The following is a 72,089-nucleotide window of genomic DNA, read 5'->3' as shown; positions in this document are numbered from 1 at the left end:
AGTCCAGCAGTGAGTCCGAGGATGAGCAAGCACAGGGAAATGCTGAGGGGTAGACGCTGATCCGGGCATACTCCAGAGAGGCAGGGACACCTGGGAGGCTTTAATCCAATGAACCTTCAGCTAGCCCATCACAGATGGACCTCCAACACATGCCAGGGCTGCAGGCTCCATACTCGATACCTGAGTGCTAAATCTGCCTGGAAATGAACATTACCTAAGGCCCTTGTCAAAAAAGCTCAATGTCAAGCAATTCACTCATAACATTATTGGAAACCATCCACCTGCAGAAGAAAAGAGGCACCTCCAGCCATAGTGACACGTCTGAATTTAATATTGCAACTAAAGAAACTTAATGAAACAAAATGAAAAAGGTGTTAAAAACACCAACTCAGAAAGACCTCATCTCGGGCCAACACAAAAGCACCAGTGATAAACTAGTGGTGTGCCTAAGGTGCCTTATATTTACGTTTTCGGATGCTACATCTTGGTGCTGACCCCTCGCTGGCACTGGCATCTGAGACAGCCTGCTGACTCTGCTGTCCTGTTGGCCTTGATGACCTTGGCGGCCGTCCTCTGGCCCATGGAGCCTGTGCTGGCCCCGCCTGGGAGGGAGCTGCCAGTTCCACAGCTGGCATATCCCCAGTCGTCGCAGCCTCACTGGATGCAACGGTCACTGGCAGAGGGGCGGAGGAGCTGCCGCCCTCATCCGGAGCGCCCTGAGAGGAGCCCGCAGAGACGACAAGCAGCTGCTGCACCAACATGAGGTCGCTTCGGACCTCCCTGCTCACCATGGATGGATGGGCACCGAGCTGGGAAACTCGGTGCCCACACCATCTCCCACACTGGCACTGACCAGCTGAGGTCAATGCCGATGTGAGGGCTTGCTGGTCCGAGCGCATCCCCAGGAAGCCCTGATGGGTCTCCTGGAGGAGCCTCTCCACGCGAGTTGCCACTTTCTTCATGGAGGATGCCTGGCGCTCGGACATGAGGCTCATTGCTTCCGCGATCGTTCGTGTAGACTCCTGCACCACGGAGACCAAGCCAAGCATAGCCTCATGTATCTCCCCCAGATGCTCCTGCACACCCGGCCGCATTTCCTGCACCTGCTGCGTCACGGACGACTCCAGAGGCACATCATTAGGCACCGACTGAGCATGTGCCTGGGCCCCTGCAGTCCTTCAACTGCTGGCGCCATGGGCACTCTCTGTCTCTGCCAGCTCCTCCAGCGACTGTGAAGTGCCCTCACCACTGTGCCCCGGGACACTAGCCGGTGTCCTAATTCCCACCGAGGTGCTAGTATCTGTGCTGGTGCCTGCCTGGCAGAAATGGTGTGATGCTGGTGAGACTTCAGGGCCCTCAGGTGTGAGAGGGGGCCTCTGCTGCTCCTCCTCCCGGCCCTGCTCCACTGATGCTGAAAGGAAGAACAAGGACATTGGATCAATTAACATGGAGACAATGTCAATGTGCATCCCTGTCCCCCAGATCATTATGCGCTCATCCTTCCATAAGCAATGGTCAAGCCATGTTGCAAACTTCAATCACTGAACATTCAGCACTGCCATGGCTGTTGGGAGAACAATGCTGACCTCACTGCTGGGCAAACATACCTGCCCGTGGCACCCCAGCCTCACCGACATCAATGGACCTGGACTCATGGCGCCTCTCCAAATCTAGGGCCTCTTGCTCGAAACAGCTGAGACACGCTAACTGTGCCAGGCCGCTGCCAGTCCTCACCCGCTCGGCGGCATTATGTGCATTCTTTTCCTGAAAAGGAGAGAAGAGCATTGATTAGTGCAAATTGTACCTGGACTCTCTTCACGGACGGCCTACCCCAACCAGAGTGGGACATTCCAGTGTCTTCTCATCCGCTGCTGCCGAACACTGACACAAAGATGCTAGGCCTGTCCCCCCCACCCCAACTCCTTGGTCAAATGCTGCCTACATCACATTGGGCACCACACAGTCTAACCTTCCATAGCAAGGAGGCGCAAGCATGTGGAGCACAGAGGACAGCAGATCAATCGGTGCCACGCCACCTTGAAGCTCCCCGCCCAGTATGTCATCACCCTGACTTTGACTTGTCCTGGAATTCCAGCACTTGCGCCTAGGTGCAACTCCTCCAGGCTGCCCCAAAACAGTCATGTGAGTCTCAGTGTACTACATGCTGCGGGTGCAGAACCCATCTCTTCACCACCCTCTCAGGGTGACCTCGGCATGGGCAATATCTGCTGGCCCACCCAGCGAAGGACACGTGCTGTCAATAATTCAATGCAGTCACTACACTCAGACTTGGGGGGGGGGAGAGGTGGGGGGGGGGGGGCACCAGTGGGAAAAGCCCACCTGCTGGGTTAAGTGACCAATGCCAACATGGTACTCACTCTTCCCGAGTGCAACAGGTCGTTGAAGCGCTTGCGACGCTGGATCCAGGTGCGCTGCACCACGTCACGGGAGCTCACCACCGCCGCCACCTCCGCCCAGGCACGTTTGGTCATGTGGGGGGGCCTCCTCCTCCCGTCCCTCGGATTGAGGACCTCCTGCCGTGCTGCCACCTCCTCCAGGATGGCAGCAAGGTAATCAGAAAAACGAAGTGCACAGTGCCCCCTTGCCCTACCCTCCTGCCTGGCCTGCTCACCAGCAGTGCTCTGGGGAGCCCTTCCACTGGCCATGACTCGCAGCCTTGGAAAGGCTGCAGCAGTTTTTAAAACAGGCCGGCGGGTCGCCATTGGACCTGGTGGTCATTGCAGTCCCGCCGCTGCCCGCCCACTCCCGCTGTCCTCAGGAGCTGCCATTCACGCTGGGCGGGCCTTAATTGACCTGGCCATCGGGTCCACGTCCACCCGTGCCCACTCCCGCTCCACCCCAACCCCCGCCAGCCAGAAAATTCTGCCCCATGTCACACTCATCTCACTGTCCTGAGCATTTTCAGTGCTCCCTGCTGGGGTTCTCTTTCAGTTGTCCATCTGAGCTGACCTGCATCTCCACCCACCCACTGACCACCCTCCCATGCAGCACCTGGTCTCGTCCTCCATGACTCTTGTTTCACTTTCGATTTAGCCAGCATGATGGTGATACAGTCTTTCTTTCACTCCCTCATCCTTTCCCCTCCTTCAGCCACCTATTCCCTTTCCCCCATTACTGTTGACCTCCCTGGCATCACCTTCCACCTCCCCGGTGTAACCTACCAGACACAACCCTTTTCTTTAGGGGATTTCCAGGTGAATGTGCATGTTTCCTTCCTTCCCGAAAATCCCAACCCCATCCACATTAACTTCCTGACCTCCTCCTTCCCACCCCCAGGGTCTCCAATTGCTGCCTTCTCATCATTACCCCCTCCTCCCCTGTAGTCCCCCCCTCCCAACATCCCTCCCTGGAACCTTCATTCCCCCTCCCAACCTCATCCCCAAAACCTTAGTTTCCCCTCCCAACTTCACACACCCCCCGACAGCTTCATGTCCCCCCTCATAACCTCACCCTCCTGACAGCCTTGCTCCCCCCTCTGAAACTCACACTCCCCTGCCCCGACACCTCTTCCTCTCCCACCCTCGGGTACATCTTCCTCTCCTAAACACAGCTGGACCTTCCCCTCCACCCCCTTGACCATCATCCATTGTGAGCAGACCCTCATTGGTGACTTTCTACCTTCCATGAGCTGCTTTGCAGCAGAGCCATGTCCATGAGAATCCACCCAGCATTTCATGGAGGTCCCTTCAGGGTCCCATTGCTGTCGGGCTCCAGTACCTTCTGCTCCTTCGATGTCCGTGATGTGAGCAAGGCCCTGGCAGTAAGTTCTGACCTCTGCATGTCACACTTGTCAAGACGTGTTCTGCTCCGACGTATTTTCCCGCTGACATGGGCGGACAATCCAGCGGGGTAGGGGGATGATTCTGGTGGCTAGCCTTATAATGATATGCGGATATATTACAGTGAGGTTCCTGATGTCTGCTGGTGGGAAACGCGGCCCGGCATCGACCGGCCAAGCGGACGATCACAAACTGGTTTCACCATGTCGTGAAACCAATTTTTGGCCTTCTCGCCATATTGTCCGCTCACACCACCAAACACGCCCGGCGTCAACGGGCACCCGAAATTCCGCCCAGAATCTTGCTATTATATAGTGCTTTTATGTTTTAGTAAAACATCCCAAGATGCTTCACATCATTGTTATCAAACAAAATTTGATAGCAATCCACATATTAGGCCAGGTGATGAGACGCTTGGTCAAAGAGATGGGTTGTCTTAGTGAGGTGGAGTGTTTTGGAGAGGGAATTCAGATTAGAGCCTAGATAACTAATGGCACATTCGCCAATGGTGGGGCAAAGGAAGCAAAAAGCCAGAATTGGAGGAATGAAGAGTTCTTGGGAAACAATGGGTAGAAATTTCCATTTGACATCCGGGGTGGGGGGGTGGGTGGGGGGGGGGGGGGCGGGGGGTACGGGACCCACATGCCAATGTGTAAAATGACGCACGGTGACGTTGGGCGAGCGTCCTGATGTCACCGCGCGTCATCGCAATATTTCAGTGGGCGGGCACGTGACGATCTCCGTTGCGCGCCCGCCATTAATTAACGGGCCACTTAAGGCCCTTGAGGCTCCAATTGATGGGGGTTTTGTGGTGCCCGTGCAACGGGCAGGTGGGCAGCAGGAATTTGTGTGAACATCATTCACCAGCGGGAGAAGAAGGTTCAGTGGGGTCGCGATTCTACAGATTTAAAAGTTATTGTACAAAAGTTACTGAAACTTGCCTGTGTGAGCTGGAAAACTTCAAAACGCATACCAACTGCTTGGACTGGACTCTTAACCTTCAGGTCAGCACTTTGCAGTGAGGATTTGTTTTGGGGCCTGTAGGTTTCAGGAAGCCTCCCTTAGCCTGGGAATGGGAGCTGAACTCTCCACTGGAGGCACCTCCTCTGAGGAGGAAGGGAGGGCTAGAAGGGGCAGGTAGCCAGGAGTGCACATTCAGCCTCCAGGGGAGCCACCTTTGGGAGGACAGGAGCAGTCACAAGGGGCGCAGGGCCAAGAGGTAGTCCAAGGCGTAAGGGGTTGCAGAAGACAACATTATCCTGCTGCCAGAGTATACAGGCGGCGAAGCAGTTACCTCAATATGACTGAGGTGCAATACCGAAGGAAGCTCCGTCTCTCAAGGGAGACAGTTAACACTATCTGTCAGATCATTGGGCCTGAGATCTCCGCTAAATGTGTAGGTGGACACCCCATGCCAGTGGCTCTGAAGGCCACAGCTGCCCTCAACTTCTATGCCGCTGGCTCCTTCCAGGGCTCAGTGGGTGATATTTGTGGTGTCTCCCAATCAGCTGTCCACACTTGTGTCAAGCAGGTAACAGATGCTCTGTTCAGGGTCCATTGACCTTCATCCACTTCTGTTGGGACCAGGCAAGTCAGGCACAGTGAGCCAGAGGCTTCGCGGCCATTGCTGGCTTCCTCTGCGTCCAGGGTGCTATAGACTGTACACATGTGGCCATCAAGGTGCCAGCAGGTGAGCCCGGTGCCTTCGTCAACAGGAAGGGCTTCCACTCCATGAACGTGCAGATAGTGTGTGATCACAGGATGCTGATTCTACAAGTCTGTGCTAGGTAACCAGGCAGCTCCCACAACGCCTACATCCTCAGACACTCCCAGGTGCCGGGGATTTTCAGTGCTCCAATCCGGCTTGATGGATGGCTGCTGAGCGACAAGGGCTATCCCCTCAGAAGGTGGCTCATGACGTCTCTCCACCATCCAAGAACAGAAGCTGAGGAGCGGTACAATAGGAGCCACACCTCCACAAGGGCTGGGATAGACAGAACCATCGGTCTTCTCAAGATGCGCTTCTGATGTCTGGACCGCTCAAGGGGTGCACTCCAGTACCCCCCAGACCATGTGTTGCTGATAGTGGTTGCATGCTGTGCTCTCCACAGTCTTGCGCTGGAAAGGGGGGGCGCTGTGGATGATGAAGACATAGACGCAGAGGCTGCGGCTGCACACGATGAGTCCAACAGTGAGTCCGAGGATCAGCAAGCACAGGGAAATGCTGAGGGGGTAGACGCTGTCCCGGGCATACTCCAGGGAGGCAAGGACACCCAGGACACTCTAATCCAAGGAACCTTCAGCTAGCCCACCACTTATAGACCTCCAACACAAGCCTGGGCTGCAGCCTCCATACTGGAGACATTAGTGCCAAATCTGTCGCGATAGGAGCATTGACGATGGGCTCAGACAATTAATGTCAATGACACACAAATCACTCATAACATCTCAGGAATCCATCCACCTGCCCAAGAAAAGAGGCACCTCCAGCCATGTTAGACAATCTTAATTTAATGCTTTCAAAAAAGTCTCTTAACATAACACAAATGAAATGGTGTCGCACTGCAAACACAATCAGGGAGGGCCAACAAAAAAAACCACCAGTGATGAATCCGGGGTGAGCCTAAGGTGCCTTAATTTAACGTTTGCGGGTGTTACGTCTTTGTGGTGCCCCCTCGCCGGCACTGGCATCTGAGACAGCCTGCTTACTCTGCTGTCCTGTTCACCTCGATGACCTTGGCGGGAGTCCTCTGGCCCGTGGAGCCTGTGCTGGTCCCGCCTGGGATGGAGCAGCCAGCTCCACAGCTGGCATCTTCCCAGTCATCACAGCCTCATTGGGTACCGTGGTCACTGGCAGTGGGGCAGAGGAATTGCCACCCTCATCCAGAGCGCCCTAAAAGATGCCCGCAGAGATGACAGGCAGCTGCTCCGCCGACAAGAGGTCCGTTCAGCCCTTCCTGCTCACCGTAGATGGATGGGCACCAAGTTGGGAGACCTGGTGCCCAAACCACCACCCATACGGGCACTGACCACATGAGGTCAATGACCCTGTGAGGGATTGCAGGTCCAAGCGTAACCTCAGGAACCTCTGATCCTGTCCCTGGAGCTGCCTCTCCATGAGAGCCGCCAATCTCTCCATGGAGGAAGCTTGGCGCTCAGCCATGATGCTCAATGCATTGGCTATGGTCCGCATAGACTCCTCCACCATTGATACCAAGCCAAGCACAGCCTCATGTATCTCCACCAGATGGTCCCGCACACTCGGCCGCATCTCATGAGTTGGCTGCATTACTGACGACTCCAGAGGCACATCATCAGCCACGGACTGAGCATGTGCCTGGACCCCTGCAGTCCTCTGACTGCTGGTGCCATGGGCACTCTCTATCTCCGCCAGCTCCTCCAGTGAATGTGAAGTGCAGTCACCGCTGTGCTCTGGTATACTAACCGAACATCTGATGCCCACTAGGGTGCCAGTATCTGCGCTGGTGCCTGCCTGGCAGAGATGGTGTGATGCTGGTGATGTTGGAACTTCATGCCCCTCAGGTGTCAGAGGGGGCCCCTGTTGCCCTGGGTCCCGGCCGTGTGTTGATGATGCTGAAAGGAAGAGTAAGGAAATTCCATCAGTTAGCGTGCGGAAAATGTCAATGTACATGCCTGTCCCCCAGATCATCATGTGCTCATCATTCCACACGCAATGGGCAAGCCATGTTGGTAACGTCACTCACTCAACAAGCAGCACTGCCATGGCTGTTGGGAGACTACTGGTGATGTGAGTGCTGGCCACACATATCTGCCCGTGGAACCCCAGCCTCTCTGGCTCCAGTGGACCTGGGCGCGTGGCACCTCTCCAGGTTGAGAGCTTCCTGCTCGAATTGGCTAAGCAGCACTACCTGGGCTGGCCCAATGCCAGTCCTCAACCGCTCGGCGGCGGTGTGAAAATTCTTCTCCTGGAAATGAGAAAAGAGCATTGTTAAGTGATACTTGTACCGTGAATCTCCTCGCGGCTGGCCCAGTTGGCCATTGCAGGGACCCAATGCATCCTTACCCCGCTACTGCTGAACACTCACACAAATATGCCAGGTGTGTCCTTCCCCCCCTCCCCCTCACCCACCCCCTTGGCCACATGCTGCCTTCATCACACTTGGTAGCACACAGTTTAACCTGCCCTAGCATGGAGGCACAATGACGTGGAGCGCAGAGGGCAGCAGATCGATTAGTGCCGCACCACCTTGAAGATCCCCTCCCACCATGTCATCACCCTGACTTCCACATGTCCTGGAGTTTGAGCACTGCGCCTGGGTGCAGATCCTCCAGGTTGTCCCCACCTCAGTCCACCACATGCTGCGGGTAGAGAACCCATCTCATCACCACCCTCTCAGGCTGACCAATGCATAGGGAATATCTGCTGGCCTACCCAGCTAAGGACACATGCCATCAATGACTCAGGCCAGTCAGGCGTGGGTGGGGTGCCAAGGGGGGAGAAGTTTACATGCTGGGTGAAGTGAACGATGCTAACATGCTACTCACCCTTCCCATGCCCAGCAGGTCATTGAAGTGCTTGTGGCACTGGGTCCATGTGCGCCACACCACATCGTGGGAGCTCATGACCTCTGCTACCTCCTCCCACACACGTTTTGTCAAGTGGGGTGGCCTCCTCCTCCCGTCCTCGGGGACGAACACCTCCCATCATGCGGCCACCTCCTCGAGGAGGGTAGCAAGGCACACGTCTGAAAACCTGGGCGCACAGTGACCACCCGCCCGACCCCCCTGCATGGCCAGCCTGGATCTGCATTGGCCATGACCTCTGGCCATGTACAGCAGCCTTGGAGCGGCTGCAGCTTGGCCTTTAAACAGGACGCCGGGTCGCCATTGAACATGGCGGCGATTGCCGATCCACCACTGCCCGCTGTCTCCGGGAGCCGCGAAACACGCTGGGTGGGCCTTAATTGGCCCACCCACGTAAAATGGTGGCACGGCCCCGGTTGCCAGCGGCGATCAGGTCCACGCCCGCCCATGCCTGCTCCTGCTCCACCACCCCACCCCCCGCCGCCAGACAGAAAATTCTGCCCAATCTCTTGGGGCAGCGGCACTATCCCAGTTAAAGCAAAAAGGGACTCCTAAAGCATGAAAAGGATTAATTGTACACAGCACCGCTGCGCATCTTAAAGTTTTTAATATACATTTCTACTCACATATAAGCCACCTGAGCAAACAGAAGCTCTCTGGGACTAGATTCTCACTTGCTTCATTTATCATAGTGCACGGTGTGATGTCGGCCCTCTGACTGCTTTCAAATTGTAACACGTTTATTGTTTTCAAAAAAAGTACACTTTTCTTTAAAATAACCATTAGAGATTTTTTTTTTTGAAGCAGTCACTCCCTTCAAGTAATCAACCTTCAAATACAGGCAAGAATTAATACATTTGATGTCTGAAGCCCATGGAGACAAGGGCTTTCTGGAGATATATTACTGTAATAAAATGTAAATAATCACTGGGACAAATTATATGAGAGATTAAAGGAGATGCAAAGAGTGCCATAAAACATGTAGTTTGCTTGGAATTCTATTAAAGTGTCAGGAAAGGTATTATTGCAACTTTAAAATATTTATCATGTTTAAAAGAAAAATCAAAAAAGCTATGTTGAATATTTAAAACTGTTGTGCTTTGGATTTGACTTTATAATGTTTCTTCTTCAAGATAAAGGTACTGCCTTCAGCACTCTAATGCACAGAAAACAAGCATCACCTTGCAGTGCCTTCGATGTGTTACTGTTTGACAGAATTCTTTAATCTGGTTGAGTTATGTTGTAACTCGACACATTGTCCTCTTCACTCAGGCTTCTGCTGCATCCTGATCATTTTCCTTGTATAATTTGTAAAGTATTTGCTGCCTTTTTGAAAAGAAAAAAGAACCTATATGTGTATAGGGCCTTTCATGATCTCTGAAGCACTGTTTTTTGCAAGTGTAGTCACTGTCATAATGTAAGAAGCATATAGAGAGGAAGACATCAGGATTGTGAAATACGCAATTGACAAAATTCAAAGCTTAACCAGGCATTGTGCAATTTGGACCATTTTTTAGGATTGGTTTGTGGGATTATTACATAAGGCTCGAATATTTCCTCCCCACTTCCAAAAAACATTTCCAGCATCCATGGCAAATTGCACAAGCACAGTAAAGTGCTACTTTCTTATCAAACATTGGGCAGGTAAATCCTGTCACCTGATTTTTTTTCCCCTAATGCCAAGCGTACACATCAAAGTAACTGTAGTAAGTTTCTCCTAGATTGGATGAGTTGATCCAAGGCCAGGCAGGAAGGCCACGGAGGATCTGATTAACTAAATGCCATTTTTATTTCAGGCCTCCTCTACCCCACCTCCCCCCAATCTTAGTTCAGGGCTGGAGATCTATTGACTGTATTATGACCATTACTGCTGCTCTGGGCCTTACAAGCCTGAAGGCACTTGGTGACTGATGTAATGAGCCCACCACGGCTTAGAGGCTTCTGACAAAACTAAATTAAACATTTATTAATAGAGGAAAAGATTTTAAGCACATACATAAGTCAACAAAACACTACTATAATAACTCGTAAGTCTCCTAATTAATCTAGCTCCTGGTTACACCTCCATCAAGGCAACAGTAAAACAAAAATAGATTTCAACAGACCCAGACAAAGTGCACAATACCCTAGACAGTGATATTCAAAGTGAATTTTCTTAGCTTCAGTTCCTATAGATAGCAACTTGATGCATTGAGGCTGGAGGTTTTTCACACTTGTGTTAGATCTTAGAATTCCTTCTCCCTTACACATGACCTCATCTCCTTTATACATGTTTCTCCCATTTTATTGTAAATTCCATTGTTCCAATATGTCTTTCCAACATTACTTTTTCCATAATATAAATCTATCATAGTATTCATATTATCAGTAACCTTTGGGAAAAATAAACATACTGTTGGGCTTAGCTTCACATGGCTAGGTGTAACACTCATCATCTCTTTGAAATTCAAACTACTCTGGCTTATCTAAAAATGCAAATGTTCCTCACATTCAGAAACTTCAGCCATGTTTACTTATTTAGCATTTCCAACCTAAATTCTATTTTGATCACTCAAAAACTCCAGACTAGCTAGCTTCAATTCAATTAAATCCTCCGCACAAACATTGCACACAAAGTAATCCAAACCCCACTAATAACCTACCTTTACAACAATTCACAATAATATTATGAAAATGATTACATTTTCATGACATAACGATAGATTATACATAAAAATATGTATGTTGCATTAGAGTCCTATTGATGCAGAAACCAATGGGCAGAATTTTCTGCCTGTCAGACAGGTAGGCCCGACCCAATCTCCAGCAGGCAGGGAGCTGATCCCCGCCGCCATTTTAAGTGGATGGGCCAATTAAGGCCTGCCCAGCATGACATCCGCCGGGAAGTGCTATGCACTCCCTGTGTGGGCGGGGGGGGGGTGGATTCCCCAAATGCGAGAGTGCGCTCTCTTTCACGCATGCGCACATTTCCCTGAGGCTAAGTGCTGCCTCAGGGAGATCGCTGACAGCTGTATAAACTTTAAAAATAAAGAAAGTAATAAAATCCTTAACATGTCCCCCTCATGTGACAATTTCACACGAGATGGGACATGTTAATAAATTTCACTGAAACTTTAATAAACTTTTTTAAACCCTACATGAAACCTCATCCTGCCGGTGGATGAGATTTCATGTTTCTTCAGAAGCCTGCTGGGGCTCCTGGCCTGCCCGCCAGCCTTAAAGCTGGATGGCAGGTCCTTTAATTGTTTTAATTATCCTGTCAATGGCCTCAATTGGCCATTGACAGGTCGGCGGGTGCACAGCTGATCTCGCTGTGCCCCTGCCTTCCTGAAGATTTAAATAGGGCGGGATGACAGCGGGGATTCCCCCTGACATCATCCCGTGTCATTTTGCCATCGGCGAACAGGCCCCGCCTCCTGCTCACCGACGGCAAAATCCAGCCCAATAAGTTTACTTTTCCTTTTTATCATATTTAGCATTAAGTTAATTTGTCTGATACGGCTCTCTGCTTGTACTAATTAAACCATCTGTAACACATAGGCATGTGGAGTATTATTACAATGCTTGAATTTGCAAATGCAATGTGTTATGGTGAAGTTAATTAAACAAGTCACACTGCTGATGTTTGAGGAGGGATAGAAATAGGGAATGGGTGAAAGTCACTGGACTGATACTTCAAGTTTGGAGGGAAGGGGCTGTAAAATTCATTGGCTGGCCTTCCTGATGTCTACCAGCTCACCCCAACCTGTCAGAAATTTTATGGATGCAGGGGAGGGGCAGGCAAGGCCTAGGGTAGGCTGTCCATTCTCACCCCAATTACAGCCCTTAAGTGACCAATTATTCACCACTTAAAGGACACTTCCTGTCCAGCCACAATTTTGAGGCCAATGGGAGGAGGTCAGGAATTGGGGAGAGAGGTGGTGGGGAGTTGGGAGGAGTTGTGAATGCCCAAAAGCCGAGCAGATAATCCTCCTGGGCCCTCAGGTGGTAAAAGGGGGATGCCTCCATCACTGGCTTCCATTCTGGATCAAGGCACTCCCCCTCCACCCCCAATCCCAAGGTTTGCCTCCCCCACTTACCCCAGAGTGCTCCATCCCTCCCTCCTGGCCCCCACATACCTCATTCTGCGCACACCCTCACACCCCCCACCCCCACAAGGAGCGTAAAGTGGCTGCGGGGCAGGGCACCGACAGGGATATGTTCCCCGCTGACTTTATCGATGGTGATGTAGGAAACTATGCCATCCGAAAAACCCTGCCCAAAAGGGCATGTTTGATGTTTTTCTCTTTTCTCAAATAAAGGATTAATTGTTCTTATACTGTTAAAAAAGATGCAGATCTGGGGGTGGGGTGCACATTATTTAACTTCAAAGTTTCAGTATAAACCAAACTCAATATAGTTACTTTCTATGCAAGCAAGTAATCTGGTACTTAGCTGACCTTACTGGTGAGAGCTTCACATATCTGGCTGCCCAATGATCAAAATGGCTAATTGAACATTTCAGAAAGTGGGGCACAGGAGCTTCTTTCGCATCATGACCAATCCATAGGACACAATGGCCTGAAGGTTTCCCGCGTCAGGCGGGCTCAGCGGGAGTAGATGGGGGCAGTCGCGGAGCTGACCACTGCTGCGATTGGCTCCGCACTACCGTTTTTCGCGGGCGGGCCAATTAAGACCTGCCCAGCGTAATACGCGAGCAGTAGCACTATGCTACCTGTGCGAGTGAGGGGATGAGGGAGAGTTGAGTCCAGCGCTCTTTCGCGTATGTGTACAAAAGAGCGCTTCAATCTCCCTGAGGCATGGAGCCGCCTCAGGGAGATTGAAGCACTTCTGAAGAAAATAAATACATGTGATAAAAATGTAATGAAACATGTCCCCTCATGTGACACAGTCACATGAGATGGGACATGTTTTTATTTTTCATAAAAAGATTTTATTCAATTTGTAAAAGCTTGAGGAAACCTCATCCCGCTTGTGGATGAGGTTTCCTAAAAAATGTAAAGGCCACTTGGCCTTTTTGCCTGCCCACCAACTGTAAGGCAGTGAAAAATTCAATTCAATTAATTGAATTAATAGGCCTCTTAATTGTTGGCAGATGCGCTGTCACCTCTCGTATGCGCCCGCCTTCTGAAATACCATGCGAGTGCACGATGACGTCGGGACACGCATTATTTTTCTCCCACTTGGATGGGGTGTGCATCCGCCTGATGAGGGAAAGATTCTGCCCCGGGTAATATGGACAAATTAGCCTAACATCTATTGTCAGGAAATTATTAGAGTTGATAATTTAGGATAGAGTGACTGAACACCTTGAAAACTTTCAGCAGATCGAAGAGAGCTGGCATGGATTTGTTCAGAGCGGGTCAAGCCTGATTGAATTATTTGAAAAGGTGACTGAAGTAGTGGACAGGCGAATACCTATGGATAATTATTTATATGGGCTTCCAGAAGACGTTCAATAAAGTCCCTCATAGGAGACTGTTAGTTAAATTGAAGCCCATGGGATTAAGGGAAACTATTGACCTGACTAGAAGATTGGCTGAGCGGCAGGAGGCAGAGAGTGGGGATAATGAGCAGGTAACCTAATTGGCAGGATGTGTCTAGTGGCATCCCATAGGGAGCTCTGGTGGGGCCCAACTATTCACTGTATTTACGGATGACTTAGATGATGACATAAAGAGACACATATCCTTTCTTCGATTATAAAAAGATATGGCATTGCAAGCAATTTAGATGGAAACAAGAAGAACTTACATTTGTATAGCACATTTAACGTAGTAAAATGTCCCAAAATGCTTAACAAGGGCAATATCAATAAAAAAAACCCTCTTTGACATGTTTTGACACCGAGGCATAGATGGAGAAAACAAGACAGGTGATCAAAAATTTGATCAAAGAGGTATGTTTTCAGAAGCGTCCAGTAGGACAGAGAAGTGGAGAGGTAGAGACATTTAGAGAGCTTAAGGTGAAGGCAGTTGAAAGCACTATCACTGGTGGTGGAGTGATTAAAATCGGGGATGTGCAGGAGGCCAGGATCAGAGGAGTGCAGAGATCACAAAGGCTTGTAGGGCTGGAAGAGGCGACAGAGATAGGAATGGGTGAGACCATGGAAGGATTTGAAAACAAGGACGAGGATTAATTATTTATATGGACAGCAGTCTCACCTCACCTGACTTTCATAGGCCCCTTACCCAATTGTCACTGCTCGGCTCTGGAAACAGCCTTTTTTGGTCTCCCTCGCTAGCTGCCATATTCCCATCGTAGCATGAAAGCCCTTGTCCCATCCTCAGAGGCTTCTCCCTGGGTGGAATTTTACGACAGTGGGATTTTACAGTCCCACCGGGCTCGCCTCATTTTACAACCCCATCGATGCCGCGATGGGGCCGCAAAATTCCGGCCCTTGTTTCTTCACCAGGAGTGGCTTTGTGTTCTGGAACTGCTACGCTGTGACGCTCAGTTACCGGTCTAATTACCTGAGTTTTAGCTAATTCCCAATTCCATAGCAACCTAGATCACGTAAGCACTTCTCAGAAGTCTAATGATCATAAATCCAGGAAAATTAATTGTCGCCCTTTCCCGAATTAACCTAGTTTCACTTTGGATTTAAAGGGAATTTCACAAGAGAAAATACAGGCTTTTCCTCAAAGCACAAGGGTCAACACAGGGGATATGATTTAGCAAAACAATAGCCGACAAGATGTCATGGTGATTTAAAGGCCAAAGTTCCAGGTGGTTGTGAATTTGCGAGTGCCTTGAGGGCATTGAGGGGAAGCTTTTTCTAGGGTTCGACACATAAGGAAGTGGGTTTGGAAGTGAGAAGGGTAACGTGGGTAGATAGTGATTCAAGGAAATGATCAGAGATTATCAGTGATAGTAATAATAGGGATATCAAAACCTCATGCCATGGCAAGATTGAAGGGGTGGCCATATAATAGGGTAGGGGAGTTTATATGGCGGGAAAGGTTTGGGTCGAAAAGAAAGGAAGCAAAATCAAAGGAGAGGGAACAATAAGAGTTGAAATGGAGGCTGAAATACCAAGGATGAAAAGTTGCTCAGTGAGGGAGGAAAGCAGTGAAGATATCTCAGTGAGGAATTTGGAGTGATATTTCAGTCCACAGTCCAGAGAAAGGATTTTAAATGAGAGCTATGAAGTTTGGGACAAGCTGAGATGGGGGTGGTTGGGAGGGGGTGGTGTTGCTAAGGAAGATAAGTTGCAGGGAGAGTTGGGAACAAATCAAGGCACGATGTAGAGATAAAGACTACACCACTGATGTGACGGTTTGAATGTGGTGGAAGGTATACCAGGTAGGGAAGCTTCACTAAGGGGAAAGGTGTAATTGCCTCTCAGCCATGGTCTCTGTTAAGGACATAATGCCAAGGTGATTGTCCACAATACACTCATGGACAGTAAAGGCATGATTTGCAAGTGTTCACATGCTCCGGAGGGAGAGACGCAGGGTGTAATGATAGCAAATCTACTGGCAGTGTCCAGAGGGCCAAAGTGATATTAGCAGGTTAAGCGAATAGGCAAAATTGTAAAGTCAAGTTGAATCATCCACTTTGGACTGAAAAAGGATAGATCAGAGTGTGCCCTAAATAGTGAAAAGCTAGAAACAGTGGAGATCCTAAAAGACTTAGGGATACATGGCCATACATCAGTAAAATGTCATTGGCAGATAGGAAAATTAATTAAAACGGCAAATGGAATGCTGGCTTTTTATCCAGAGGACTAGAATACAAATGGTTAAAAGACATCCTGCAGCTATACAAAGCCTCTGTTAGATCATGCCTGAAGTATTCAGTTCGGGGCACCAGACCTTAGGAAGGATACATTGACCTTGGAGAGAGTCCAGTGTAGATTTAATAGAATGATACCTGGGCTCCATGGGTTAAATTACAAGGAGTGGTTACACAAACCAGGTTTGTATTCCCTGGAATTTAGAAGGTTAAGGGGTGAATTGATTGAAGTAGATATTAAGTGGAACTGATAGGGTAGAAAGAGCAAACTATTTCCGCTGGTTGGGGAGTTGAGGTCAAAGGGACATAATCTAAAAATTAGAGCCAGACATTTCAGGAGTGAAGTGAGGAAACACTTCTAAACACAAAGGGCTGAATTTTGCCGTCAGCGAGTAGGGGGAACCCCCGACATCATCCCGCCACATTTAAATCTTCAGGAAGGCGGGCCCGCAGCAAAATCAGCTGTGCACCTGCCGACCTGTCAATGGCCAATTGAGGCCATTGACAGGATCATTAAAACAATTGAAGGACCTGCCCGTCCAACCTTAAGGCTGGTGGGCAGGCCGGGAGCCCCGGCGGCAAATAGAAAAAACATGAAATCTCATCCACAGGTGGGATGAGGTTTCATGCAGGGATTTAAAAAGTTTATTAAAATTTTACTGTAATTAATGAACATATCCCATCACATGTGACATTGTCACATGAGGGGGACATGTTAAGGATGTCTTTTTTTCTTTTTAAAATATTTTTAAAGCTGTCAGCGATCTCCCTGAGGCAGCACTTAGCCTCAGGGAGATGTGCGCTCTTTCGTGCGCATGCACAAAAGAGCGCACTCTCACTTTTGGGGAATCCCCCCAGCCTGCACAGGAAGCGCATAGCGCTTCCCGGCGGATGTCACGCTGGGCGGGCCTTAATTGGCCCGCCCACGTAAAATGGCGGAGGGGCCCGCTTCCCCGGCGGGGATCAGCTCCCCGCCCGCCGGAGATTAGGTCAGGTCCGCCCGCCCGGCAGGCAGAGAATTCTGCCCAAAGGGTATAAGTTTGGAACCCTCTTCTGTAAATGGCAATTGATGCTGGGTTAATTGTTAATTTTAAATCTGAGATTGGTTAACAGGAATGTATCAAAGATATTAGGGGATATGGGGTGTAGATGGGCATATGGATTTAGGTCACAGATCAGACACAATCTCACTGATTAGTGGAACAGGTTGGAGGGGCAAAATGGCTTATTGCTGTTCCAATGTGCCTACTGCAGATTGTATCTTGTGCTTTGTAGATAGTGGACAGGCTTTGTGGCATCAGGAGGTGACGCAAAATTGCAATTTCCTGTTGTGGTGTTCTCAATCAATCAGTCTAGAGTGAAGGATAAAGTCACTTTTTCTAATGAGCTCTTTTGACCTGAGGCAAATCTAAGAGACATACAGTAGACTATTGGTTTTGGCTGGTTTAATTGTTTTTTTCTCACTCCAGGTGTTACCTGCTGAACCTGCCATTATAGGTTAATGGTCAGCAGTAAATATGCTTATTTTATCAGTTAATATGCAGCTTCCTCTCTTGTCAATATGACAGGGAGAGATTGTTCCAAAGGTTAGAATTGATTGTAAACCTGATCTCAATAACATTTAACAGAAAGGGATGATTTTATTGAGAGATTAGTGGAGTATGTTTTCCTGGGATTTATTCATAGTGTGCATCTATATTCTAAATACTGGGAGCGGAGAATCTCTAGAATGTAAATGTAGCCGAAAGGTTCAGATGATTTAAATGTAAAATATTGGATACATGGGAGAGATTATTAGTTGATGGTTTAATTAAAACCCTCATTTGATGTTGCAAAATATTGTCTAAACCCAAAGATCAAAATATTTCCCATGACATATTTCAGTTATTATTTAATATCATAAACTTTATCAGGGTGTATTGTTCAGTTATGGCTCCATTTCAGGACTGGTAACACCTCTTACTACAGAGCTTGACTGTCAATATGAATTTCGTTGCTGATGCATTTGCAAAGAAACAATTTGGACTATATTTATTCTGAAGCAATAATTTCCAACAGCCTCATATAAAAATAGCATTGTTCTTATACGTTATTCACACAAACAATATGGTACTTTTATATCTCAGTTTATATGTTGTTTTCCCCACACAGAAACAAGCTGTGAGCAGTCTGATGAATAAAATAAGCATAGTGGTTCACGGCAATAAGGGTACATCAAAAATAATTAGTAAGTAATTATTACCATTCCCAATAATTGAAACCCCACTGTACTTACACAGATGTTATCTCCTCAATGAATCCCACCCACCACAACAAATATTTGCACTGGAGAAAATTCTGCTCGTCATATCAAATAAAGTACCTCCCACATTTATTTTACATGAGGGGGAAGGTTTACTGTCTGTGGATTAAGTCACTTGAAGCTCTTTTATACAGGAGCGTAAAACAAATCTCAGATTGCCCAATCTCTCTTCAGGTTTCTAGTTTGCTGGATTTAATTTGTTCTCCAGCTGTTGGTATTTTGCTATGATTTTTTTCTTAAAAATGACCCAAAACACACAGGAAATTAAACTAAAGTTTATTTCCTCCTCAGGATGGGAGCTTCTACCACTACAGTTACCGTTAATAACACCACCACTTGCTGGTGCTACTGTTGCTAACACAATTGCTGCTACTGCTCTCACTAACATTACTACCATTGCTGGTGCTAGTACAGCTAGTACTGACATTAGTACTAAGAATGCTGGTGCTACTTATGTCACTACTACTAATTACTGCTCGTAACATTATTATGGCTCATGCTACTACTACTGCTATTAGTGTTTGTACTATTATTATAGCTATTGCTGCTTTTACTATTAATACTACTATTATATAAAGGAGGAGAGTAACTAAAGTAAACATTGGTTTAGAGGAAGAGGATGAAATTGGCGAATTAATAATTGGAAACATGAAAATGGCAGACGATTTGAACAATGTATCTGTCTTCATTTAGAAGATACTAAGATTATCTCAATAATAGTCCATTAGGGGGCAAAAGGGTGGGCAGAACTTAAAACAATAATTACCACAGGAAAAAGGTACTAGGAAAACTAACAAGAGTAAAGACTGACAAGTCCCTTGGACCTGATGGCCTGCACCCTAGCGATCATAAAATAAATGGATACTAAAATAGTGGATGCATCCTTCTAACCTTCCAAAAGTCCCCAGATTCCGGAAAAGTCTCAGTGGATTGGAAAACAACAAATGTAACGCCACTATACAAGAAAGGAGGGAGACTAAAAGCAGGCAACTATAGGCCAGTTAGCCTAACATCTATCATTGGGAAAATGCTGGAACCCATTATTAAGGAAGTAATAACAGCGCATTTAGAAAATCATAATACAATCAAGCAGAGTCAAAATGGTTTTAGGAAAGGGAAATCACACTTGACAAATTTATTAGAGTTATTTGAGGGTGTAACAGGCAGGGTGAATAAAGGTGAACTAGTAGATTAGTGTCTTTAGATTTCCAAAAGGCATTCAATAAGGTGCCACTTGAAAAGGTATTGGGGCACATGGTATTGGGGTAATATATTAGCATGGATAGAGGATTGGCTAACTAAGAGGAAACAAGGGACAGAATTCTTTCCTCATTGGGTGAGCTCAGCGGACGTGAGTGGGAGCAGTGGGAAGCCAACTGCAAACTGCAATTGGGTTGTGACCGTGATTTCACGCTGAAGAGCCGATTAATGCCTGCCCAGCATGAGATACATGCTGCAGCGCTCAATGCTGCCAGTCGGTTGGGGGGTGGGTGGGATGGGAGGAGGGTGAGCTCAGAAGTTTGTGCATGTGCGTGGGTGTGTGTAGGAAAAGATCCCAGAGGCACAGGCCTGCCTCAGGGAGATGAAGGTTTATGAAATTAAAACAGAAAGATTTTTAAAATGTTAACAACATGGGCCCTCTGTCACATGATCAGGGACATGTTAAAAATTAGTTTCAAATTTTCTTATTTTTTTAATGGCGGATCGAAGCCTCATCCCGGCTCTGGATGAGGTTTCGCAAAATTTCAAAGGCCGCTTGGCCTTTTCGCCTACCATCCAATTGTGAGGTTAGACAGGCAGCAAAAAGTGTAATTCAATTAGATCTTTAATGGTCTTATTAGGCCGGTTATAGGTTGTTGGCGGGCACGCTGCTGACTCCCGCGCTCACCCGCTAACTAAAATATCACACGCACTGTAACTAGTGGAGGGCCACAGGGATCAGTACTGGGGTCTCAACTATTTACAATCGACAGTAATGACTTGGATGAAGGGACCAAATATATTATAGCCATGTTTGCTGATGAGAGACAGATAATTGGGAAAGCAAGCTGTGAGGAGGACACAAAAAGTCTGCAATGGGACATAGATAGATTAAGTGAGTGGGAAAAAATTTGGCAGATGTAGTATAATGTGGGGAAATATGAGGTTTTCCACTTTGGTGGGAACAATAGATAAACACAATGTCATTTAAATGGAGAGAGGCTACAGAATCCTACCATCTCGAGGGTATTGAGTGTCCCCATACATGAAACGCAAAAGGTTAGCATGCAGGTGTTATAATATGGGTTCTTTAGATGTCTCAATGATGAGATCTTGAGACTTGTATATTTAAACATGAACTGTTTATTGTTTATCTTTAACTATTTACAGATCCCAGGTTATTGTCATGCATGGTGCTGTTACCTCCATGCAGGCTGGTTCCAGAGTGATATTTTTAGACCATTCTCTCAGTCTATTGCCATGTGACTCTATGCATCATACCATGAACGGTGCTATTCTTCAGTCCCACATTAACCCTTGCTCTGCCAAGCACCGTTACATTACAATGACATGCAGGCACATCATACAACATCCCTCTCGCTTCTCCAATGAACACTTTCCTTCCTTCCAATGGAGTATTATAATACAATCATTATTTGCTATCCCTTCTCTCCACCTCAAGTCTCTGGCTTTATAAATTCCAAAAGTCTGGAGGCTTGACAGTTCTTCCACATTTTGTCATGTTTGGAGGAATGATAGTAGTACTCTATCGGCGGGATTTTCCATACCTGCCTGCCACTGGGATCTTCCGGTCCCACCACAAGTCAATGGACTTCTGGCTGGGGCGCCGCCTCGCCCACGACAGGGCCAGAAAATCCCAGCCTATGCCTCTGGCACTTGGCTATCTCCATTTGGTTTGCTTTTTGATCTCCTTTGAGTTGTGTTTCTCTTTATTAACACCCTGTCTGCTTTTCTCGGACACTGTAGGCTTGTCTCCTCCCTTCCGATGGGAATGTGCACTCCCTTTGTTCCTAGAGTGAATTTTCTTTTTCTGTGGTGTCTGCCATATTCTTGCTGGATGTACATTCATTTTCACTTGTTTCACAACGTCAGCCAAACACTTATTTGCTGTTTCATTTTCAAAGCCTTTTGCAAACTTATGGGCCGGGGTTTCCCATTTGTCGGCGGGAGTGGGCGGGGGCAGTCGCAGATCATTTGCGATCGGCTCCGCACCGCGATTTCACGCGGGTGGGCCAATTCAGGCCCACCCTGCATGGAAAGCGAGTGGTAGCGCTGAGCGCTGCCTGTGCGGGCGGGGGGAGGAGGGAGAGCCAGGCCTAGCGCACAGTTTGCATATGCGCGCGAAAGAGCATTTTAATCTCCATGAGGCACGGAGCTGCCTCAGGGAGATTGAAGCGCTCTTTGAAAAAAAATTTGAAGAGCAGGAAAATTCAATGAAACATGTCCCCTTGTGTGACTGTGCTGCTTGGCCTTTTCGCCTGCCCGCCAAGGGTAAGGCTGGACGGGCAGTGTAAAATTCAGGTTAATTACTTGGTTAATGGCCTTAATAGGCCTTTTAATTATCGGCGGGTGTGCAGCCGACTCCAGCACATGCCTGCTGAACGAAGCATTGCGCGACTTCGCGATGACATCAGGATGCACGCCCGATGTCATCGTGCGCCATTTTACGTTCCAGCGTGCCGGACATGCGCCTGCACACCAAATGTAAAATTCTGCCAATGAATCTGTTCATTCAGCTCAGCTGTTTCTTCTTCAAGTGCCTTGTTCTTCAGTATCGGATTTATATTTTCCGATCTCATTTCTATCTTTTTTTGCTGTCTGCAGCAGAGCTTGTCTTTGTCCCTGTCCTTCTTTCAGGATTCACAGGTGTGCCTCCGGTGAAATCTTAACCTGCTCGGTTCTGTAATTGTGCAACTCATGGCTTCGTTATCCGCTTGCAGTTTGGAAAGTTCTACGGCTTTTCCTTTCAATGCCGCCTCTTCTTCATTCAACTGCGTCATCAGCTCTTCAGTCTGTTTCTTGTAGCTTTCGGCTTCCTCCTGGAATATTGCATGTTGCTGAGTCTTCTCGGACAACTGGTTCTTCAGTTTGTTTGGAGTGGCATTACATTCATTTTGCTTCTCTTTGTAATTTTCCAAAAGAATAAACTTTGACCTAAGGGATTCTTGTAACACGTGAAGGTCTTTCAACAGGCTTGCCTTTTCTTTGCGAAGCTCGCTCGCTTCATCTTGAGTTTTCCTGTAATTCAGCAGAGTCTCCTCGAACTTCAGCTGCTGTGCTTCCATTCTTAAACATTTCATTGTTTAAGACGGTTTTCATTTTATCATGTTGCTGAATGGTTACGCATTCCTGTTACATTTGATCTTGAAGGACAATCAGCAGTTCTTTCAAGTGCCTATATTTTTGTTGACATTTAGCCAACACCACCTGGGCTTCAGCTTTGTTGCTATTGATAATTCCAATGCAGCTTTTACTGAAATAATATTGAACATTCTTTTTAGCTCCTCATGTTTTTCCATGGCTACATACTGATTCTTCAAAGAGTCTTTCAAGGTGGCAATTTTTTCGTGTTCCTTTTCTGCCTGCTGTTTTGCCTGCCTGTACATCTAGTTGAGTTTTCCTAACTCCTGCTTTGATTTGCCAACCGTAGAATTGAGGATCGTTATGTCCTCCTGGTGCCTTTGTGTTGTCTCTGAAATTTGTTTGTTCAGATCGTGAACAGCTTGGTTCATTGAAAACTTATCATGCATTTTCAGAGGTATAAACTCAGCTTGAATTTTGCACTTCAAATCTTCCAGTTCAGCTCTAATGTGAACATTTTCCTATTGTCCTGTTCAATTTACTTTCTGTATATTTGCTGCTTTTGAGCTACCTCAGATAGCTTTCCTTCATTCATAGCCATCTGCTGACTATCACTGCCATCTGTCTCCCTCGCTCTGGGGTATTTTGCCTCCCTCTCTCCGGGGTCTTTTGTTGCCCTCTCTCTGGGGTCTCTTGTTGCCATTGGTGCTTCATTGGGTATTGCCTTCTTTCTTGGGGTCTCATGCTGTTGCCCTCGGTGCTTTAAATGTTGTTACTGCTTTAAGGGCCGTCAGTGCAGTAACCTGTCTATGTTTCCTCTCAAGTTGTTTCTGCAGCTATCAGTTTCCCTGTTTACGTTTCCGGCTTTTTCCCCAATTTTGGCGGGCTCCCCGACAATTGTGGGCCTTTGTTTTAAACTGTTTTAAACTTTTAAGGTAGGAGCATTTCTTTTCTGGGTGATTCTTTCTTTTTTTAAAACTCCTGAATGGCTTTTTGAATGTCTCGCGCTGTGGGAGTTTTGGCAGGCTCACAGTCCGATCAGGATCTGGTATTTCTTTAATTTAAAGTGACGGCACTTTGTTCTTAAAACCAGCTGATCTTTTTTTTAATCTGCAGATTCTGCTTAAACTTTTGTCTCTGCCAGCTGATTTTTACAGGTTTTTTTTAAAGCTATGTTTTTTTAATTGCAGCTCTCTTTCAGCTGCCCTCTGGATGCTGAGCCCTTGGGACTGCCATCTCTTCTACAATGCAAGTACAGCTACTTTTTTATAGTTTTGCTCACCATCTCGTGAACTGTGTCACTCAGGTTCTTGCAATTTTCTGTAATGGACTTCCACTTACAACTTGCTGGAATCACGTTCCCCGCCCCAATTACATGCCACACAGCAGGAAATTAGACTGGTCTAAATCATAACCAGATATTAGTGGCGTGCAGCTTTCCGCTCTCACTCCACTTGTGATTTCGAGGTGAGTGCAACATTCAAAGCCGACCTGCAACAGCCCTGCTCCAGTTCCTCAGCGATGCCAGTGTTAGCCCACCCTGGTGGGGGTGTATTGTGGGTCTGCTCACCATGGCTGCCTTGGGTGTTGAGCTGGGCTGCTCGCAGTGGCTGCCTTGGGTGTTGAGCTGGGATGCTCGCAGTGGCTGCCATGCTAATCTGACAGGGCAGCATTGTGTGCTGTGAGTCTCAGGCAGGGCTGCACTCTAAAACAGAACCCAGCATGGCGACTGGGGTTGAGGGGGGTGGCGATTGGAGAAGACAGAGACATGAATGTGTAGGGGGCTTGGTAGTGTTGAGGGGGGGGAGATGGGAGAGACATGGGGGGGGGTGGTGAAAGGGTTTGTTAGGGTTAGAAGGGGTATGTTGGGAGACATATGAGGGTTAAAGGGGTGTGGGAGGGTTTGGGGGATGATATCAGACAGAAGGAAGACTCCGGGTAGGGAGGCTGGAGCCTGACATGGAACAGTAGAAGGCAGAGATAGAAGGGGGCAGATAGGATTCGATTTACATGAAGGGGAGGGGATGCTTGCAGACTCTTGTTATGAAAGGTGGGGGCAGGGCTTAGTGTGGCATAAGAGGGAAGGGTTGCACAGAGGCTTATGAGTCAGGTTTGCCAGGGGGGGTGGGGGGAGGTTTGCACAAGAGGGACAGCTTGCACAGAGACTCATAGAGAAGGGTGTTGGAGTGGGGGGAAGGGAAAACAGTCTTGTGGTCTATCATTGAGGAGCTGGGGAGCTGAATGAAAGACAGTCAGAGTCCCTGGACTGAAGTCAAGATGTCAGGGTAAGAGATTAAAGGCAGTCCTGGGGCTCTTTGGATGTCATAGTTGATGTGATACACGTTGGGGTACTCAAAACCTTCCTGGGGGGTGGGGGGTTCCCTCTGTATGTGACTGTGCACACAGCCTTAAGATGGGGAGGGGGAGGGGGAGATCCACGTGGGGCATGGGGACATCAACAATGATTGGGGGAGGGCAGGAATATCCACTACAGTGAAAATGGGATCCAGGGTTATTGGGGGAGGCAGGAAAATCACCGCAGGGAATTCTACCTGCAAATCGTGAGGCTCCAGGAAGACCAGGGGCACCTGAGCTCTGACAGGGGGTGGGTCAAAATCAGTCTCAAAATGGAAATGCAGCACCACCACCTTGAGACCCCAAGGTTATGTGTTAGGAAATAGAGATAGTTTAAGTAAGTTATATTGGTATTTATGGGTGTTAGAAATGAATGTTACCTATAAAGTTTAAGTTTGATTTGTACTTCTGTATCTCTGTGTTAAGAAAAGGTCAAGTTGAGTTTTCGTTTCACTTTAAAAGGTGCCTGCATTTCTAATGAGAGTTTACAACTGTAAGAGAAGTTAAGCAAAAACAAGAGTAGAAAGGCTGGGCTGTTGCCTAGCAACAGGGGTCCAGAGAGGCACACAGATACACACACAAGAAAATAGAAACAGCAGTTTGATTTGGAAGCTATTTGAGTTCAGTTGGGTTTGAAGTCAGCTCCCAGGCATAAGCAGCCTAGAAGTGTTGGATAACCAGTTCCAAGCTAAAGCTGGTTGAAAGTAGCTGCCAGGGAGAGACTGGATCAAAGAGGACAGATAGCAAGTCCCAAGCTAAAGAAGAAAGTCCCCGAATCCAGGAGAGTGGAACAGGAGAAAGTCCCAAGAAAACCTTCTAATCAAAGGAAGGACAGGAACATGGGAAAGGTCCTGTTCTGTGGAAGCGAAAGTAAGGAGCAGAGAGGAAGGCTCCAAGCTTCAAACTTAAAGGAAGCAGATTTAAAGCGAGAGGCAAGAGCGTTCAAAGAGACAACTGAAGGTCTGTAACTTTTGCTATGGGCATGTGAAGCAGTGGTGCACTGTTAATAGCTAAGTCAGTGAGATAGAGAACGCGGAAGGAAGCTTGAATGCATGTGGTGACCCAGGGAAAAGGAACATCAGAAGGAGCATTTGAAACCCTGGAGGTGAACCCTTGCAGAAGGTGACTGAGAGAAAGATTTGATTTAGGGGAAGATTCCAAGGCAAGTCCTTGGAAAGTGGAGATTGGAGATCCTCATGTGAAAGACGAAGTTCAGTGGGACTGGTTGGCTCATGAGGTAACAAGTGCCTAGGAGCAGTTGAGGAGAGATCCAATAGCATCTGTCTGGGGTGGCATCTGTCACTTGGTTTCAGAGCGTGGTGTGTCTGACCACAGGCTGCCAATTGGTTTAAAAGGCCTGTACTTACTGTGAACATTAGTGTATAAGATAGCTTTTGTAACTTGTGTTACCCTTACAAAACTGTATATATCTGTAAAGGTATAGTTGTGGGTGAAGGAGTATTGTAATGTAGTTCATCTTTTCTTGTTTAATAGATGTTTTATGCTCTTGTTAAAAGTTCATAGCTGACTCTGTTCAGTAGCCACTCTCCATGTATCTAAACAAACAAGTAAAAGTTAGGATCTATCAAGCTGGGTTCCACTCTGGGATCAGGCTTGTCTAGGGCTAACCTCAGCTAGAATCATAACATATGACGCAGTCTAAAATCGAAACTGGAAAAGAATCTGCAAGGGTGGGGGCTGAGGCAGTGTGGGAGGAGCACAGGGCTGGATTCAGGAGCCCTAACAGGGGGTACCCTCACACTGCTTAGAGTAACTACATGGAAATGGAGTCTGAGCTGACAGAACTCTGGAAGAGTTTATTGAGAAGGTGCAATTGGAGCCTTTGCCAGTTGAAGTGCTTTAACATGAGACTGCAGGAGTCATTGGGATCACAATCAATTTGAGCAATTTGAGCATTAACAGAGAGGGGAATGTGAGAATGGAAGATGCAGCCAAACATGAAGGGAGCACAGCTGCTGGATATCTGAAAGATGACCAATGAAAGCCTCTAAGGTGCTTTCTGCAATTGGCATGGCTAATGGGCCAAAGGGCATCCAGCCATTCCAAAAGTGCAGGTTAGCCATAATCAGTATACCAGATCAGACATAGTCGGAGTATCTTTGGTAAGGTTGAACATATCCTGAATGTGCTCAAGCTGCTTCAGCCTCTCTGGGATTGCGATGTCAGGTAGCTGGGTGGCATCTTGGTCACCTCGATCTGTCGGCCGGAATGCTGGATCAGGGAAAGGCGAGTAGCGCAGTCGCAGCTGTAGGGCACGACAGTGGCTTTCTGCTCGCGAATGGGGGATCTACTATCGTTGCCCATTACTCTTTAATCTGATGGGTCTATCTGCCCATAGGAAGAAGGAAGATTTAATAATGGAGCTTGTGCTCAATGCTGCCTTCTTGATGGCAGTGATGCAATTGAGGAGGAGGAGAGGGGCCCGGCGCTGCCTAATGCAGCCTCGAAAGGAGGCCCTGCCTGAGGTCCATGGTCCCCAGCAAGAATCAGAGAATGAGGAGGTCAGATCCATACCACGGAGGTGACTCATACAACCAAGGATCTACTGAACAAGGCTTTCCTATCTGGAAATGAGTGAAAGACAATGCTGTGCACGAAATGTGGTGGATAATATCTGCCACATTCTGGGGGAGGATCTTGCGCCTCATGGGCTGGGAGCACATCCCCTGCCAGTGCCCCTGAAGGTTGCTGCCGTGCTCAATTTATTTGCCAGTGGCTCATTTCAGGGGTCCAAAGGGGAACTGATGTGGCATCTCACAGTCCTCAACACAGAAATGTATCAAGAAGGTGATAGATGCCCTCGACAGTAAGGCTCATCATTATGTGAAGTTCACACTCGATGAAGCTAGCCAGGTTGCTAGTTTCTGGGATTTCACTGAAATCTCAGACTTCCCTGGAGTACAGGATGCAATCGATTGCACACAGGTGGCTTTGAGAGCTCCATGGCAGCAGCCCCTAATGTTCATCAACAGGAAAGGGTTCCGCTCCCTGAACGTTCATCAGAATGTGCGATCATCAGAAGCAGGTCATGCATTGTTTGTGCCAGGTACCCTGGGAGTTCCCACGGCTCATACATCCTGAGACACTCCCAGATGCCTCAGATAGTTGAAGGGCTGCAGCACTTACAGGCTGCTTCAGGGCTGGCTGTTTAGGGTAAAGGGGTACCCACTGAAATAATGGCTTATGACGCCTGTGTGTCATCCTCAAAGTGCCTCACAGGCGAGACAGAACACGTCACATAGTTCAACAAGATCCATCATTGAGCAGACTATCAGCATCCTGAAGATGTGCTTCTGATGTTGGAACCACTCAGGTGGGGCTGTGCAGTACTCTCTGCAGATAGTGTCCTGCATCATCGTGATCTGTTGTGCCCTGCACAACCTGCACTTCAAAGGGGGAAATGATTTGCTAGAGGGAGACATGGGGGAGGCTGAGAACTCCTCAGATGATGAGGAATTGGAAGGGGAGGAACGTGAAGAGGGTGATGATGGGGAGCTTCCACGTGTGGATGTGATTGAAGCAGCAAGACGTGGAAAGCATCACAAAGTTCCAGGGGAAGTAGAGTGCAGGCAAGGATATCCAAGAACATTTCTCCTGTCCCTGAGTGGCATGCCAGTGATCCAAAAGGCCTTTACAACCACCAACATCAGAAGCAAGGTCAGCACTGGGCCTTGGACCTCCAACCCCAATGTTTCACCAGGCCCTAATCTTTGGAAAGCTCAGCAGCCAAAACTGTTCGTAGCTGCTCTGGGGGGTGAAAGGCAGCAGCCAGTGCAAAGGTGGATTGATGCAGTCGTGGCCTCCTAAGCGAGACATTTCTTGATGCCACAGGGATGTGCACATGGCTGGAGAGACCATCATGGCTGCAGGTCTTGCGCTTTGGCACAAACAATGGAGACAGATATTTGATGATGAGACAACATGACCGGTAACTCTGTGATGCAATTGAGTACGTATAACTTCATGGTGTCTTTTAATGAATATCACTTCATATGCAATTTGCAGTTGCTTTCGATAAAGAGGTTGACACATCTCCCTGATATTAGACAAGGGGTGAGTAACTAACATGAGTCAGCTAGACATCACATAAACAGGAGGTTCACAAAGGGAGGCGATATGGGAGCTTGGGTCACCCTCTCAATAAGAACGCACATAGATGCACGTGCACACCACATTCAAATGATGAGAGCATTGTCATGAACAGTAAATGTATTTATGAAGGTGCATGATATATACAATGAGTGAACAACCATGACCTAAAAGTAGTATCAAGGTATTTTAATCTTTCTAACCCAACCACTACATCTTGGTTGATCCCCGACATCCGCAGGAGAGTTGGAGGAAGCCTGCTCACTGCCATGCCCTGTTGTCTTTGATGACTTTGGTGGGCATCCTCTGGAGGGCGGAGGCCCGGAGGGCCCCAGCCAGCTTTGGGTCTCCTGCTGTGAGGCAGATGCAACCTCCTCAGCCTGTACTCCTAGAGGTGATGGGGTCACAGGCAGAAGGGATTGGGATCGGCTGGACGCTCCCGGAGTCACCTGGGTGGATGGCCCCAGGGTGCCCAGCTGCTGGTCCTTCTCCCTGTGGGTGCCCGAGGGCCCCTGCTGATTCCTTGAGGAGAAGGGGCACCTGGAGGGAGGTTGAGGTGTCCAGCCCCCGTCTCGCCTAGCCACTGATGGATGTCACCAATGTCTGTAGTGAAGGAGCACAGGTCTGAGTGCAAATACAGCAGAACCTGCTGGACCGACGTCTCCAAGGCGACCTCCACCCTTACCATGGAGGGCTCGAGGTGCTCGCATGTCGGGTTCACAAAAGCAGACAGAACGCGGACGGATTCCTCCATCCTTTGCTCTAGTCTGTTGACTGCCTCTCACAACTCTACCTGATGTTCTGCTGCCTGTCTTTGTATCTCCAGCATGTTTGTGACAGCGACTTCCAGAGGCTCATCATCTGACTCGGACTCAGTGGGTGTTTTCCAGCAGGCCTCTGTGTGCCGGAGACCTGGGCTGTCACTGCTTCTAATTTCTGTGGAGAAGTGTCAGTGAGGGGTTCTCCAGAATGTGACCCCGAGCCTAAACTAGATGTATGACTCACTGAGGTGTGTTTCTGTGCTGGCGGAGGATGCAAGTGAACGCAGTGACGTGTGTTCTTCAATTGAATCCTCGTCATCCTCCTCTGAGGTGGTCTGGGAGCTGGGGCTTATGTTGGCTGTGCTGGTCTGTCTGGGTCTGCTGGTGCTTGTAAGAAAGAGAAGATAGATTTAGTTCATGAACATGCTGAATACAATATTGCATATTACCCACTGTGAAGGTCAGGATGTGATGAACTCATGGAGGACTTGTCCATACTGACTTGCTGGGAGAGGCTGATCTCACCTTCCCCACAGGGGCAATCTCTGTCCTCACCCACCACCTCGAAGGCATCCTCCTCAAACTTGGGGAGATCCTGAACGTCCACCCTCCCTCCTCCGGTCTGGGATCTCTCGATGTGGGTAAGCTTGGCCTGCATGAAGACAAAGGGATGGAGTGTGATGAGAAGGGATGGAGCAGAGGTTGTGAAGCATGCATGTCGTGTGTGTGCTGAGCCCTCCCCAGAAAGGGCTGAGGACGGTGTATGTGCAGCATGATAGATGAGATCCTGGTGAATAGGCTTTCAATGCTGATATCTCCCCCAATGATATTTGTGAGATCCCTGAGCTGAGTGACACTCTGAGTGCATAATGCTGTTACGAGAGTACGCATTTGGAGTGAGCTGAATGATGACTCGTTCTGGTAGTGCCTATGAGATCATTCATCCTCTTCCCGCGCTGGATGGTATTTCTCGGGTGGGTGCCAGCGGAGCTGACCCCCATCGCAACCGCCCCTCAGGCTGGCGAGGTGAGGTTGGTGGTCCTCCTGGCACCTTCTCTCAGGTAGGGGACATCCTGGCGCTAGGCCAGACCATGAAGAAGAGCCTCAAGGGAGTCATTGCTGAACCTTGGCACTGCTTTCTTCATGCTTGGAGCCATATCAGCCTTGGTCGTCCACACTACTGGGCTGCAAAGGGTAATGTGTGTTTATAAAATGGCACCAGCACCTTCGACCCCATTACGTTGGGACGGGGCGGATGAATCATTGGCTGCCCCAAGGTGTGATTCAAAGAGCTACTCGCTGATGCATAATTAATAAGCTTCCAAGCGTAAGATCAGACGCGATTTCCTGACCTGCCCATCAGTGGGAAACTCGCCGCTAATCCTGCCCACCACCGCACTTAGTGTCTGGAGCGGAAAATTCCGCCCATAAGATTCTGAGGTTTAATAGGGTAAATGCTGAGACGATGTTTCCCATCATGGAGGAATTTACAGCTAGGCCAAGATCAGTCATGATCTTATTAAATGGCGGAGCAGGTTCAAGGAGCCATAAGGCCTACTTTTGCTTCTATTGCTTATGTTCTGCCTTGGTACTACTACCATTATTACTAATACCATTAATACTGCAAGCATTGTTACTCCTATTGTCGATGTCATTAATATTTCTGCTATTGCTACTAACTACTATGGCCGCTGCTAATAACATTACTACTGTCAGTGCTACTATTGCTGTGATAAAGTTGTGTTGAAGGATCTTAAGAGGGCAGACTGTTTAACGTCTCTTCTGAAAAACGATTCCTCCAGCAGTGCAGCATTCTCTCAGCGATTGCACTGGCAATGTCAGCCTAAACGCTGTGCTCAAGTCCTCAGAACAGATCTGTACCATGACATTCCGATGCTGAAGGAGAGCACTACCAGTGAGCCGCAGTTGACATCAGCCAGTGCTACAACAGCAGCAATTTAGATTTCCATAACATTCACTGAGTATAGTCAGATCGAAGGTAAGTTAAATTCTGGACTGTTGAAGTTACAAATCTTCCTTCTTAATGTAGCTTAAGTGAAATAGTCTTTAGTAGTCACTTTGACTGGAAGGTTAGTTGAGGTAAGTAAGAACAATGAGGGTGACTGATCTCCATGGGCAGAATTTTGCCCTCATTGGTCGGGAAGCCGGCCGTTGCCCGTGTTCGGGGCTGGACCGCGTTTCACACTGGTGGGCCAATTAAGGCCTGCCCAGCCTGAAACTCGTGCTGCAGCACTCAGCGCTACTTGTGTGGGGAGGGGGGAAAGGAGGGCCAGCGCGAACTTCAGGAAACAGGAAAAGCTCCCTGAGGCACAGAGCTGCCTCAGGGAGATGAAGATATATTAAAAAATAAAGAATTTTAAGGTGTTAAGAGACATGTCTCCTCATGTGACTCTGTCACATGAGCAGGGACATGTTAGAAATTAGTATGAATTTTTTTTTTAATGACAGATCGAAATCTCATCTCGCCTGTGGATGAGGATTCACAAAAGATATAAAGGCCGCTTGGCCTTTCTGCCTGCCTGCAGAAAGCAAAAATCCGTGAGGTTGGACAGGCGGCAAAAAATTTAATTCAATTATATTGTTAATGGCCCTAATAGGCCTTTTAATTGTCGGTGGGTGCGCTGCTGACTCCTGCATGCGCCCGCCAACCAAAATATCGCGTGAGTGCACAATGACGTAGGGACGCTTGCCTGGCGTCATTGCGCATCATTTTATGCTCGTTTGGGTTGGGCACATGCCTGCCCGACAAGCTAAAAATTCTGGCCCAAGAGTTCCACAGGTCACCCTGCGTGTAAGGTGAGCTGGTGTTTGCACTGTTCATCACAGTTTGCAAGATCACTATGATTACAAGATGCCTTGAGGTTTGGCATTTGATAAAGTGCCACATTCTAGACTAGCCAGCAAAGCTGAAGCCCAAAGAATAAAAGAGACAGTGACAGCACAGGGTGCAAAGTTGGCTGAGTGACAGGAAACAGCGATAATAGTTGTCTATTGAATTGGAGGAGTTATATAGTGGGCTTCCACAGGAATCAGTACTAGGACCACTGCTTTTTTAGATATATATTACTGACATGGATCTGGGAGTACAGGGCACAATTTCAAAATTTGCAGATGACACAAAATTTGGAAGTATTGTGAATGGCGTTGAGAATAGTGACAGACTTCAAGAGGATATAGACAGGCTGGGCAGACATGTGGCAGATGAAATTTAATGCAGAGAAGTGTGAAGTGTGATAGGAAAAATGAGGAAAGGCAATATAAAATAAAGGGCAGATTTCTAAAGGAACAGGAACAGAGTGACCTGAGGATACATGTGCATTAATTATTGCAGGTTGAGAAAGTGGTTAAAAAGCTATTTAGAATTCGAGGGTTTAAGAGTATGAAGAGCAGAAAAGCAAGGAAGTTATGCTGAACCTTTATAAAACTCTGGTTCAGCCTCAACTGAAGTATACTATCCAATTCTGGGCACCACACCTTAGGAAGGATGCAAAGACTTTACAGATGCTGCAGAAAAGTATAGTATTAGGCTGTTCAGGGCTGTAATGGTTAATGTGCGACTGGGGAAACAGAACTGCCCACATTATAATGTAGACAGTCACTTGGGAGTAGTAGAGTGTAGTGGTGACTTTGGTAGAAGCCGGCATGAAGATAGCACCTAGCCAGGATTGTATCCTGTATATGTGTTTTCTGTTAATAATAAACTGTTATTGTTCAATCACCCAAGCCTCCAGACCTCTTCATGAGACAACATACAACCTTACAATATGGCGGCAGCAGGTGAAGGATCCAAAAATCCCTAAGAATGAAGAAGTAAAGAAACTGCAGTCTGATATGAGAGAAGTGCGTCTAACTTGAAGACCTCAAATGCACAGCTGGAGATTGCCTAAGAAGTTCCATTACAGGCTTGGAGGCTGAAAGGCAGAAGAAAGATCCACTAGCATAAAAGGACTCCACCAGAGCACATGGAGGTCTGTTGCAAGACCCGATCGAAGCAGAGTCAAAGAACCTAGCCAGATTGCAAAAGGGTGAGCAAACTCAAAAAAAAGGCTGAAATAAGCTTTTAAATTAGGCACGGTAATCAGGCAGCACTGGCAGACTGATTGTACTAACAAGCACAGCTTGAAGAATGCTGCAGCCTGGACCCAGAGTTGGTGCCATAGCACATGGTGACCGCGCGTGAATGAAAAAAAACATTTAAAGAGAAGTCAGAGCAGAAAATCGACTTCAGTTCGATTCTCTAAGCACGGGAAAGCAACTAGCTGGCCAAAACAATTCTTTCAAAAGATTTTCTACAGAATTGCTGAAGGTTAAAATGGCTCTGCAACCAGGACGGGAGCCCACCAAATCCCAACAAGTGCGGGAGAAAAGAAAAACAGAAAATTTTAAGGCTATACTCCCCTATGCTGAAAACAGCCGTGGATGGTGAATCAACACTGCCAGGCCAATCAAGGCAGATGGAAGGGCCAAACTAGGCCCAAAATTGGGTATTTTGGAGAAGAATATTTTTGAGATATATGATAGCATCAGGCTTGAACAAGAAAACAGAGGCTGAACAAATGAACACACTATTATATTCAGTAGGTCCAATAGCTGACAACATAATTTCCAGACAAGGAATAAATGAATCTTCTGATAACTTTGAAGAGGTCATGAAATCCTTTGACACCTACTTTAACCTAAGAAGCAATAAAATCTTGGAGCGAGTAAACTTTAAAGAGAGAGTCCAAAATCCTGGGGAACCCATCGACTCTTTTATAAATGAGTTGCACAGATTGGCTGAAGGCTGTGACTATGGTGACCTTAAGTCAGAGCTCATAAGAGGCCGAATAGTAGTGGGATTGGCCGATGATACTCTTTCAGATGTACTCCGCTCTAAAGAAGTTCGGACTTTGGAAAAAGCCATCCAAATGGTCAAACAATTGGAAGTCCATCAGCAAAACCAATCCATTTTACATGGCGATGTTAAAGTGTGGTACAGAGCAACCCCAACAGTCCAGCTCATAAAGCAACAAAAGGTCAAGGAGAGTCCAGCACAAGCAAAACACAAGATGGTGGCAGACCCTGTCAGTGCTGCGGCACCAAAAGACCTCACAGGCGTGTGTAGTGTCCAGCAATCACTGTGCCGTGCTTTCACTGTAACTACCTGGGACACTTTGGAAAGATATGTAAGTCCAAAACCCGAGATGGGTGAAGGGTTTCAAACACATCCGTGAGATAGATGAGCCACACCAAGAGGAAGTCCAACAATGCTTCTTTTGAGAAATTAAGGATCCCAGATTCGCATTTTGGAATGCTGACATATCTGTAAATGGTCAGCTCACGAATTTCAAGTTCGGCACAGGAGCCAGTGTGATAGTCCTACGGGATCAGGAACTATGGCTAATAGACCTCTGGCTACAGATGATAGACACACCACTGTATGGCCCAGGAGGAATTCAACTTCCGGTCATAGGCATGATTCAGAAGCCGGTCTGGTATGGCAACAAGTAAATAATCAAAATTCTGTATGTCATCTGCAATCAACCCTTTTCTCTCCTGTGCAGAGATGCATGTGTTGCCCTCAACTGCCTCAAAATGGCAGAAACTGCCAAAATGACCACAGTAGTCAACTACACTGAATTGGAGACTGCTGAGAGGTCCACCAGTGCTGATGATCTCGACTGTTCGGAATTGTCCTCACTCTTTGCAGAGACGGTTATTCCAGCTCCTTTGCAGACAGCAGAAAATACTCTTCTTCAGTCAGGCCAGCCAAACCTCCAGCTGAGATGAGCACCAACACACTCAAAACAGAAGATACTGAGGAGAATGGGCAGCGGCAGAAGGTTGAGCCTGAACTTCAGAGTCAAACAGCTGCTGTCGCAGATTCAGAAAAAACTACAACACCGAAGCTGGAGCTTCAAGCTCACACACACAACATGAAGTCGATACTGGAACAGGAGAGAAGTGACCACTGACTCACCAAGATAAAACTCAGGGAGGCACAAGTGCACATGCAGAAACAGAGCATTGCATTTGAAACCAAACCGAGCAGGTTGAGCTCGAGGATGAGGAACATACAAACATAAGGGAGGTACACCTTCAACTTCCAGGAAGAACATGGCAGACCCCAACAAAAAAGAAAACATGAATCCGCTCTTTGAATGAACGGAGAGAACATTCCCTCCGGAAGGAGAGGGATAAGCTCATGGTATCCGCCCAAGGAAGACAGATTGTTGAAAAAGAAAAATGCAACACTAAGGAGCACAAGGAGTGAACCGGATGTTGACATCTGAGTATTTGAAACCAAGCACTACAACTTCAACTCCAGACCAACAAAGACAGCCCAAAGCAGTTGAGACTATCATTCTTCCAAACTTGAAAAGAACGGAATCTGGAAGAGCCATAAAGCCTCCAGATCACCTGAATCTGTAAAGTCAATGACTTGGGGGAGAAGGGGTAGCATGTAAATGTTATTGTGAATACATTTGGGTAAAGACTTGGGGGGAGGTGTAGTATTAGGGTGTTCGGGACAGTAAGGGTTAATGTAGGAGTTTGGAAACAATACTGCCCACATTATGATGTAAAGGGTCACATAGCAGTAGTAGAGCGTAGCAGTGATTTTGGAAGAAGCCGGCATGGAGATAGCACCTAGTCAGGACTGTATCATATACATATGTATATAGTTTTCTGTTATGAATAAACAATTATTGTTCAACCATCCAAGCCTCCAGACCTCGTCATGAGGCAACATGCAACCTTACAACAAAAAGATTTACGGGGATCATTCTAGGTATGAGGGATTTCAGTTATATGGAAGATTGGAGGAGCTGGAGTTCTCTTTTGTAAAGAGAAGGTTGAGAGGATAATTGATAGAAGTGTTCAAAATCATGAGGGGTCTAGACAGAGTAGATAGCAAGAAACTGGTCACATTGGTGAGAGAGTCGAGAACCAGAGGACACCTATAAAAGGTGAATGACAAAGGAACCAATGGTGACATGAGGAAAAACTTTTTTTATGCAGAGTAGTAGGAATATGGAATGCACTGCCTGGGAGTGTGGTGGAGACAAATTCAATCATAGCTTTCAAAAGGAAATTGGATAAGCACCTGAAGAGAAAAATTTTACAGATCTCCAGGAAGGGGGTGGGGAAGTGTCACTAATGGAGTTGCCCCTGGGGAAACCTGGCACAAGCATGATGGGCTGAATGTCCTCCTTTTGCGTTGTAACCATTCCATGTTTTGTGTGCAGATATCACACTGACTTAAAGCTAAGTTGAGGTAAGGAGAAAGGAAAGGAAGAGCTTGTTCAACATAAATTTGTAAGATTAATACTGTAAAGGTGAATTAAAGTATATAAAAATCAGTCTAAATATAAATTGAGTCGGATTTGCTCAGTCCGTTCTACTCACTCACGTGTGGTAATTTTCAGTTTACATAATCTGTGGATCCGATTTTGACTTTGTGCGATAATGTAAAACGATTGACAGCGAATGGACAGCCTGCTTTACAATTCTCCCGATTGAAGTCAATGTAAATAAAAACCGAGAGGGATGTAAAAATGGGCTGTCAATTCACTATCACCAATCAAAATGACCCCCACAGTGTGTGGAAGATAAACTAGGATTTACACCATCTGTAGAAATCACTGAGTGAAAAGAGACTTAAGGTAAATGAGGAAAGTGAGAGGAGCTCATCGCAATAATATGATCACATTCCCCTTTCATATAAGGTGAGCTGAGGTTCACATAACTTTCAGGCTGAGTGCAAGATAAAGCTTGGTAAATGAAGAGTGAACAATGCTAATTTATTGCAGCCACCAAGTGTAAGGTTAAGTTGATGTTGTCATAGCCTACCAATCATTTTGAATGGATGAACTGAGATAAATGTGAATACCAAGAGCTTACGTGATTTAAATAGTTAATGAAAGTCACCCCAAGTGCAAAGTGAGTTCAAGGTTTCAAAGTTTGGAGAAGCAGATTCACCCTGACTAAAAGGGGTGTGAAAAGGGAGAGACCAAGTTTGTATGATTTGTAGAGACCGCCCAAAGTTATCTGAAAATGCTTACAATTTAGAAATTGCATTATGTTTACATCGAGTTGAGGGATGCATGGATTTAGAGATCATAATTGTGTAGCATCTACAGCACAGGAAAAGGCCATTCAGCCCGACAGGTCTATATCATTGTTAATGCTCCAGATCAGCTTTTCCCCACTACATTTCATTTCATTGTATCAGCATATCCTTCTGTTCCTTTCTCCTTATGCACCAACCTAGCTTCCCCTTAAATATATCTATGTTATTCGTCTCAATTACTCCTAGTGGTAGAGTTTTCCATATTCTAACCACTCTCTGCGTAAATAAGTTTCTCCTGAATCCCTATAGGGTATATTAATAACTATTTCCTATTTTCCATTTAAGTGAAAACAACTTTTCTACATCTTGAGTCGCTGCAGTCCATGTGGTGTAGGTACACCGACGATGCTGTTAGGGAGGCAGTTCCAGAATTTTGGCCCATTGTCACTGAAGGAACAGTAATATAGTTGCAAGTCAGGATGGTGTGTGACTTGGAGGGGACCTCACAGGTGGTGTTGTTCGTATGCATCTGCTGCACTTGCGTTTCTAGGTAATAGGGGTTGCAGGTTTAGAAGGTGCTGTCGAAGGAGGCCTGATGAGTTGCTGCAGTGTATCTTGTAGATGGGACACACTGCTGCCACTGCGTATTAGTGCAGGAGGGAGTGAATGTTTAAGGCGGTGGATGGGGTGCCAATCAAGTGGCTGTTTTGTCCTGGAAGTTGTTGAGCTTCATGTGTGTTGTATGAGTTGCGCTCAACCAGGCAAGTGGATAGTATTCCATCACACTCCTGGCTTGTGTCTTGTAGATGGTGGGGAGTAAGGAAGTGAGTTACTCATTGTGGAATTCCCAGTCTCTGACCGGCTCTTGTAGCCACAGTATTTATATGGCTAGTCCAATTCAGCTTCTGGTCAATGGTAACATCCAGGATGTTGATAGTGGGGGATTCAGCGATGGTAATGCCATGGACTACATGGTGGCAGCCTTTGTATCGGCTGGGCAGCAGACCAATGGGATGCAAATGAAGCCCAGGCCTGGACCTCACATTAATGATGTTGCTTGTAGGGGGCAATTAGGACGGGGGTTGGCCTTCACTCAGCGGCACTCCCCCCACCCCCAAAAAATCTGATCCTGGTTAAAATCCAAGCCCCTTCAACACTGCCTCCCCCCCCACAAACTCCCTAATATGTTGAACCTTCCTCTGAGGTTTCAGCACATTTCTGTTTATAGGATGTTTCTTTTATGCAGAAGCTCATGCTCTAATACTTTTCCTTTCAAAATGTTTTAAACTGTACAGTCAATCTCTCTCCATTTTCGATTGGATTGATGAATGATAATCTGCCCTAATATTTTTTTCCTGACTTCCACAGCTAAGGTCCCAGAGCCTAGCTATGAATGTCGAAGTGATTTTTATTCTGGTAGAATTTTGCAAGTACTCCTGGTTTTAATGTGCAGATGTAATGTGGGGAGAGAATTGTTCCAGTCTCTACAGCCCCAACAGTTGATTAACTTGCTTACATTGACAATTACTTGGACAAGGTGTTTTTGGGCATTCAACAACCCTTGAACCTTGCCCCAGCATAGATTAGATCTTCAGGAGAAGGTCAAAGGGGCAACATCTTCAGTGAAAGGAGAAAACCCCTTTGTTTTGCTTGCAAGCCCATCAACTGATGGTGAAATGTGCCAGCACATGTTATCAACATGTGGTATTGCTACAACAAAGAGAAACAACAATTCTTTTAGCTTCTGTCCCTTCCTAAGTAAAAACAAAAGCCTGGGTAGCACTTTTCATGAAGAAACAAATCTTTTAAAATAAAGGGATGGGGAAAAGGGGGAGAGCGGAAAGAAGAAAACAGAGACCGACTCACTTGCAGTCAACAGTCAGGAAAACTGCTGCTCGCAACAGACTAAGGGACAGCGCCCATTGAAAATGCTGAACAGCCTTGACAGGGGCTGTGTCAAGAGGAAATCCTCTGACTGGGCAAGGATGACAATGTATTTCCTTTTCATATGACCTTTCATTTAACATCAGCCAACGTTTTACCTAACAAGTGGAAAATGATGAAAGCAGAATGACCAGCAGGAATAATATTGTTGCTGTGGCAGTGACCTGTATTCAAATAGCAACAACACACTTATCATCACGGACTGATGTGTGCGATGGGTAAACACGGGTGTGGATTTTTTCCTCTAGGCTTCTCATGGATCCCTGTTGCCCTCACAGAATTTCAATCTTTAACTCTTCATACAGCTAATGCGGTCCAAGATATATTACAAAATAAAAAAATGACTTGCGTTTTAGTGCCTTTCACAGTACTGGGACCTCCCAAAGCACCTTACATCCAAAGAAATACTTCTTGAAGTTCAGGAAACATGGCAGTTAATTTGCACACAGCAAGATGATAACAATCAGATAATCTGTTCTTAGGTGTTGGTTGAGGGATTAATATAGACCAGATCACCTGGGAGAACTCCCTTGCTTTACTTTGGGATAGTGTCATGGGATCATTTGTGTCTACCTGAGAGGACAGATGTTGGGTTATCATCTCATCCAAAAGGCAGTACCTCCATCAGTGCAGTACTCCTTTAATACCGTACTGGAGCATTAGCCTAGTTTTGTGCCCAAGTTCCTGGAGTGGGACTTGAACCCAAATTCCGCACTTTGTGGCCTTGCTCTGTTGGCCATTTCATTCCATGTTGAACCCTTTATAAGTATGAGAGAGGAGACTTTAGCCCAACTGCCTTGGGAGTCAGTGGTTAATAAGCGCTGTGCAGTGTTAATCCTGATTTAGCTCAAGGCAAGTTTTGGGTGGGTGGGATGGGATTGAAATCCTCACGGAGAGCTGGGCATAAGTCCTGGGCCATTTTAACTCCCGGATCTTGTTCGAATATCATGGGCAGGTTGCACCTCCAGTAGCCTGCAGCAGCGGACATCCCACCCTCCCTTACGCATGTAATTTCTGACATGACTCCCGGCTATACGTCAAGAGTGGGGGGGGGCACAGCTCAAAATTGCAATCCTTGCTTTTGTTTCCTGTGTTCAAGATGTTTCTAAACTGGCAGAAGCTGTTGGAAAATCCTTTCTGAAAGCTAGGGTGGGTAGAAAGGCTGCCCTAAGATTCCCTGTACCCCCCTGACCTTTTAATTGAGGAAGGGTTGCTAGGTCACCGGGGAAGTGAGGCTCCCTTGCAGCAGCCTGCAAATGTCTGAGACAACCTGCCTGAAGCTTCCTGAGGCAATATTCTTCATCCAGGAAACTGGGCCGGGGCCTGAGCACCTGCAGGCTGGGTATATGGCCTCTGCTGATCGGTGTCTTCTGAGAGACACTGTGCCCTGAGACTGGTGCTGGCCTATTCCTCCGTTTGCTCCCTCATTCTGAGAAAAAGATTGGTGATGATGTGGAAAGGTTTCTTAGTTAAAATAAGGCAAAATAAAATGTACGAAGGAAGCAGCCTGGAAGCTGGTGACTCTCCTTGAGAAGCCAGACGGAGGATCCAATGACCCCCATGGCATGAATTTTTCCTGCACCAGGCGGGCTCAGCGGGAGTGGTCGGGAACCCGAGAGCCGCCTGCGATCGGGTCCACACCGCCATTTTACGCGGGTGGGCCAATTAAGGCCCGCCCAGCGTAATGCGTGTCTCCGGCATCAGCGTGAAGGGGTGGATGGGGGCAGGAGCTCACTGTCCATCGGGTCCAATGGCGATCCGGCAGCCGATTCAGAAACAGCGCAGGCAGCCACGCGAAGGCTGCCAAAGACTTCGCATTACCGTAGTGATGCAGAACGTCGTTGCAGAACAGGGCAGGTGTGGGGGGCAGGTCAGTGGGGCAGTTAGCCCCGAGGTTTTCTGACGAGTGTCTTGCTGCCCTCCTGGAGGAGGTGGCAGCACGCCGGGATATACTTGTCCCCAGGGACGGGAGGAGGAGGAGCCCCCCACCTCACCAAAAATGCCTGGGAGGAGCTGGCATCCAGGGTCAGCTGCCATGATGTGGTGAGGCGCACATGGGTGCAGTGCCACAAGCGCTTTAATGATCTCCTGCGATCGGGAAGGGTGAGTACCGTGTTGGCATGGGTCACTTAGCACAGCAGTTAGGAGCGGCACCCCCGCACTCCAGACCTCAGAGCTCTTAGAGTGTGAGTGGCAAATGTCAAGGAGGCAGCATCTGGGCAAGAGGGGGAGCCCTGGCTGTTTGGAATGAGTGTCTTGCGGCTCCAGGGTCACAGATCGGCTGAGCCCTGCGAGGTGTTCCTCAGGTGGGGTTGGCCAGGCTGCAATGGCAATGCAGGTACAGGGTGGACTCATCAATGCTCCTCTCTCCTTTCAGGAGAAAACAGCCCACAATAATGCAGAGCGGCTGCGGACTGGCGGAGGGCAGGCCCACCTTCTCATCATCACCAGATACGAGCAGGAGGCTCTCGAGCTGGAGAGGCGCCATGTGCCTAGATCAACCGGCCGCGGTGAGGTTGGGGTGCCACAGGGAGGTAAGAGTGCAGTGCACTGAGGTCAGAATGTCTGTCACAGCAACCATTCCACTGTTGTCTCTATATTGATGTGAGCCTCAAACATGGAATCCCCATTGATAATGGAAAGACCCCTGATCCGGGTGCCAGGCACGCACAGTAACAGTGTAATGACTTAAACTAATGACATGTCCTTGTTCTTCCTTTCAGGCTCACCAGAAGATCCTTGGGGTCAGAGGCCTGAAGGCCCGCCACTCACATCAGAGGACACAGAAGATATAAACGCACCAGCGTCACACCCTCTCAGCCAGGCAGATGCCAGCGCAGATACCAGCACCTCAGTGGCATCGTTGGCTAGTATCTCAGTGCACAGCGGTGAGGCCACCACACTCGCTTGAGATGCCAGCGGAGACAGAGAGTCCCCAGGCTGCCGGCAGTCGGAGGACTGCTGGGGATCAGGAACATGCTCAGTCGGTGGCTGATGATGAGCCTCTGGAGTCGTCCCTGAAGCAGCAGATGCTGGAAGTCCAGCAGGATATGCGGGAGGGTCTGGTGGAGATGCATGAGGGAATGCGTGCCATGGTCTCCGTTGTGGAGGAGTCCATGCGGAGTATGAGCAATGCAATGACTTTCACTGGCCGAGCACACTGCCCCCTCCATGGAGAGAGTGGCGGCTCTCATGGAGAGGCTGCTCCAGGAGCTCAATCAGGGATTCCTGGGGATGTGCTCGGACCTGCAGCCCTCACACCAGCAATGACCTCAGGTGGTTAGTGTGGGAGATGGATTAGGCACCCAGTATCCCAGCTAGGTGCCCATCCATCAATGGTGAGCAGGGAGGTCCAAAGCGACCTGACGTTGGCGCACGAGCTGCTTGTCGTCTCTGCGGGCTCCTCTCAAGGTGCTCCCGATGAGGGCAGCAGTTCCTCCGCCCCTCTGCCAGTGACTATGGCATCCGACGAGGCTGTAGTGACTGGGGAGATGTCAGCTGTGTCACTGGCCGCTCCCTCCCAGTCGGTGCCAGCACAGGCTCCACGGGCCAGAGGATGCCCACCAAGGTCATCAAGGCCAACAGGACAGCAGAGTGAGCAGGCTGTCTCCAATGCCAGTACCAGCGAGGGGGGAGCACCTAGACGTAGCATCTGCAAACGCAAACTTAAAGCACCTTAGGCACAATACAGGCTTATCACTGGTGTTTTTTTTGCCCCACTTTTAAGTTCTTTTTAAGTTGGTGTGATGGAGAACATCTTTCCATTTAATTTGTTTTATGTATGCCAGGCACCACACCATTAAATGTGTTTGTGTTCAACAAACCTCTGGGTGCTTCATTAGTTCTGCAGGTGCAGGGTAACCCAAGATGTCATGAGTAACTTGTTTGTTGGGCTTCATTGGGCTTTATTGAAATGGCGCATAGTGCATGTTGTTCACCAAGCAAATGTTCCTGTCAGGTATTGAGTATGGAGCCTGCAGCCCTGGCATGTGGTGCTGGTTCTTATTTGGTAGGCTAGCTGAAGGAGCGTAGGATCAAAGCCTCCTGGGTGTACCTGCCTCCCTGGAGGTTGCCTGGGTCAGCGCCTGTCCCCTCAGCGTTCCCCTGTGTGTGCTCATCCTCAGACTCACCACTGAACTCACCATCTGCTGCCAGAGCGTCTGCGTCAACATCTTCTTCCTCCACTGGGTCCCCCCTTTCCAGTGCCAGATCGTGGAGAGCACAGCATGCAACCACTATCAGTGACACATGATCGGGGGGTACTGGAGTGCGCCCCCTGAACGGTCCAGGCATCGGAAGTGCATCTTGAGAAGACCGATGGTTCTATCTACCATAGCCCTTGTGGAGCTGTGGCTCCTATTGTATTGTGCTCGGCCTCTCTTCTTGGATGGAGGAGAGGCATCATGAGACACCTTTTGAGGGGATGGCCCTTCTCTCCCAGCAGCCATCCATCCAGCCGGGCTGGAGCACTGAAGAGCCTTGGCATCTGGGAGTGTCTCAGGATATAAGCATCATGGGAACTGCCTGGGTACCTGGCGCAGACTTGTAGAATCTGCATCCTGTGATCACACACTATCTGCACGTTCATGGAGTGGAAGCCCTTCCTGTTGATGAAGGCACCGGGCTCCCCTGCTGGTGCCTTGATGGCCACATGTGTACAGTCTATTGCACCCTGCACGTGGGGGAAGCCAGCAATGGCCGCGAAGCCTCTGGCTCGTTGTGTCTGTCTGGCCTCGTCCGTGCGGTAGTGAATGAAAGTCAATGCACGCCTGAACAGAGCGTCTGTCATCAGCTTGACACAACTGTGCACAGCTGATTGGGAGACTCCATAAAGATCAGCCACTGAGCCCTGGAAAGAGCCGGAGGCATAGAAGTTGAGGGCAACCGTGACCTTCAGAGCCACTGGCATGGGGTGTCCACCCACACAGTTGGAGCTGATCTCAGGGCCAATCACCTGGCAAATGGAGGTCACTGACTCCCTTGAGAGGCGGAGCCTCCTTCGGCATTGCACCTCGGACATATTGAGGTAGCTGCAGGATGGCAGGGAGCAGAGGGGATTTTACCAGCAACGGCTGGTTCAGAGGCTGCCGCAGGGGCTGCCGTCCACCTGCCTCTCCGAGCTACCAGCCCGATCGGAGGGCCAGCAGCTCAGAAGCCTCAACAGTGTCATTGATTCAGGTGGCCCCTGCTGATTCTGCAGGAATTAGGAAAGGGTTTCACCAGGCCGAGGTGCCTTGAAGGGCCGGAGAGAATTTATTTTAATGTTTTGGGGGCAGGCAGGCAGACCCCAGCAATCGGAGGGGTGAACCCTCCAGCAGTGGCATGGGGCAACCATTGCTGCTGGCGAGCCCCCTCCGCAGGACATGGAGTCCCCAGGAAGGAAGGCCTCGCCCGGGAAGGTGCTGGGAGGCTGACTCAATGTACCTGGCATTCTCCCATGTGGCATGGGCTGTTCTGACATGAGTGAAATGCCATTGGGGGAAGTAAAATGGCTGTTAATTGGCCAGTTAATTACCTTAATTGACTGCCTGCCTCCAGTCGAAATAAGCCCTGGTGGTGGACGGACATTGGATTTCTCTCCCGATACCTTCCTTTATTTCATTCATTCATGGGCTGTGGGCTTCGCCAGCTGGGCCAGACTTTATTGCCCATCCCTAATTGCCCTTGAGAAAGTGGTGGTGAACTACCTTCCGAAACTGCTGCAGTCCATGTAGTATAGACTAGACTGCTGTTGGGGAGGGAGTTCCAGGATTTTGACCCAGTGACAGTGAAGGAACGGCGATATATTTCCAAATCAGGGTGGTGAGTGGCTTGGAGGGTAAATTCACTGTGGTGCTGCTCCCATGCATCTGCTGCCCTTGTCCTTCTAGATGGTAGTGGTCATGGGTTTGGAAGGTGCTGCCTAAGGAGCCTTGGTGAGTTCCTGCAGCGCATTTTGTAAATGGTACAATCATTAGCGAACATCCCACTTCTGGCCTTATGATGGAAGGAAGGTCATTGATGAAGCAGCCAAAAATGGTTGGCCCTAGGGCACTACCATGAGAAACTCCTGCAGTGATGCCCTGGAACTGAGATGATTGACCTCCAACAACCACAACCATTTGCTGCCATTGTACCAGCCCTCCACTTCCAATCTCCAGTTTTTCTCCAGTTTAAAATAGATTAAGCTAAGGAAAGGTAAGATTTCTAGTTTTTATTTAAAGTACATAAATCACTTAATTTTTTTTTACTGTATTTAACTTAAAGTAAGGGGTTTTCTTTCAACTAGAAGCATAGCAGGGCAGCTCTGTCCCGTGTTATGTACCACCTGCAAAATAGTGGGGAGTCCTAGACGCTCCTTGTGCTCTGACCAACCACGTGTGCAGGAAGTGCCACCAGCTGCAGCTACCTGAGCTCCGAGTTTTGGAGCTTGACCGGCAGCTGGAGGCACTGGGGTGCATCCGCAAGGCTGAGAGTTTCATGGATAGCACTTTTTTTAGATATGGTCACCCCACAGCTTACAGAAGTGCTGACAGAGAGGGAATGGGTGGCCATCAGCCAGAAGAAAGGTGTCAGGCAGGTAGTCAGGAAATCCCCAGGGTGCATCTCGCTCAAGAACCGTTTTTCTGTGTTGGAAAACGGTGAGAGTGAAGGTTCCTCTGGGGAGTGCAGCCACACTCATGGCACTGTGAGTGGCTCAGCTGCACGGGGGGGAGGAAAAAGAGGGGAAGAGCAATAGTGGTAGGAGACTTGATAGTAAGGGGAACAGACAGGCGTTTCTGCGGCTGTAGACGTGACTCCAGGATGGTATGTTGCCTCCCTGGTGCCAGGGTCAAGGATGTCACTGAACGGCTGCAGGACATTCTAAAGGGGTAGGGCAAACAAACAGACATATTGGTACCAACGACATAGGTAGAAAGAGGGATGAGGTCCTGCAAGCAGAATTTAGGGAGCTAGGAAGCAGATTAAAAAACAGGACCTCAAAGGTAGTAATCTCTGGATTACTTCCGGTGCCACGTGCTGGTGAGTATAGAAATAGGAGGTTAGTCCAAATGAATGCGTGGCTGGAGAGATGGTGCAGGACAGAAGGCTTTAGATTTCTGGGTCATTGGGACCGTTTCTGGGAGCGGTGGGACCTGTATAAGGCGGACAGGTTGCACCTGAACCGAAATGGGACCAACATCCTTGCGGGGAGGTTTGCTAGTGCTGTTGGGGAGGGTTTAAACTAACTTAGCTGGGGATGGGATCTTGAGAGGAGGTTCAGTAGGGGAAGATGCACAGCCAAAATCGGTGCCTGATGATGTGCCTCTGGAGTCGTCCGCGATGCAGCAGGGACAGGAAATGCGGCCGGGTGTGCGGGAGCATCTGGGGGAGATACATGAGACTATGCTTGGCTTGATCTCCGTGGTGGAGGGGTCTACGTGGACTATCTCCAAAGCAATGAGCCACATGTCCGAGTTCCACGCATCCTCCATGGAGAGAGTGGCGAATCTCGTGGAGAGGCTCCTCCAGGAGACGCATCAGGGCTTCCTGGGGATGCACTCTGACAGCAAGCCCACACATCGGCATTGACCTCAGCTGGTCAGTGCCAATGTGGGAGATGGTCTGGGCACCAGGTTTCTCAGCTCGGTGCCCATCCATCCATGGTGAGCAGGGAGGTCCGAAGAGAACTCACATTGGCGCAGCAGCTGCCTGTCGCCCCTGCGGGCTCCTCTCAGGGCGCTCCGGATGGTAGCATCTGGTGATGCTGCGATGACTGGGGAGATGCCAGCTGTGGAACTGGAGATCCCTCCCAGGCGGGACCAGCACAGGCTCCACGGGCCAAGGTCATCAAGGCCAACAGGACAGCAGACTGTCTCAGATGCCACTCCCAGTAATGGGGCAGCACCAAGACGTAGCATCCAAAATGTAAACATAAGGCACCTTAGGCACCCCACAGGTTTATCACTGGTGCTTTTGTGTTGGCCCGAGATGAGGTCTTTATGATTTGCTTTGAATTGGAACACCAGTGTCATTTTTTTGGCTTAAGTTTCTTTGCCTGTGATATTAAATTCAGACATGTGACCATGGCTGAGGTACCTCGTTTCTTCTACATGTGTATGGTTTCCACAAATGTTAGGAGTACTTTGTGGGACATTCAGCTTTATTAACAAGGCACTTAGTTACTGTTCCTAACCTGGCAGATTTTGCACTTAGGTATCGAGTACGAAGCCAACACTCCAGGCTTGTCCTGGTGGTCCATCTGTGATGCACCAGCTGAAGGTTCATTGGATTAAAGCCTCCCGGGTGTCCCTGCCTCCATGGAATATGCCCAGGTCAGCGCCTACCCCCTCAGCATTTCCCTGAGTGTGCTCATCCTCAGAGTCACTACTGGACTCATCGTGTGCAGCCACAGCCATTGCGTCGATGTCTTCATCGTCCACTTCGCCCCCACCTTACCAGCGCAAGATTGTGGAGAGTGCAGCATGCAACCACTATCAGTGACAAACAATCTGGGGGGTACTGGAGTGCACCCCCTGAGCGGTCCAGGCATCGGAAGCGCATCTTGAGAAGACCGATGGTTCTCTCCACCACAGCCCTTGTGATGCCCTGGCCCCTATTGTACCGTTGCTCAGCTTCTGTTCTTGGATGGCGGAGAGGCGTCATGAGCCGCCTTCTGAGGGGATAGCCCATGTCACCCAGCAGCCATCCATCAAGCCGGGCTGGAGCACTGAAGAGCCCCGGCACCTGGGAGTGTCTGAGGATGTAGGCGTCGTGGGAGCTGCCTGGGTACCTTGCACAGACTTGTAGAATCAGCATCCTGTGATCACACACTATCTGCACGTTCATGGAGTGGAAGCCCTTCCTGTTGACGAAGGCACTGGGCTGACCCGCTGGCGCCTTGATGGCCACATGTGTACAGTCTATTGTACCCTGGACGTGGGGGAAGCCAGCAATGGCCACGAAGCCTGTGTCTGACTTGCCTGGTCCCAGCGGAAGTGGATGAAGGTCAATGCACACGTGAACATAGCGTCTGTGACCTGCTTGACACAAGTGTGGACAGCTGATTGGGAGACACCACAAAGATCACCCACTGACCCCTGGAAGGAGCCAGAGGCATAGAAGTTGAGGGCAACTATGACCTTTAGAGCTACTGGCATGGGGTGTCTGCCCACACAGTTAGCGGAGATCTCAGGTTCAATCAACTGACAGATATAGTTGACTGTCTCCCTTGAGAGACGGAGCCTCCTTCGGCACTGCACCTCAGTCATTTTGAGGTAACTGCTTCGTCGCCTGTATACCCTGGCAACAGGATAGTGGCATCTTCTGCGGCCCCTTCCGCCTTGGACTACCTCTTGGCCCTGCACCCCTTGTGCCTGCGCCTGTACTCCCAAAGGTGGCTCCCCTGGAGGCTGAATGTGCACTCCTGGCCTCCTCCCCCTTCTAGCCCTCCCTTCCTCCTCAGAGGAGCTGCCTCCAGTGGAGAGTTCAGCTCCCATTCCCAGGCTAAGGGAAGGCTTCCTGAAACCTGCAGGCCCAGAAAAGATTCCTCACTGCAGTGTGCTGACCTGAAGGTTAAGAGTCCAGACAAATCAGCTGGTATGCGTTTTGAAGTATTGCAGATCACACAGGCAGGTTTCAATAACTTTGAAAAATCAATCCTTGAGAGAGCACACTCACAACCCCAGTGAGCCCTCTTATCCCACCCGTGGGTGAGGTTTATACAAATGTGTCCTACCCGCCTGCCCGTTGAGTCCGTGCGCCAACCCGAAGATCACACGGGCGCCGAAAAATCGGTGTCGATTGGTGAGTCAAGGGCCTTAAGTGGCCCGTTAATTAATGGCGGGTGCGGCGTGGATATCATCACGTGCCCGCCCAGCGAATTATCGCAGTGGTGCGCGGTGACATCGGGACACTTGCCTGACATCACCGTGTGTCATTTTATGTACGGATGTGCAGGGCCTGCCCCCGCATGCCAACAGGAAATTTCTGCCCTTAGGTACATCTGCGTCGGAGCAGTAGGACCCATTCAAGAAGGAAATAGGGAAAGTACAGGGCCAACATATTCCAGTAAAGATAAAGGGTGGGGCCAACAAATCCAGGGAACCCTGGACGTCGAGGGATATACAGGATTGGATAAAGAGAAAAAGGGAGGCTTATGGCAGAGACAGAGGGCTCAAAACAGCGATAAGCCCTAGAGGAGTATAGAACGTGTAGGGGGGAAGCTTAAAAAGGAAATTAGGAGAGCAAAAAGGGGGCATGAAAAATGTTGGCAGGTAAAATAAAGGAAAATCCAAAGTTATTTTACAAGTACATTAAGAGTAAGAGGATAGCTAGGGAAAGAGTAGGGCCCATTAAGGACCATAGCGGCAATTTGCGTGTGGAGCCGTAAGACGTAGGTAGGGTTCCAACTGGATACTTTGTGTCGGTGTTCACAAGTGAGAGGGATGACGTGGGTATGGAAATCAGGCAGAAGGACTGTGATATAATTAAAGAAATTAGCATAGAAAGGGAGGAGGTTCTAAGTGGTCAGGCAGGCTTAAGAGTAGATAAATCTCCAGGCCCGGATGAAATGTATCCCAGGCTGTTGAGTGAGGCAAGAGAGGAGATAGCAGGGGCACTGGCAATAATTTTCAATACCTCTCTGGCCACAGGAGAGGTGCCAGAGGATTGGAGGACAGCCAATGTGGTACCGTTATTCAAGAAGGGAGGAAGGGATAAACCAGGGAACTACAGGCCAGTCAGTCTAACCTCAGTGGTGGGGAAACTATTGGAAGCAATTCTGAGGGACAGAATTAATCTACACTTGGAGAGGCAGGGATTAATCAAGGACAGTCAGCATGGTTTTGTTAAGGGGAGGTCATGTCTGATCAATTTGATTGAATTTTTCGAAGAGGTGACCAGGTGTGTAGATGAGGGCAATGCATTTGATATAGTCTACTTGGACTTCAGCAAGGCTTTTGATAAAGTCCTGCATGGGAGACTGATAATGAAGGTAAGAGCCCATGGGATCCAAGGCAATTTGGCAAATTGGTTCCAGAATTGGCTGAGTGGCAGGAAGCAGAGGGTGATGGTTGAGGGGTGTTTTTGTGACTGGGTGCCTGTGTCCAGTGGGGTTCCACAGGGATCGGTGTTGGGTCCCTTGCTGTTTGTGCTTTATATAAATGATTTAACTTGAATGTAGGAGGGTTGGTCAGTAAGTTCGTAGATGACAAGAAAATTGGTGGGGTAGTAAATAGTGAGGAGGATAGCCTTAGATTACAGGAGGATATAGATGGACTGCTTGGATGGGCTGATCAGTGGCAAATGGAATTTAATCCGGATAAGTGTGAGGTAATGTACTTGGACAGGACAAACAAGGCACGGGAATACACGATGAATGGTAGGACCCTGGGAAGTACCGAGGATCAGAGGGACCTTGGTGTGCATGTCCACCGGTCCCTTAAGGTAGCGGGACAGATAGATAAGGTGGTTAAGAAGGCATATGGGATACTTGCCTTTATTAGCTGAGGCATAGAATATAAGAGCAGGGAGTTATGCTGGAACTGTATAAAACGCTGGTTAGGCCACAGCTAGGGTATTGCATGCAGTTCTGGAATCCACATTATAGGAAGGATGTGATTGTACAAGAGAGAGTGCAGAGGAGATTTATCAGGATGTTGCCTGGGCTGGAGAGTTTTAGTGATGAGGAGAGATTGGATAGGCTAGGATTATTTTCCCTGGAGCAGAGGGGATTGAGGAGGGACATGATTGAGGTGTATAAAATTATGAGGGGCATAGGTAGGGTAGATGGGAAGGAACTTTTCCCCTTGGTGGAGGGATCAATAACCAGGGGGCATAGATTTAAGGTAAGGGGCAGAAGGTTTAGAGGGGATGTGAGGAAGAATTTTTTCACCCAGAGGGTGGTGGGAATCTGGAACTCACTACCTGAACGCGTGGTAGAGGCAGAAACCCTCATAACATTTAAGAATTATTTGGATGTGCACTTGCGATGCCATGGCATACAAGGCCATGGGCCTAATGCTGCAAAATGGAAGTAGAATAGTTAGGTACTTGTTTGACCGGCGCAGGCTCAATGGGCCAAAGGGCCTTTTTCTGTGCTGTAGACCTCTCTGACTCTATGACCTCCAGTTCTAGACTTACAATTATCCAAGAAGCCCACGCTGTGTAGTGATTGGTCAATACAGTCACATGATCAACTAACTACATTCTCTCAAAGGTACATAGCACTGTACTTTACCACAGGAATAGAGGCTTGTGATGATAGATTTAATTGAGGGAGATTGGGAGGAGGCTCAAGTGGAGCATGAATATCAGCATGGACTGGTTGTGCCAAATGTGCAGCATTTTCTATGTAATTCAATCTATGTAATTTTATTCACCTCAACTACTTCTGTGGCAGTAAATTCTACACATTCACCAGCTTGAACAAGTCCTGCAAATAGACCAACTTCAAATACTGACATACACAAGTGGAATGCTCTCAGGGTTAAACTAACACTGCCTCTTAATTCACGTCACCAATCTCTGTTAATCTACTAGTTTTAGAAAGAAAAATTAGCAACTATAGAAAGCATATTTTGAGACTTCATGGTTGTTGCTAGTTCAAAACTATGCGAAGAAAGTGAATCATTAAAAGGGGAGGCAGTTTCACTCAGGGAATGGTTCGTATTAAAACGCAATCTGATGAAGCGAAAGGGGGACTTCGCTGTTGCCTGAACTACAGATAAGCTCAACAAGTAATTGCAGCTCCAGTTCCTTTTTGTTTGTCCTGACCCATTTGAAGGACTGGTGTCAGAAACTGCTGGGGCCCATTATCAACTAGATGTTGGGTTGGCAAGTACGAATCTAGACAGAATCCAACGCAAAAAATCTGTTTTGTTTTCTGAAGCTCGTTGGGCTATTCTGAATAAAAGAGACTGGAGGGAGCAGATTTTCTGTGCATTTTCATTATTGTTCCCAAGAGGTGCAGTCTCCAGCTTGATATTACTGAAAACCTCCCCAGCTGCAGTCAGAAAGGGATTAGTACCTAAGGAGTCAGTTAGTTCTCCTTATTGTGCGCAGTACAGACTGGCAATCAGACACATGCTATCTGACAAAATGATACTTTCAAATAAAAACCATGGTATTGGAAAATTAATTTAAACCAAACTTCCGTTTGTGGATCCTGATCTTTTGCCGCGTAAGTAGATCTTAGATCACCAATCGCCATGTTGTGTTGACACTAGCATTTTGAAATATCATGGAATGTGTTCTGTATTGCCCGATAAAAATGAAAGCTTAATCCAAGGCGGAGTAAGGAATTATTAAGTGTTTATGTATATGTGTGTACGTGATGTCTGTGTATTTGTATGTGTACATGCATATATGCCTGTGTACCTCTTTGGGTGTAAAGGGTTTTTGAACATCCTGAGGTTAAGAAAGGCACCATATAAATACAAGGCTTTCTCCTTTGTGTGTGTTTTACCTTTACTTAATTAAAAATATTTCTTCTTCGGAATTCAGAGCTTGTTGATTGGGAAGGAGGGGAGATGACTTGTGCTCAGTCTACTTGGGCTGCAGTACTTAGGCCAATGTATCACAAACCAATACTTTTTAAAAAAAAAATAAAGGACTTCACTTATAAGCTCTGGGCACTGCACCAGGCTTCACCGATGAAGGAAGTACAATTATATATCTGTGTTATGTAGGGAGAAGCAATCATTACCAAATAATTGGTTTTACCTTCTGATGATAACTGGAGTCTGCACAGCATAGAGTCATTTCAGCAAAAATGAAAATAAAATTGAACCATTTTTGGACCATTTCCCAAGCTGAACGTTTGTGTTTAAGGTTGGGCTCAGTGAAGATAAATAAAACCAAGTCATTGCTTATTGCCAGAAACAGTTACTGCTGCTCCCCAAAGTAAAGTAACAATAGCCTTTTGTTTTAGCCCATTAGAATTAGTGTCTACATTACCAATCAGAGCTACACAACAGTCAAAGCAAAGGGCTTGCCAGAGCAAACAACATTAGAAAGTTTCAATTTTTTTTAGTTTAATCACCAACTATGTAAAATAATACTTTATTATATACTTTATTTATAATAAGTGGTATTTAGCTTTTTTTTTGGTCATTTGTTGCTGGAACACCAACATGAAATGTTACTGATTAAGCCTTGAGGAATCAGTTTAATAGGAAAAGATAAGATATTGGTTGAAGAATAGGGAGCTAGAGTAAAACAAATCTTTAAAGATTTACATTTATATAGAACCTTGCATGATCTTAGGACATTCCAAAATGCTTTATAACCAGTGAAGCACTTTTTGAAATATAGCTGAGATTATAATAGAGGAAACACAACAACCAATTTGCATAAAGCTGTGTCCCATAGATATCAACGTGTTAAGGAACATGTAATCTGTTATTAGTGATGTTTGTTGAGCGATCAATATTGACCAGAATACTATCGAGAGCTCACCTTCAAAATGTGTCCACTTGAGAGGTCTGATGAGGCCTCGATTTAATGTCTCATCTGAATGACAGCACATCTGACAGTGCAACTCTCCCTCAGTGCTGCACTGAAGCTTGGGCCTAGATTTTTGTACTGAAGTCTCTGTGGCGAGACTCAAGCCTTCTGACTCAGAGGCACAAGGATGCAGCAACCTCCAGAGTAGACCCAGTAAGATTTCTCTTTTCCTGTGACTCACGAGTGATAGGAGGCATGTCAAACTAGCACCTGACATCAGCCGGCCCCTCACCAACACCATTAACTCCAGGACTAACAATGTTCAGTGATTCACCTTGTAATTCCTTCTCAACATTGTTATGCACTTTCCTTGACCCTGTGTCAGCAATTGATTCAAGCTGGATGTTGCTTAAGGATGGTTAGTATCCCCTTGTTCTGTGAAGAGAGCAGATGGCACATTGAGAATAAATTAGCAAAATTATCTGTACGAGTGTGAGTTGCCACGAGATGCACCTGGACATAATTACATGCTCAAGCGACATATTGTACAAATCACAGGATATGTGAATAATACAGAACATGGCTCTGCTCTCTTTTCCAACTTGTACAGTCCACAGCTTTCAAAGCTTTCCCTCTCAAGCAATGGCACAATAGTTTATTTACATTGAATCAGTGATTTATGTTGTAGGGAAGCACTACCCAATCCACAAAAGCATTAACTGCCAGTTTTGTCTTCTAAACACACAGCACTGAGGGTTGAGACAAAATGACCTCGCCTGTGGAAGTTGCTTTCCGTGACATAGCTCTCCAATTATAGCTATCGTGTAATTTGCCTCAGCTTAGTATAAGCAATCTACTTACTGGTCTGCGATATGGTGGTTTTTACTGAGTATAACTTTTCGAAAAGCAATTTTCCATTATTATCACATTGCCTTATGTATCAATAAGAACATTGGCTGACTCACACACAGATGTTCATTATTAATGGCCTCCTCATCAGAACAAATCCCTCAACCTGATGCGTTGTTATCGTGTTTCAAGAAAGCAAATCAGGCAGAAAAATACCTAGTACACATACAACATAGTACATAGAGCTGTATTTTATGGCCCTCTGCCCGTTGCCTTCCTGCCTGTTCCCGACCTGTCCCTTGTTTTATGGGGGAGCAGTGGAGGGGTTGGGAAGCCCACTCACACTTGGGCCTATTGCGGGTCTTACATGGCCAGTTAGTGCCTCATCCCACTCCTGCCACTATTTTACCCGTGGCAGGGGTAGACTTAGGTAGCCTGACAGGTTTTATGTCTTGAGCTGCTGCCAGGCAAGAAGCAGGGAAATCTTCGGTGCCCACCAGAGGCATCCTCCCCTAGGTTACCCACCTTTAACCCTCCCCTAACCCCTGGCCTTTCAAACGTAGCCCTCGCACCTCCCAGCTCCCTCAGAACCCTCCCTGGGGCCTGTCAGCCAGGCCCTGCCAATATCCCGGACTTGTCTGAAGTCTGGCTTCCATAAACTCCTCTTCTTCAAGTTCTGGCTGTAGTCCCAGCAGTGGCCACCACTCAAACCTGGCGCTGCTGGGACCACAGAGCTGCTGGGTGATCTGATTGGCTGGCAGCTCTCTAAGGTAGGGCATCTTCCCCAGGTGGGGGCAAAAGCCTCGCTGAGCATAAAGTGGCTGTGCTACCAACTTTTTAGTTGTGAGTGGGAGGGGTTAGCCAGCATGGTGCCCCTTGAAATCCAGCCCCTAGACTTAATTGTAAACACTGGTTGGATATATTCCTGGAGGTTTTATCACATGACCTTCTTTCTCCCAATGCCCCACCCTCACACTTGCGCCATTGGTCACCCAATATGTCCACCTTCCAACTTCCTATGCCAATCGGAAAGTGAATAGAATCCCCATTATGTGATTGGTAATTCTTCACTGTCAGTCAACAGTCTTTCCTCCCCATGCCCAATATTTTTATAATTAATAAACAAGTGTTAAAAAATGTCTAAAAGCAATTTTATTGCCCCTATGTTTTTCCTCCTGAGTAGCTTACAGCAGTGTCCTGGAGATCAATCTCTAATCCCTGGAACTTCCGGGGAAATCATGAAGTGCTAGCAACTGTATGTGGACAGAGGGCTCAAGCTGTCTCACAAATACATGCAGTCCCTGTAACTTACTACCATCCTGATACCTCTGAGCCATCAACATATTGATGTTGAGTAAGGTGCACTTGTGCTTTTGATCAGGACAACACAGGCATCCGCTGTTCTGCATTTTGCCTTTGGGACGTTCCAGTTGTGTTGGAGTCCAAAAATTGGTGCACCTAGAAGAGCGGACGAAAAGAGGTCCCGGAGGCAGTCAGCAGCAGCTAGAAGAGAGGAAATAAGGAAGAGTCAGTCAGCTATCCAATCTGGTCCAGCCTGCGACTCCAGAGCAGGGTGGCTGTGCTCTGAGAGAAATCAAAGTGTGACATTATAGGAGAACAGATACATGAATTGTTGGTGAATGTTTTACTCGTTCATCTTCAGCACTCATAATTTATCAGTAAATGTCAGGTTAAGTGGTTTAGTAGCAGTATTTAAGGATATTGGGAGTAGCCATCTTTGTTAATTGTAAATTAATTAAGAAAATAAATTAATTAACACATAATAAAGATGGAAGGGCAGGCGATGTGTTGCAACTGCAGAATGTGGGAGCTCTTCGATGCTGGTGTGATCCAGGGCAAACACGTCTCTACTAAATGTTTGTGGCTTGAGGAGCTTTGGCTCAGATTTATTGAGCTGGAGGCTAAGCTGCAGACACTATGACACATCAGGGAGGGGGAAAGTTACTTGGATACTTTGTACCAAGAAGGAAGTCACACCCCTTATAATAAGGTTAATAGGGTCTTCTGATTTGGTCAGTGGTCTGGGACAGGAGGGTGTGACTGTGAGTGAGGCAGGTACCCAGAAAGTGGAAGTGGAAGAGCCTCAGCCTTTGCAATTGTCCATGAGGTTTGAGGTGCTTGTAACCTGTATGGATGAAAGTGGGAAATGCAAGGTGGGTGATCGAACTGACCATGGCATCATGGGTGCAGGCAGCCATTCAAGCAGTGGAATAAATAGTAGTAGGGGACAGTATAGTCACCAGGATAGACACAAGTCTCTGCAGCTGGGAGCGAGAGCCCAAAAGGCTGCTTTGCCTGCCTGGTGCCAGGGTTCAGGACATCTGCTCTGGGCTGGAGGGAAATTTGCTGAGGGACAGGGAGTATCTGGTGGTCATGATCTACATAGATACCAACAACATAGGTAGGACTAGAGAAGAGGTTCTACTTAGGTAGTATGAGCAGCTAGGGGTTAAATTACAAAGCAGAACCTCATAGGTAATAATCTCCGGATTATTTACTGAGTCATGAACAAATTGGCCTAGGGTAAATAAGATTAGGGAGTTGAATGCGTGGCCCAAAGGTTAGGGTGGGATAAATAGGTTTGGATTCATGGGGCAGTGACACCAGTACTGGGGTAAAAGGAAGCTGTACTGTTTGGACGATCTTCACCTGAACCATGCTGGGATCAGTGCTCTGGCAAGTCATATAACTGAGATGGTAGAGAGGGCTTTAAAACAAATATTGTGGGTAAGGGATCAAGTGTGGGAAGATATAATCAATTAAAGAGAGAAGGCAAGGCAAGAGAGCAAGTAGCAATAAGGGAATTGATAATCAGACAGTGATAGGGAGGACTAGAGTGTACAAACTTAAAGAGTGTGCCAGCAGATAAGGCCAGAGATTGCAAAAATGGTGAACAGACAGAATTAAAGGCTCTGTATCTGAATGCACTTAGCATTCATAACGAAACAGATGAATTGACAGCACAAATAGAAATAAATATGAATAATCTGATAGCCATTACAAAGACATGACTGCAAGATGAGAAAGGCTCAGAGCTTAATACTCAAGGCTACATGACATTTTGGAAGGATAGGAAGCTAGGAAAAGGTGGAGGGGTAGCTCTGTTAATTAAGGATGACAGCACAATAGAGAGAGATGACATAAGTTTAAAAGATCAAGATGTGGAATCAGTTTGGGCAGAGATAAGAAATATTAAAGATAGGAAGTCACTTGTGGGAGTAGTTTATAGGTCCCCTAACATTAATAACACTGTAGGAAGGAGTACATGGGAAGAAATAATGGGGGCTTGTGAGAAAGATATAGCATTAAGCATGGATGATTTTAATGCTCATATAAATTGAGTGAATCAGATTGGCAAAGGTAACCTAAAAGATGAGTTCATAGAATGTTTTCTTGAAAATTTCTGAGAGCAGCAGGTGCTAGAGCTAACCAGGGAGAGGCTATTCTAGATCTGGTAAAATGCAACAAGACAGGATTAATTAATGACCTCATAAGAAAAGTGCCCCTCGGTAGCAGTGATCATAACATGATTCAATTTTACATTCAGTTCAAGGGAGAGAACAATGTGTCTAATCCTAGTGTTTTAAACTTAAATAAAAGCAATTATGAAGGTATGAAAACATAACTGGCTAAAGTGAACTGGGAAATTACTTTAAGGGATAAGTCAGTAGAGATGCAATGGCAGACATTTAAGGAGATATTTCGTAACACTCAGCAAAGATGACATTAGTTTAGTGAGAAAGAAAGACATATCGTTTTTGGCTCACTCAGGAAGTTATTTGAAAGAAAAAATGTGCAATTCTGAAAAGATTATTGGCAGGTTAGAGGGATTGACAGAATATAAAAGCAGCAAAGCATGGCTAAAAGATTAATAAGAAATATAAAAACAGGTGGTAAGAGTTTCTGCAGGTATTTTAAAAGAAAAAGTGTAAACAAAGCGAACATTGGTCCTTCAAAGTGTGAGTCTGGTGCATTACTAATGGAAAATAAGGAAATGGTGAATGAATTGAACAGACATTTTGTATCTGTCTTCACTGTAAACGATACAAATAACACCCCTGATTGTAAGCAAAACCTTTCATACTGTTTTGGGGGTCAAGTGACTGTACAGACAAATCAGCCCTAAGCGTGGGTAATCTTAGGGGCGGAGCTTTCTATTCATGGACGTGGTTCAAGCATATAGCTTCATTGGGAGCTCTATAAATAATATTTACTATTTCTAACAAGAAACCTGCTACACCAAGTTTATTACAATCCCAGAAATAAGTGTGCATCAAGAGGTGAAAGGGAGGGAGGAACCTAAAACAATTACAATCACCAGGAAAGAACACTGAGAAAATTATTAGAACTAAAAGCTGACAAGTCCCTAGGTCCTGATGGGCCTTATCCTAGGGTCTTAAAAGAAGTAGCTGTTGAGAAAGTAGATACACTGGTTTTAATTTTCCAAAATTTCCTAGATTCTGGAATGGTCTCAGCAGATTGGTAAATTGCAAATGTAACTCTGTTATTCAAGATAGGAGGGAGACAGAAAGCAGGAAACTACAGGCCAATTAGCTTAACATCTGTCATAGGGAAGATGCTGGAACCTATCATTAAGGAGGTTATAACGGAGCACTTAGAAAATTTGAATGCAATCAGGCAGGGTCAATGTGGTTTTGTGAAAGGGAAACTGTGTTTAACTAATTTATTAGAGTTCTTTGAGTAAGTAACAAGGAACGTGGATAAACGCAGTTGTGCTATACTTAGATTTCCAGAAGGCATTTGACAAGGTGCCACATCAAAGGTTACTACACCAAATAAGAGTTCATGAGTAACATATTAGCATGGATAGAGGATTGGTTAGCTAACAGGAAACAGAGAGTAAGCACAAATGGGTCATTTTTAGGTTGGCATGATGTAACAAGTAGAGTGCCATAAGGATCAATGCTGCGGCCTCAACTATTTACAATCAATATTAATGACTTGAATGATAGGATTGAATTATGGTTGCTAAATTTGCTGATGACAAGAAGATAGTTAGGAAAGTAAGTTGTGAAGAGATCATAAGGAGTCTGCAAAGGGACATAGACAGGTTAAGTGAATGGGAAAAATTTGGCAGATGGATTCTCAGGTGGCTGCACCCCAATACCATTTGTCACTACCCCTGTCAGGAAAGTTTATAAACTGTACCCCTGTGCTGCCTGGTTTCACAATTTAAATACTGTGGTAATTTAGGATAGTAATAACACTCTGATCCAATGTATTCACTGCATTAGACGTAACATTCAACTGTCTGCAACCAAGGAAGTCAGGGTCAGGAATCATTCTGTTTTAATTATGGTATTATCTGTTTAAAAAGCCTTCCTTGCTGAATGGGACCCTGTTGAATGTGAACTGTGCACTTGCTCACCACTGAAATGCATTAAGCATTGTGAAGTTGCTGTATTTGTGCAGTAGATATGAACTAAACTCAGCACAGAAAGTTAAGTCAAATCACTTTAAGTTTAAACACTTTTTTAAGGTCATCATAATGTCTATCATTGTCAATCAACCTCTCTGGCTCTGAAAATTAATAATTACAAGTGTGGAGTCTCATTCCTTTCGGTTTTAATTGCTGTTGGCAATTGAAAAGGGTAAAATTTAAAATGTAAACTCTTTCCCTCTGTCTCGTCTTTTTTTCCCTCTTTTAATTTCTCTTTCTGCACCTAATTTGACTTTGAATTTATCCACTCTATTTTACTGCTGCTTCTCAGTCCATCTGCTGTTAATTTCAGAATCTTTCCATCAAATTGGTTAAGGAGATACAGACATTCATGTCTCAGCAGAGCCTGGGAAAGGGGGATGCAGTCAATTCAAAGTACCAGGGCCTTGGGTCTAGGGAGCCCAGGCTCAGTGTTGAGATTTTCCACGCTGTGCAGCAAGAAGCAGGGCTGTAGGCCTGAAAGATCGACTTTAAAATAAATCAGAACCATCAGCCTGTCAGTTCTGATTTTTTTTTAAGCTGGTCTTTCAGGTCAGTTTCACTGAGTTGCTGTGCTGCTGTCAGTTCGACCTTCAGGCAACTTCGTGGTTCCTTTTTTCTAAGCCAGTCAACCATGAAGCTACCCGGAGGTCGAACAGAGCAGCGACTGGAGAGGCAGCAGGCACGGGAAGGAGGGAGCTGCTCCTCTAATGACAGATCCTCACACTTGTGCGCTGGCCTCCAAAGTTCTTCTAATGGCCTTCAGTGAATATAGATTTTTTTATTTCTTTAAATTAATTACTTCAGGATTTATGCATTCAACTCATGGAAAGAAAGGAAACAAGGATGATCAGAAAAGGAGGATGTGCATTTAGAGATGGTAAAGCCAGGGGAGAGTTGGGGGGTTGGATGGAGAAAGAGCAAGAGGGAGGGTTAGAATAAAGCCTCGGTCTATAATCACATTGGCCATGGCAAGCTAGAAGTGGACAAAGGCTAATATGGAAATGTGTGCAGAGTCGAGAGGCAAAGCAGTAAAAATGTCTTGGGTTCTCTGATTTTATAGGCATTCTTTGTGGGGAAGGTGGTTAAAACAGCTGGAATCAAAACTGGTCTGTTTAAGGTTTCAGTGGAAACCTGTCTATTTATGGTTTCAAGGGAATTAGATAAATAATTGCATTTTTGAACTTGAAAATACTTTAAAATAAAATTAATATTCTTGAGGGACCAGTGCTAGGGGAAATCAACAGAACGGTGTCTCTGTTGAAGTAAATAATTGTTTGTACACCTATTATAAATCATAGGGTTTTCAGCAGCTTCAAATTCATGGGCCCAAAAGCTTAAGGCCACAATGTAGGAGTCTTTCAGCTGCACTGAACAACTTGTCACAACATCTTCAGAAAGCCAAAGAGACAAAACAGAAAATGAAAGAACAGGAGGGAGTTTCTGCTGGTAACAAGGCCAGAGAAGGCTCGGGGGAGGAGGCCCATAGGGAGGAGGCCCGGAGGGAGCAGGCCTCCTGGGAAGTAAGCCCCAGATTGAGCAGGCCCCGAGGGGAGCAGGCCCCGGGGGGAGCAGGCCCCAGGGGGAGCAGGCCCCAGGGGGAGCAGGCCCCAGGGGGAGCAGGCCCGGAGGAAGCAGGCTCCGAGGGGTGCAGGCCCGGAGGGAGCTGGCCCGGAGGGAGCAGGCCCCGGGGTGAACAGGCCCCGGGGTGAACAGGCCCCGGGGGTTTCAGGCCCGGAGGGAGCTGGCCCGGAGGGAGCAGGACCTGGGGGGGAGCAGGCCCTGAGGGGAGCAGGCCCAGAGGGCCTGGCGGAGCTGTGACTCAGCCTTGTGCTAGGCTGGACCCAACTGTTGTCCATGTCCACAGCATGAGCCACTCCCAGGCAACTGTAACTTTGCTTCTGGTGATATTGAGTTATCTTGAGCGAGGTGAGTGAGCACTGTATAAGCTCCTGGGGAGGACGGAGGGAGCTTAGGCAGCTGGAACTGTACCTCTCCTCCTCCCATCTCTCCTGCTCTCTCTCCCTCCCTCACTTTTCCCTTCTACAATCTCCAACAATGAAACATTGCGAGCTGCAGCATGGAGACAGTCTTTCTTTTCTACATGGAACATATAGAAATATGTAAAAATAGAAATATGTAAAACAAAACCTGAGAGGTTTTCTTTTAATCTGGGTTGTAAGTATTGAACTGGTCCCCCAAATCTGAATTTACTGTCACCATGTACATACGGTGCAATGTACAGAACATATTCATAAGGCAGTCACTGAAATCAATGTTATCGTCTGCAGTATTATAAATACTGATGAGATATTTTCTTGTTGAATTAACAAGATTGCACGATGCTGTTAAACTAAAATTTGTACTCTCTGGTTTTTTAATAGTATTTGTGGGACCACCGATAGGGCACACACAAACTAACACTGCATTATATCATTATATGTTCTTCATATTAATGACCCATGATGCATATATATATATAATGGACAATATTTCTAACCAGAGGCCAACAATGAGATTTAACACTTTATTCGGGTCTTTCTGTGGTTGCTGAGTGAATTGATAGTTGAATCTTGAAAGTGGGAAAAACAAGCATAAAAGGGTGGGGAGCAGAGAAGGGGCCTGAAAGAGGAGAAGCAACGGGGCAAATAATTTCTCTCCCTGGCCCTGGGTCCAGATTCCTGGGGCAGAACTTTACGCTGATCGGGTGGGCGCACTCCCGACCTGATCGGGCACAAAAATGCTGAGATGATGTTGGGCGAGCATCCCGGCGTCATTCTGTGCTCGCGCGACAGTTCAGTTGGCGGGCACGCGCAAAAGTCAGAAGCGCGCCCGCCGACCATTAAGAGGCCAAATAAAGTTATTAAAGGTGCAACTATCTCCGATTTTTCACGGTCTGCCCAACCGTACGGTTGATGGACAAGTGAATCGGCCAGGCGGCCTTTGCATTTTTCATGAAACCTCATTGGGATGAGGTTGCTGTTATTAAATGAAAGAATCATAAAAATCTAAGGACAGCATTTTTATCATGTATATGTCCTGCTAACTAATTGTGATGCTTGGACAATTTATTCCTGGTTTTAAAAACTTTATTTAATGCTTTTCAGGTCTTCAGCTCCCTGAGGCAGCTCTCTGCGCCCTTGCTGACGTCAGCGCCCACCTTTCTCCTGACCCCACCCCTGGAGCGCCGAGCTTCTCAGTACATGCTTCATGCTGGCTAGCCGTTAGTTGGCCAGCAAGCATGAAATCGCGGCCAGGGGCCGATCATGGTCGGCGGTCCATTCCCCAGCCGATCCCAGATCTGCTGATCACGCCTGCCGCCGACCTAAAAATTCTGCCCCTGGTTTCTGTAGTATTAGGGTGTTCAGGATTGAAAGGGTTAATGTGGGACTGGGAAGGGGGTCACATGACTAGTAATAGTCTGAATGGAGATAGATCATGGCTTGATACTGAAGACTGTATATCTGCACATAGTATATTCTACAATAAACAGTTACTGTTCAGACTTTATGCCTCCGAACCTCTCCCTTGGACCAACCACAACAACGTACAACATGGTGGCAGCAGGTGAAGGACTCCAAAATCTCTGAAAATAAACTTTGGAAAATATGCAGTCTGACCAGAAGAAAAAAGCACCGAAGCGAAAGACTTTGATGAAACAGTTGGAAATCGCCAAACATGGATGCTGAGAGGCAGAGAAGAAATCAATGGTGCAGCTTAAGAAGGATTGCACCATAGAATGTGAAGGTATGTTGAAAGTCCCAGTCAAGAAGCAGAGTCAACAAACCTAGCAACGGTTGAGGAAGGGTGAGGAAAATTTAAAACAGGCTTAAAAAAGCTTCTAAACAAGGCACATTAGCCAGGCAGCGCTAGGAGAAAGTCCATTTATAAGTGTGTGGCTTGAAGCACACCGCAGCCCAGCTCCAGAGTCGGTGCTGTGACACATAGGGCAGGATTTTCAGCTCGGTGTGCGGGCCCGCGTCTGACATGCACGAGCGTGAAATAGTGCACGCTGACGTTGGGCGAGCGTCCTGACATCATCATGCACTCATGAGATATTTTGGTCTGCAGGCATGTATGAGGGTCAGTAGTGCGCCCGCTGACAATTAAGAGGGCTATTAAGCTCATTAATCAATTAATTAAATTGCATTTTTCGCTGCCTGTCCAGCCTTATAGTTGGCGGGTGGGCGAATAGGCCAGGCGGCCTTTGCATTTTTTGCCAAATATCAGCCATGGGCTGGACGAGGCTTCAATCATTGATTAAAAAAACAATGTAAACATTTTGAACTCTGTTCCTGTGAGAGAGTCACATGTGGGGACATGTTTTCCTCGATTTTCTAATCTTTATTTTTCATTTTAAAAATCCTCAGCCCCCTGAGGCAGCTCTGTGCCTTCAGGGAGCTTTCAGTGAGCGCACCCCCAGCGCATACGCAAACTTCAGCGCTCGTGCTCCGCCGCCCCCCCGCCACAACCCCGGCAGTGCTGAGGCTCCCTGTGTGCATTTCATGCTGACTGGCCGTTCATTGGCCGGCCAGCGTGAAATCGCAGTTGGGGCCTGATCGCGGGCGGCAGGGGACTGTTTCATGGCCGCTCTCGAGCCTGCCCGCTGCGCCCGCCCAATGAGGGGAAAACCCTCCCCATGGTGACCATGAGGTGAAAAAAAAAGACAAAACCTACTGTTAAATTCGATCCTCCACTGACAGCAAAGTAACTAAATGGCCTTAATAGTAGTTTTGACAAATTTTCCTGAGGTTCGGAGAAGGTTTGAAATGGTTCAGTAACTGCGGCAGGTATCTGCAAAACCCTGATCAGCATGGGAAAGTTCAATTACTGCAGCACCATTTAAAAAAATTAAGGCAAGCCTCTCCTGAGCTGAAAACAGGGATGCATTCATAATTTACTTTGCCAGAACGATTTGGGCAGATGGGAGGACCAGACCAGACACTGCAGGGCAAAGAAGGCCGTATGCAATTAAAACTCAAGATGGTGGTAAACCATGCCACTGCGGTGGTGCCAAAAAGCCTCACAGGCACAAACAGTGTCCTGCAAGCACGGCACGATGCTTCCACTGTAATAGGCTGGGATACTTTGGGAAAATGTGCAGATCAAAAACCTCTAAACGTACAGAGGATCACCATCAAATCTTCGCACAAAAAAACATCAATGAAATAAAAGAGTCACACCAAGATGAAGAGTGACGATGTTTTCTTGGTGAGATTAAAGATCCTAGATGCACCTTCTGAATACGGACACGTGCATCAATGGGCAGGTTACTAATTTTAAATTAGACACAGGAGCAAGTGTGACAGCCCTGTTAGGTGTCTGGTTAAACGATCTCTGCAGCCACCTACAACACGATTATATGGACCAGGAGGAATCAGGCTCTGGCTCAAACGTGCATTGCAAGCAATGCTCCAATTTAAGAACAAACAGATATGGGAAACGCTATATGTGATTTGCAAACAGGAATTTTCTCCCCTGAACCAAAATGCCTGTATTTCTCTCAACCGCATCAAAAGAGCAGAAGATGTCAAGGAGCAGACATTGAGTATATCAAGTTGGAGATCCTCAAACCATCCAACAGATTTGATGACTTCAACTGGGACTTCAGTACAGAATTTTCGAGAGTCTTTGCTGAGGCAGATAATCCACCTCCTTCCCAAACAGATGAAAGTAACATTCTTCAGCCTGAAGAGGAAATGGACCAGCTGGATCAACGAGTACCTGTGACCTTGACTCTTCATCACTCAGTGAATCGTCAAAGAGGATCAAAGTCGAAACCAAGGTGATGGGAGATGCTGGTACAATCCTCATTCATCTGTCAATATTGGCCCCATAGTAAATGCACCCATACTGATTCATCCACCAGAACTGGTTGTCCAGGGAATAAATAACCAAATAGTTTCTGAACCAGAAAAAAAACCAAATCAGGTGAGGTCCACCTCTTAAATGTTAGAGGATACATCAGGGTTACTGCAATTGGAGAGACAGCACGACATTAATCAAATGCCTTCCTCACCTCAGGAGACCACAACCCAGGATTCACCAAAACTTCAGGAACCAGGGCTGCACAGAGTCATCACTCTAATGACAAAGCATGGCAGACAAAATCATTAAAAGGAACTAGCGCCAATTCAATCAACAAGGATAGGGAACATAGTCAATGAAGAAAAGGGATAAATGCATGACATCTGACCATGAAAGACAAACTATTGATAGGGAAAAGTACAACAGCAGGGGAGAGGAAGACAAGGACCAAGTGTTGAACCTCAAAAAAACAAAGCACCAAATAATGCAGCTTCTACTGAAGAACAGCCAAGTCAGAACAAAGATTCAAGTTGAGAGCATCAATCCTCAAAGCTTCAAAAGAATATGATCAGTGAGAGTTGTGAAACCTCCAGCCAGTTTAAACCTGTGAAGCCAGAGACTTGGGGAGAGAAGAGGTCGCATGTAAATATATTTGGATAAAGATTTGGGGGGAGGTGTATTATTAGGGTGTTCAGGACTGAAAGACTTAATGTGGGACTAGAGAAATAATATTCCCCACATGATGATGTAAACGGGTGCAGCTGGGGAAGCTGAGTGCAGACTGGGAGTTTGGGGAGAGGGGGAGCTAAGTGAAGGGTGGGGGGGGGAAGGAGGAATTTGTTCCCTTTTTCTCTCTTTCTCACCCTGTAGGAATTGGTTCTTGCTCTACTATAGGGAAAGGAACTAACTGTTTGGTGAGAATATGGTGAGAGCACAGAGAGCGGGGAGACTTCATTTTAAAAAAGAGCGGGGAGAGCTCATTTTAAAAACAGTTCAGACAGCGGGGACAATTCAGTGAGACCAGCGGTGGAGTGACATCACGAACCACAACTTAATGTGAGTGCAGGGAAAGCAGCTGATTGGTGAGAAGGATTGGTGAGTATTTTAGTCTTTAAAGTAAAAGTAAAGTCTTTAGTTTGTGTTTCGGTCCCTAGTCATTTTTTCTCTCTTTTTTAAAAAAATAGCTTGTTAAGTATAAGATCGATACTCGTGTAAAAAACATTAATTACAATTAAGTACAAAGAGCGGGGGATTCTTAAAGAGTAAAGAGCAGGGATACTAGAGTAATTAATTAATTAATTAATTAAATAAAATACAATACTAATGGCAGGACAGGTGATGTGTTGCTGCTGCAGCATGTGGGAGCTGCTGGCCTCCAAGGTGATCCAGAGCAAACACATCTGTAGTAAGTGTTTGCAGCTTGAGTAACTTTGGATCCAAGTTGAGGAGCTGGAGTCTGAGCTGCAGACATTGCGCCACATCAGGGAGGGGGAGAGTTACCTGGACACTTTGCTCCAGGAGGCGCTCACACCCCTCAGATTAGGTAATTCCAATTAGGTCTGTGATCAGGGACAGAAGGGTGTGACTACAGGTGAGGCATTTATGGGGACACAGGGTGTAGCATTTGAGGAGCCTCGGCCATGGCAGTTGTCCAACAGGTGCAAGGTTCTTGCAAGCTGTGTGGATGACAGTGGAGACTGCAGGGAGGATGAGCAAACTGACCAAGGTACCGTGGTACAGGGAGCCATCCAAGTGGAGGGAGGAAATGGGAATGTAGTAGTGGTAGGGGACAATATAATTAGCGGGATGGATGCTGTTCCCTGCAGCCATGAGCGTGAGTCTCGAAGGTTGTGATGCCTGCCTGGTGCCAGGGTTAAGGACATCTCCTCAAGGCTGGAGAGGAACTTGGAGTGGGAGGGGAGGGATCCAGTTGTCGTCATCCACATTGATACCAACGATATTGATAGGACTAGAAAGGAGGTTCTGCTGAAAGAATTTGAACAGTTAGGAAATAAATTAAAAAGCAGAACCTCCAAGGTAATAATCTTGGGATTACTACCTGAACCACAGGTAAACTGGCATGGGGTAAATAAAGTCAAGGAGTTACGTGCTTGGCTCAATGATTGGTGCGGGAGAAATGAGTTTCAGTTCATGGGGCACTGGTACCAGTACTGGGGTAGAAGGGAGCTGTTCTGCTGGAACCAGTGTCCTGGTGAATCAAATTACTAGGGCCGTAGAGAGGGCTTTAAACTAAATAGAATTGGGGGAGGATCCTGGAGAGGGGATAGGTAGGCTTTCAAAGCAAAGGGATATGGCAGCATTGCAGGGCAGCTACTTAGGTAATGATGTCCAGAGTGTGGCAGGAAGGGATAGAGTGCACAAACATTAAAAAAAAACAGCAAATAGGGTCAAAGGGGGAAAAAAATGATAAAAAGGCAAAATTAATGGCCCTTAGATGCACATAGTATTCGGTTTGGGCAAAATTCTCCCTTCAATAAGTGGGGGCGGGGCCGCTCGCCAATGCGTAAAATGGCACACAGTGACGTTGGGCGGGTGTCCTGACGTCACCGCGCGTCATTTAGATTTTCAGTTCGGTGGACATGCCTATTAAGGCCTATTGAAAAGTAATTAAAATAATTAATGGACCTGCTCATCCAACCTTAAGGTTGGTGGGCAGGCGAAGAGCCCAGGGGTGGGATGAAGTTTCATGAGGGATTTAAAATTTGTGTTACATTTTTAATAAAAGTAATTGACATGTCCCAGCTCATGTGACAGTGTCACATGAGGGGACATGTCAATAAAATTTTTCTCATCGTTAATATTTTTTAAAGTAACACTGATCTCCCTGAGGCAGCATTTTGCCTCAGGGAGGCCTGTGTGCTCTTTTGCATGCATGCACAAAAGAGCGCACTCCCGACTCAGGGAATTCCACCTCCCCCCCCGCCCCCCCCCGGCCGCACAGGGAGCGCATAGCCTACCTGTCTGTCTGTTGTGCCTGTGCGGTGCACTGAAAATCGCACGGGCTCCAAAAAAGTCTCGGTGTATTAATGGCTCAAGGGCCTTAAGTGGCCCGTTAATTAATGGCTGACATGCATCGGAGCTCATCGCGCACCCGCCCACCGAAATATCGTGATGGCACACGGTGACGTCGGGACGCATGCCCAACATTATCGCGCGTCATTTTACACATCGGCGTGTCAGGCCCGCCCCCACACGCCGATGTCAAAATTCTGGCCATGGTTACAAGCTGGGAACTAAATATTCATGGGATTGTGACTTTTCGAAAGGACAGGCAGGACGAAAAGGGTGATGGGGTAGCTTTGTTAGTATGAGGTGGAAAAAGTAAGATAGCAATAAATGATCTTGGATTAGAAGATATAGAATCCATATGGGTGGAGGCAAGAAATAACAAGGGGGAAAAGACACTGGCGGGAGTAGTCTATAGGTCCCCTAACAGTAGCTATACTGTAGGACAGAGAATAAATCAGGAGATAATGAGGCCATGTGAAAAAGGCAGTACATTAATCATGAGTGACTTTAATCTTCATGTAGATTGGGAAAATCAAATTGGCAGAGATAGTTACAAGCATGAATTAATGGAGTGCATTCGGAACTGTTTCCTAGAACAATATGTTGTGGATCAAACTAGGGATCAGGCTATTTTGGATCTGGTAATGTGTAATGAGGCAGGTTTAATAATTGACCCCAGGGTAAAAAAGATCCGCTAGGAAAGAGTGACCATAACACAGTAGAATTTGGCTTTTGGTTTGAGAGTGAGAAACTTGGGTTGGAAACAACTGTGCTAAACTTAAATAAGGTTAATAAGAAAGGAATTAGGGCAGAATTGGCTGGAGTGCACTGGGAAAAGAGTTTAGCAGAATAGACAGTAGATGAAGAATGGCAGACGTTTAAGAAAATACTTCATGGCTCACATCAAAGATACATCCCAGTGAGGAAGAACGATTCTAGGAAGGAGATAAACCAACCATGGCTAACCAAGGAAGTTAAGGATAGTATCAAATTGAAAGAAAAAAAAACATACAACATGGCAAAGAGGATTGGGAAAGTTTTAAAAACCAACAAAAGATGACCAAAAAAATAAAGAGGGAGAAAAGAAACTTTGAGGATAAACAAGCAAGTAATATAAAAACGGACTGTAAGACCTTCTTTAAATATATAAAAAGGAAGAGAGAGGCCAAAATGAACATAGGTGCCTTAGAGAATGAGGCTGGGGAAATAACAACATGGGGAACCAGGAAATGGCAGACGAGTTGAATAAATAATTTACAACAGTCTTCATGGTAGAAGACTCTAATATCATTCCAAAAATACTAAATAATAAAGGGGCAAAAGGTAGGGTGGAAATAAATACCATAACTATCACTAGAGAAAAAGTATTAGGGAAACTAATGGCTTATAAGTCCCTTGGACCTGATAGGTTGCATCCTAGGATATTAGAGGAAATAGCTACACAACTAGTGGATGCACTGGTAGTAATCTTCCAAGAATCCTTAGATTCTGGAAAAGTCCCAGAAGCTTGGAAAACTGCCAATGTAACACATTTATTCAAAAAGGGAGAGAGACATAAACAGGTAACGATAGGCCAGTTAGCTTAACATCCATCACTGGGAAAATGTTAGAGCCTATTATATATGATTTAACAGCAGAGCATTTAGAAATGCATAATATTATCAAGCAGAGTTAGCATGGCTTCATGAAGGGGAAATCAAGCCTGACAAATTTATTAGAATTCTTTGAGGAGGTAGCAAGCAGGATAGATAAAGTGGAACCAGTAGATGTAATATATTTGGATTTCCAAAAGGCATTCGTTAAGGTACCTCACATAAGGCTACTTAATAAGGTAAGAGCCCATGGCGTTGGGGATAGAGGATTGGCTAACTAATAGAAGACAGAGATTTGGGATAAGGGGGGCATATTCAGAACAGCAACCTGTAACTAGTGGATTGCCACAGGAATCAGTGCTGGGGCCACAATTATTTACAATATATATTAATGACTTGGATGAGGGAAGTGAATGTATCATCGCCAAGTTTGTGGATGACACAAAAATAGGTGGGAAGTTAACTGGTGAGGATGACACAAAGAGTCTACAGAGGGATATAGACAGATTAAATGAGTGGGCAAAAATCTGGCAGATTGAATATAATGTGGGAAAATGTGAGGTTTTGCACTTTGGCAGGAAGAATAGAGGAGCTGAATATTATTTACATGGAGAAAGACTGCAGAAAGCTGCAGCACAGAGGGATTTGGGGGTCCTCGTGCACGAATCACAAAAAGCTAGCATACAAGTTCAACAGGTAATGGGGAAGGCAAATGGAACGTCGGCCTTTATTTCGAAGGGAATGGAGTATAAAAATAAGGAAGTCTTGCTAAAACAATACAAGGCACTAGGTGGACCACACCTAGAATACTGTGAACAGTTTTGGTCCCTTATCTAAGGAAAGATATACTGGCATTGCAAGAATTCCAGAGAAGGTTCACTAGGTTGATCCCGGGTATGGAGGGATTTTCTTATGAGGAGAGGTTGAGTAGGTTGGGCTTGTACTCATTGGAGTTTAGAAGAATGAGAGGCAAACTTATTGAAACATGAGATTCT

The sequence above is a fragment of the Cetorhinus maximus genome, chromosome 3 (genome assembly GCF_964194155.1).
Source record: "Cetorhinus maximus chromosome 3, sCetMax3.hap1.1, whole genome shotgun sequence".
NCBI classification, from domain to species: Eukaryota; Metazoa; Chordata; class Chondrichthyes; order Lamniformes; family Cetorhinidae; genus Cetorhinus; species Cetorhinus maximus.
This window is presented reverse-complemented; position numbering follows the sequence as displayed.